Below are 68,918 nucleotides of genomic sequence, written 5' to 3'. Positions count from 1 at the left end.
ATATTAAAGGGAATGGAGATTTCCTTGACAAATCATTCTGAATTCCCAGTTAAGATACTGGATTCCGAGCTCAATAATGTCCTTCTTGTCATGGAGGAGCAATTCTTGAACCAAGTTAACAACATGGCAGTCGAAAAGACGATGTTAACGCTGGCTGATACAGAAATGGACTCAGTATTTTCTCAAACCTTGCAAAACAGTACTGCCCCATTATCGAGCAAAGATTTTCCCTCGTTGTTCTTTATATTCTGTCTAAAACTCATGCAAGGCAAATCAACACGATCTGTTTTACCAGAAGTTTCATGCAAACCAGGATCAGAATTATCAAATGAGCACTCACAGAAAGAGAAAAATTGGTCCTTAATCACAAAAATATTGAGTTTTAGTCCTATAAAAGTTAACAGAAGGAGATTATTGCCTGCCCTAAGATGCTCACTTTCTTTAGGATTCGCGGTTCTGTTTGGATTGATATATAGCAAGGAAAATGGGTTCTGGTCGGGTCTTCCTGTGGCGATAAGCCATGCTGCAGCACGAGAAGCGACATTGAAAGTTGCGAACATTAAAGCACAAGGGACAGTTTTAGGGACGGTATATGGAGTAATGGGGTGCTTTCTTTTCGAAAAATATGTGCACATAAGATTTATTTCACTACTTCCGTGGTTCATTTTCTGCAGTTTTTTACGAACCAGCAAAATGTATGGCCAAGCCGGTGGGATTTCTGCAGTTATTGGAGCTGTGTTAATCTTGGGAAGAGATAATTTCGGCCCCCCTAGTGAATTTGCGATAGCCCGAATCGTTGAAACTTTAATCGGTTTATCTTGTTCTATAATTGTGGATATGCTCTTGCAGCCTACAAGAGCTGCTGTTTTGGCCAAGATTCAAGTTTCGAACTGTCTCCAAGTGTTGCACGAATCTGTGGGATCGGTAAGCATTCCATCGTTGGACGAGTTTGTCTTAGGAGAGAGGCAAAAGAAGCTGAAAATCCATGTAAACGAGCTCGGAAAATTCATCGAGGAAGCTGAGATGGAACCCAATTTTTGGTTCTTGCCTTTCCATAGTGCTTGCTATAGTAAGCTCAAAGGGTCTTTGTCAAGAATGGTGGATTTCTTGCTTTTCGAGAGTCAAGTACTCATGTTCCTAAAACAAGAATTGTCAAGAAATGGGGACAGCAAAATTTTAAGACATGATTCTATTGTCAAAATAGAAGCCGATATCAACCTTCTAAAAAGTATGATTTCCTCTGCTATAGAACTCTTTAAGGAAGTTAGTTTGGTAAGATCACTCGAGAAAATCGAACGCGAGTTCGAGAAGAGGAGAGATTCCCTCGATCTCGAGTTGGGAAAATCTTCAATTGCATGCGTGGTCGAATGGTCAAAATTCGATAATGATGAGCTTGAAAAGAATACAAATTCTTTTGTTCAACATTTAGATGAACTTGTTGATCAAATGAAGGTGGATGAACTCAAGAACCGAGTGATTTTGAGTTTGTGTTGTTTGATGTTTTGCATGAGAGGTTTGTTGAGAGAGACTATGGAGATTGAGAAGGAAATTAAAGAACTGGTGCAATGGGAGAATCCCTCGAGCCAAGTGGATATGGTTGATATTTTATGTAAGATTTACGCATTGGGAAAAAGTGTACAATGTTAAGTCATATATTATTGCTCCGATTCTTACAAATTTTTGTAAGCCTATATATGAGTGGTTTATTGCTTAATTATGTGTTTTATTTTTAAACACGGTATTCAATATATTATTAGTTTTTACGCGTGCTATAAACTGATGTTATTGGTCTAATTATTGATCTCTATTTTTTACTAATTACTAAATAAATGTAGATATAATAAAACAACAATAATTAATTATATCATATCTACTGTGTAAGTATTAATAAAGTATTAGTGCAATTAAACAATTAAGCTCACAATTAAAAGAATGAGTCACTATATAATTATTAAAATAAAAACTGCCTCAATAAACAATACCTTAAATCGGGAAAATAACATTATTAAAGTTTATAGTATTCAAAGCGAACTTCAACATTTTTGCTTTCTGTTTTTTATGAAAATAATTGATTAATAACTATGACTTCATATACTAGTTTTTTTTAAAAAAAATTAAAATAACCATGAAAAAATATTGATATTTTAAATGCATTATTATTTTCAAATCAAAGCGACAAAACCAAAACATTTCAATTTTTCAAAAAAAAAGAAGAAGAAGAAGATGATGATGATGAATGCTAATTCTTCTCTAGATGTATGTAATGAAATCATGGTACGCAATAATTTCGTAATTAAGTTTTAAAATTTGGTATTTTTTTTTGAAAATTAGAGTTTATATTGAATTAAGATGCATATATTTTTTATGCATGCGTTGTTTGATGCTCCCACCTAGGAATCGACGAACACAATAGAATCTTGAATCTTGAATCTTGATGGAAACTGATATGGACTCTCCACATTCCTCAGAAGTATGACTTATAAGGACCATTTTTCAAAACATGATTTTTAGCTGTTTGTTATGCAATCTTGGGTCATTTGGAAGGATATTTGCATCTGGAAACATAATCTTATGATAACCAACCAGCGGTTTAAGGTAAATTGGATTCTTTCTTAACTTAATTGAGGAATTTCAGAAAGTAAGGAGAATGTGATTACCTGAACTAGTGGCTAGCTAAACACCATGATAGAGTGAAGAAATGGACTAAACCTCCATTGGGACACTTAAGGCTTGATGTTGATGCAAGTTTCCATAAGCAGAAAGATGTTTTTAGCGTGTGAGCAGTGATTAGAGATCATTATGGAGTTATCTGTATGCCTTCATCCTGGGGTATCCACCATCCGGGTTCAGTGGCTGATGTAGAACTCAATGTTATTATTATTATTTTTTTTGCTTGAAGCTCGTTGTGCATGATAATTATCGCAATGTTTGGGTGTTTGGATTTGGTTCAAGCTGTTTTTTTGTTGATAGACCCTACGAACATTATTAATCATGATGGCTCTCTTATCTCGAACATTTGGAAGCTTTTCTATTTTGATTGTTTTATGAGAATTCGTAATGTTAGTAGAGGTTCGAACACAGTTGTTCATTGTTTAACGCATTTTGTTTTGTCCTATCCTTTACTGTTTACTTGGAGTGAAGATATTTACTCGTCTTAGTTGATGAATATAGTTGCTCGTTATTTGTCACTTTTCTAGTAAATAGATTCATTTATGTTTTTTTTTTAAATTGATTAGATTAAATATATATATTATGGCAATTTAATGGGAAAAATTAGTAGAGATTCAAATCATATGCAATGGCAATGAGTTTGAATTTGTGTTTACCAGCATTGATTTGATTTGATAACGAATTCAATTCAGTTTGCCCTAAATTTAGAGGACTTGGAAATGGCAGCCCTGATTTACCAAATCTTCTCCTCCTCCGCGCTGCTTTCGCTAGGGCTTTACCACCTCATCTCCGCCACCAAGCACCACCTCAAATCGCCGCGCGATTACGCCGCCAAGCTCTACCACCCCTTCCCCAACGCCAACCAGCAGAATCGGTTCCTCAGGTATTTACAGCTTCACCTGGTTATCTCATTCCTATTCATCGCCCTAATCCACCAGCTCCTTGTGTCCGCCGACCCCGATCCCCTTCTCAAAGGCCGGACGGCGGTGCACCGCCTCATATCCCTGCAGTCCTCCGCCGTGATATTCTGCTTCATCCTCCTCTCCGCCGCGCTTCTCGTCTCCGAAGCCACATCTCTTCTCCCTCTCCCCTCCGATCTCTTCTTTGCGATCGCCTCTGCACTCTTCTTCCTCCAGTATTCCCTCTCCGCATCCGACGCCGCCGTACAGACTTCAGATCTCCAAGCCAAGTGCGATTCCGTCGCGGCTCATGTTTCCGCATTCTCGTCTGCTCTCTGTCTTGTTCTTTGCTGTCAGCCCAGACTCTATGCGGCGGATGCTGCTCTCGGAGCCTCTTTCTGTCTGCAAGGGCTGTGGGCTCTGCAAACAGGGCTATCACTCTACGTGGATGCCTTCATTCCGGAAGGCTGCCACAAGCTGCTTGATGTCGTCAGCGGGGTTGAGGGATCAACTAAGTGCGAATTGGATGACTCGAAGCTAAGGGCAGTAGCAGTCTTGGATCTAATGTTTGTGCTTCATGCCCTTTTCGTGCTTCTCATTTTTATCGTGACTTATGCTGCTATTGCCAAGACTTTGGGTATCCGCAGCAGATTTGGATCATATGAAGCCTTGCCCACTGGGGCTGCTGCAGATTCGAATCATATTCAATTAAAGACTATGACTGGAACTCAAGCCTGATCAGCGAGGTATTTCTGTTCTTTAATCCCATGTTGAAATCCTTGTACTTCAAGTGATTTTTTGTCGACGAAAGCGAGCATGAGCATGTACGATGTGGCCAAATTGAACTGATTCTCGTAAGGAAACGCGTGGATGCTTGATAGGAAATATTTACCTCGGCTATTTTGTTGTACTGTGTTTTCAATTGTTTACTCATGCCTGGCCAAACTAGAAAATTTTTGATGTTACGCCATGAAAGGTAAAACAAAGAATTCCTTACAATATCCAAATGATTATAAAAACTAAGATGCCAAATTTGCATTATAAATCAATACAAGAATCACCTTTTTCTTAGCTGGGTGTTAGTTACCCTTTCCTTTTTTTGGCCTGTTCATCTCAACAGCTTGCCAATCACTAGAACCTGAAGAACGTTGGGAATCTACTGGTTTGGGTTTGGAGGGATTGGATGAAATTAGATTGATAATCGAAGAGACATCCACTAACTCGCACCAGTTGAAGTATATGGTATAAAGAAAAATTTTCCTAAAAATTGGTGTGATCCTGCAAGCATCGGACGTTCATAAGGTAATGTCCGGGAGCAGATTAGGGGGCAAGCAAGAACTTGAAAATTTATATGTACTATTTGTTCGAAAATTCTAGTTTCGTCCTCGTAATTTCATCGAGCCACTTTCCATTCTCGGAAATTCATGGGTTACATTCACATTCTCTAGAACACTTCAAGCATATATTTGACCAAAGTCTCCTTGCTATAGTGCTAGTGCCATTTTACCTCCGAGGTTTTGATATTAGAAAAGTCAATTCATTGTACATACTTGTGAATCCTTTCGAACTTTTCACCATTTAGTCCTTAAATGGGCATTTACCCGATCGATTTTGAATATCATAAAATTTTGTCTCGTTTGAGTGAGTATCACCGAACATTGGTTGCACATAAATTTTGTTATTCGCATTTATATTTCATTCAACTGCTGTATATGTATTTTAAATAGAATTCATTTTGCATAAACATTTTCTATCTTGCCCACAAACCTAATATGGTATAAACGTTAAGTATATGACAATTGGGATACGTTTATAAAATAAATTTTTTTTTTTCAGCATCAACTTGTACTTGGTTGCCAAATAAATAATTTCGATAAAATAATAAGATAATATTTTTTTGGAAGACTCTTATTTAAATCTATGATCTTTTTAATATCATAAATTAATAATTTTCTAAAATTATAAATATAAAGATAATTTAGTAAAATATGATTATAAAGTTGTTTTTTTCACCTTGAGATTTAACTATAGTTGGATTATTTATAACATTTTCTTTTTACATTCAGAAACTTAGATATTACTTCTCAAACAAAAAAAAATGAAAAATTATTATTGCTATGAAAGTTTCCTTCTGCGTAATAATTAGTCTTAAAATATGAATTTTATTTTATTAGTCAATATAATATAAGATTATTTAATTATTAAAAAATGAATAACTTTTAATTATTTTTTTATAGATATGTATGTGTAAAATAGTTTTATTTTTCTATTAGTTCAGAGATATTATACTTACCTTGGTGATACATAATAATTTTTTATGTAATTAAATACATTTTTTACTGAATCGAAAAAATAAATTTTAAAATAACAAATTGTTAATTTATTGATTAATTAAATCATATCTAAATTAGTAAAATTTCATAATCCCAACATTAATAATAATAATAATAATAATAATATATGTATGTATGTATTTATATACATATTTAAATTAGTAAAATTTCATAATCCCAACATTATTAATAATAGAGATAATAATAATAATAATAATAATATATAAATGAATTAATATAAAAATAATAATTTAAATAACTCGTCGTAAAATTGAAATTGTTTTAACTCGAAGCCCATAATTTTTATTCCAAGTGTTTTCGAGACAGAACCCTTTTGACGTGCAAAGAACTGGAGCTGGTTCTGATAGCGACCTTGGCAGCAGGCCCTTGTTCATATAAAATACAAGGGACAAAAGTTCATTCATTACCTCTCCCTATCTAATTCAAATCGACTGGTAGTCTTCTTCAGACCCCAATTATGATTTCACAGCGTCTTCTAAAAAGAAATGAGGGGAGAAAACTCGGCCACATTTAGTAATTGATGAAGTACGCAAATTTCCGATAGCTCTCTGTAGAGTGTAATCACTTATGAAAGTAAAATATCGTCGAAAAGCATGGTGCTGCATCCAACATATCAAGTCGGAAATATGTTGCTAGTTGTCCACTTTAAAAAAATACAAGCATGCGATTGGTAACATAGAAGGCAGCCCATGAAAACTCTGATTTTAGATATTTTTAGTGAAATCAATAGTAGCATTTGCCGAGACCGGGCTTGTAGCCCCGTGGTCTCACCCGCCAGATTAGCTGGCTTCCCTCCCCGGTTTCGATCCCCCTCCCCGCGTGTATTGTAATAAAAAAAAAATAGTAGCATTGGCCTCTAAAAGTAAGCTCTGCAGAAAGGACAAGGATAAGCCAAGTAAGTTACGCTGCAACAAGATCTGGTGTTTCCGCCTCCATATATAACAAAGCAGTGTGTACTTTATCTACCCAGTTGTCGAGCCTGTATCAGATGCACCTGCAGCAACAATTAGGCAGCAATTTCCAACTAACAAGGCCAAATACATACTTTGAAGTCTAAAAAGTGTCTCGAACAGCTAATGCCACTTTAAAGATGAACCAAGTATGACATGTTTAAGATGCTGTCATAAACCCAAAAGTCGTAATACTGAATTCAAAATCTAACTCGAGAAAAGATGGATGAAGAAGATATCAAATTTCAGTGTACTTACTGAAAGGCTCTTCATGAAAAGATACTCCATATCTTCTACGGTAAGCCTTGTCCGGTCAGCAATGACATTTAATTGAATAGTACTATCATCTGATGAACGGCTGCAGGTGACACATTTTTCACGAGTTCAACAAAGAGTAGAATAACACAGTAACTCATTAACATCATTATGAAATTCTCCTAATGCAACTGAAAATTGTTAATCTTTTCCGGAAACTTTTTCTCATTCTGGACCAAGGCAGGTTGGGTACGCAGAGCAGCTCCATGAACATTACATAGTTCTTGATAACGAATTAAATCACCAGAGTTGAATGCTTCGATTATAAAGTATAGCCACTCAATTTTAGTCCCCAGAAGATTTATTATCTGCGGAAATGCCAGATATAACAAATAGTCCAACAAGCATTTAAAAGATAACATGATAATAAGCATATTTTTAGAGCTATTCAAACCCATCCATTGATTTGAACCACAATGTTTGTTTTCGGTATGCGTGTCAGTGTCACACACACAAAAGTGAGAGGTGGACCATAAAGTTCATATAAAGGTACCATGTAGGTATGGGATCGGTGAGAATTGAGAAACCACTAGAGGGGCTTCCCTTGAATATCATTTCCAAAAGATGAAATTACTTTTACATGATACTTACAATTGGATGCGCAAGAAGTTCACCAAAATTGTAGATGACTAGATGTTTTCTCCCAACAATGCTGACAGAGACGAATCAAATGCCAAATCCTTGGAAACAACCAAGGGCATGGTTAGTTAGTTAAAAAGACAGCACTAGTAAATCTCCTTCACTTAGAAATCATACCACAAGTCCACAACAGAACAAACGAAAATGTTTACAGAATGAAGCATTTTTATTCAACAGAATATTCATCAGCATGAAACAGTGAAAAAGAACCTTGCACTGAATTCTGCATTATCACAGCCAGAAAAGAAGACATATTAAACTTGAAAATAAACACAAACGACTGTATCCATAAGCATATCAGCAAGCATGGATTTCACCCAGACCACAAAGGTATACAAAAGTTCTAAATGGTGTTGATGTTGCATGTGGCGTACGCTTTCCCGTACTACTCGGTATTGAGTTTCAATTACTAAATTTCATAATATTATTTTCTAGCTCAGTCATTGCAACTGACAAAAGCCTCATCAATTGGATTATGCAGTAGACCAATTCAAATTGATCAAACGACATCGATCTTCGGCTCTCTGTATTCTCTCTTCAATCAACCCCGGCAAAACCGGGTCTTCGACCGTACCGTGGGTAGTATATGATTTTCATGTGGGGACCACATAATCAAATATTGACCATTGATTTGACAGATGAGGTATGTCCCGGACGAATTCTAGTTATCTTAGCTAGATTGGGCCGGACCACCATTGGGGTGGGTCAAGAAAATTGTCGACCACTCAATTCTGATTTTAATATCATTGGTTACGTTACTGGGCCAAGATTGATCCGGGCCAATAACTAGTCGGGTGTCGTTGGAACTTCAATCAGAGCGTTAATTCTTCTATAAATCAGATCATTAATTTTTTTTTTTTTTATAACCGAGTTCGAGTTGATCATTTTTGTGTGAGACGGTTTCATTAAAAAAAACAAACAAACAAATTTTTAGAGTTATGCAAACCCTATAAAAAATAATATTTTTCATGGGTAGGGCCAGGTCGGGTCGAAGGTGTGTTTCACAAAATTGGTCCATGAGACTTGTCTTATGAGAATTTTTATGCTTTTGTATTTAGCCGTCCGGAAAGATTCTTAGCCTAAAAACAAATATTTNTATATTTGTGAGTGCGCGGGGCCAACCAAGAAATCAAGTGTCAAAAGTGTGGTAAATTTTCATCTTTCGAAATCTCGAGTACAAGTTATGAAACGGGTACTAATTGAATTTGGATTTTGGATCCAAAAAACATGCGTACCACTATTTATTGATTGCAATTTATCACCTAAGCCTAACGTTACAAAATTCCTACCATTTCAGTTGCCCAATAAAATCATGACAACCGCATCTTGGACCTAACCCACCAAGAAAATTGACATAAAATAAGGCCACTGTCAAACATGAGAACCAAAGCAAACGCTAGATATAGTAATTAATTTGGCGAAATTATTTCCATCTGCCCTCAAATCGAAGCAAAGCAAACTCCCTTTTTCCCTATAAATAAATAATCTTCTCATTATCCACCATCCAAAAGAAACCACCCACAATGTTCCATTTCAAAGCTTTCCTCTTGCTATTGCTACTCGTTTTCGGCTCCTCCATGGCGGCCAAGATCCCTTGTTCCAAACATGGGAAAGATGCTAAATGGAGATGGCAAAGGCAGCCATGGATGAACCATGGAAGCTTTCGTGGTCGCACTCGGGGACGACTCATTAATCCGACAATCAAGAGTCCATTTCAAGTCCTCAAGTTCCCTGTTTAATCTGTTAGTTTTAAACTATAGATATATTGTTGTCATCATATTGTTCCCTCTTTCTTGTTGAATCTCCTCCTTTAACGTTACTACTTACATAACAAGCCGCAACTGTTCGACACGATCTCAATCTTGTATGCATGTTAAATACTTTTGTCTTATTAGACGAATGGGGAGACCTATGTGTGATATTCCAGATGATACAAAATGGCTTGTCAGTGTGTATAACTAGATGCTAATGAAGAATGGTTTGTGTTCTAATTTCATTAGAAATCATTTTAGGAGTAAATTGAGATGGGATCATGGATGGTTCTGCCAATGGACAACGAAATGGTTCTTCGTTGTCCAGAGATCGCTGCAATCATCCCACATTGATTCACCATTAAGAACTTTGAGAGACTTACATTAAGGTCGGGCTTAACATTTGAACGATGATGTCGTCTTCGGGTTCGTTACGGACTAAAAAAAGAAAGAAAAATAATATAACTGGTGACAGGCATGGGCTGTCAGCTTCAAGATAGGCATCAAATACCATAACGCGTCCTACAAGCGATTCCGAAAGAGTTAAAAATTTGAAAGGTTCTTCCATTCAATAATCGATAAAGTTCAAGTTTTTTTGGATTTATATTATCTTCTTGGGCTAAATTTAGCTTACCAGAGGCTAGCAGGAGAATCCAGAAAAGAATTTAGAAATGAATTGGAGTGGGGAAGGAATCATTACCAATTTGGCCAAATAATGTCTTAAAATTTGGCCATGAATTTGTTCTCCTTTATGTCAAGATGAAGGAATATACGAATTGAATAGCGTGCGGTCCCAAAATTTATTCTTGTATCCATCCAAAATATCCCCATTAAAGTCGTTGCATTGTACAGTCGGCAATTGTAGAATACCCGAAAGAAAAAAGGACAAGAAATGTCAACGAAGAGGAATGCACGTGTAACTAGGCGGACTCCAACTAAGCTTTCATAGATAAATCTTTTCATTCAATTCTTTCGATGCAAGCAAAGAGAGGAGGAAATAAATTATATTATACAAGGTATAAGAAAAAAGAAAAGAAGACAAGATTTTGTGTATTCAATCAATTGTTTGCACAGCAAAATGTACACGCTGAAATCTGTTTATGCACCAAGCTATCTTTGGACAGGCAAAAGCCAACTCTTAAGCATTTGTACACGTGGAAAACTGGACTCGATGAAAAGTGTGATTGGCGTGATTCTCCCTTTGAAGTCGTACTCCTCGTCTCTCAAACCCTAGTCGTCGTCTTCCGAGAGAAAGATACCGTGCGAATATGCGATGTAACATGTGCAAAAGAGAGAGTTCTCAAAAACCCAAAAAAACTTGAAGAAAACATAGTGCTGGTAGGAAAAGAATAGTGTATATCCATTAAAGTTCATTTTCTACGTTACTCTTCCATAAATCCAATATCATAATTATGACTCCTAAAATATGATATAATTATTGTAAAACTCGAGCTCCAATAGTCGCAAATCCTCTGGGTTCTGCTGTCGTAATACGTGCCCACATCTTAAGCCAGATTCTCTTATGTTTTGTTCTGACTTTAAGGTTTCATCCCATCTTCTCTAAATATGAGCAAAAATCATATGCCTATCTCAATTTTGCTCAAAGACCATAAAACTTGTCTCTTCCATCTCTTTGGGGTTGTTCCTACCTGACATTAAATTGTTGGACTTTGTTTTCACAATTAACGTTTTTTTTCCATCTTTTGGTCAAATCTAAAAAAGGATTTGAGAATTTGATTATAAAATTTTAATGCAAATATAAAATCAAATTATTGGAACGATTTTTAAAATAATAGATTTTAATTATATATTTTTAAAAAAATTGTAATAAAACATCTTATTTCACAGATAATATAACTTGAACCGAAATAACGTAGAGAACAAGCTCAAAAACTGAATGATTTTCTTTTTAAAATTTTGTGGGTTGGCTTGACTTGACTCAAAATTTCAACGGCAGGTCTTTCCACATAAGTCAATTTCATTTATTTATGTTTTTCACTTTTAATAAAATAATGCATACATATACAAATTCAACACGAATTAACAATGAAAAAAAAATTAATAAAGGAATTTGTTGTTTTTTGTTTTTCCCCCCTCAGCCAATTATGGCTAGCAGGCTTTGTCGGACGGCTGGAAGAGAGCAAATGAGAGAGCCGAAGATGCCAGTGAGAGCATATGCAATTGCACAAAATGGAAGAGCCTCAGGTTCCTTGGCAGATAAAGCAGCCGTTCCCAACCCGTGAGCGCTGATCAGAACAATTAAACCATATTTATTTTTTTAGCATTCTTTATACCAAACATTTTGGAAAAAAGTTTGATGTAGATGATCCGCCACATAATTTGGCAGGTTAATAAGATGCTAACATGATATGGTATTATTCTAAGGTTGCATACAAGATATTTGTTCATTCTCATATATCGGGTGGGGTTCATGTATGTAAGAATAAACGTGGATGGATAAACGCGTGGGTGATACCAGATTTATTCAATGTTATCCTTTGGGTATTAACTCGAGTGTAGTTAAATTACTCGAAAGGGTCCGTATCTATATTTCTGAATAGATCAATATATTGCATCACCTGAGAAAATGATAGTTCTCTCTTCTTGGTCATGGTCGAAGCTACCGATGATGTCTTAAGTCATAGTTTGGTACATTTAATAAATAATAAATAATGATTAATAAGTTATCATGTTTCATCACATGTTTGATACATTTAATAAATAATAAATAATGATTAATAAGTTATCATGTTTCATCTCATGTTTGATACATTTTAAAAAAGTCTTCTAGGATTTCATGGACATATGACAAATGTTGGTCTACGTGCAGAGACTCACTTTATATATTAGTAAAAATTTGAGGCTCGGATTTTGCTCGAATTAAGTATATTCAAGTTCGATTCAGAGCCAGAATTTTTTTAATTTTTTTGGCTCGAGGTGGATTCGAAATCACGAACTATTGTTCGGATAGTAAGATTCGTGGATGAAAGGCGAAAGCTCGAAACGTCTGAACGTTCGAAATGTATATATGTTTAATACATAAATAAAATAATTTTAGTTCAAGTTCGACTCGAAATAAAGTTCGAACATTTTCGAATTCGGGCTAAAAAAAATTCGAATATGTTCCAATTTTACTTAAGTTCGATAAATTCGAATACAAATCAAATATTTATCGATTTTATTCTTTAATTTCTCTTCCCCACTTCAAGATTTTAAAAAATTAAAATTAAAAATAATAAAATTAGACGCAAGCGCTAGCTCGGAAGGTGGTTATTAAAGGAATGCAAGGTATCATGATTATATATACTAATAATATATATATGCACACGAATTTCACGAACAAAAATGATTTATGTTATATCAAAAGATAAATTAATACTTTAATTATTTTAAATTTCTAAATTGAATATATATATATGTGTGTGTGTGTGTGAATGAAACAAAAAGTTTTTCTAGCCCAAAAAAGTTTAAGTTTTGAAATCTTTTAAGTGGAGAAAATATCGAGCCATGCAAAACTAAAATTTTGTTATGGTAAGTATAATCTTTATCATTATTGTCTAATAGTCAAATTTTAATCATTTTTATTAAAATCATACAAAACATTGTTTATCGTATCTTACCATCTTCCTTATCCTCAGTTTTTCCTTATATACCGAACTCTGCCTAATCCTCAGTTTTTCCTTATATACAGAACTCTGCCTAAGACTATGTTGAACTTATCCCCATTTCGGCCTTATAATTTTGGACGGTAATATTTCATGAATGAATCCTACCATAAGTATAATTTAAAAAAGACAACTTGAACGTAACACGATTCAAACGCAGCCTAGAGATTTTATTGGGTTCAAATTTTAAAATATCATATTGGATATTATTGTGATGGTTATATATGACCACTTTGTATATAAAGGTTGAAAATTGAATCTTGTACCTTGATGCGGTTGCTATTCCTCGAGCGATGGGATCGCGGAATCCTAATCGGTCAAGAGTAGCCTGAACAAAGTTGGCGCCGACAAGTCCGGTTACCACGACTACAGCAGCGGTAAGCGATGGATTGGGACCTTAGAAACGAAAATGGAGCATTTTTCTTGATCAGATCGTTTGAAAACAAAAGGTTGGCTTCGAGTTAATAGTATAGAAATAACGCAAGTTTTCGACCTTCAAAGAAAGTCACAATGCTGAGTGCAAGTGCCACAGTTATGCATCTGGGTAGGATTGAGACGGTTAGGGATGGTTCCAGGCCGACTAGACGTCCTATGATAGCAGTGGAGTACAAAGAAAACAACGTGGATATTATGACTGAGGTGAATATTTCTGATGCATGTCTCTTAACCAGCTGTAAATTTTTTAAAACCAGAAAAAAAATATAAATCAGTGGCTATTTCAAGCATTTGTAGTAAAATAAAACGTGGGTTTCGGACATTTTGCAGCTGCAGTATGTTTTTGTCGGTGATGCCGACCTGTCTAGCAGTCCCTGAGCATGAAAATCCATGGGGAAACTCTTACCTAGTTCGAAATTGTTGGATGGTTTTGGCCTTCAAGGCAAACTTTTGGAACCTAAAAGAATTAGACTCAAATACAAGTGATTAAATTGCAAAAGGATCAGTTACCTTTCTTTGTCGGAACATTGAGAAGGCGAAGGAGAGAATAACAGATCCAAGAAATCCCATTAAAAGGTCACCAGCTCCAGGATTTGATGAAGCCTTAGTAAGGTAATAACCTGTAATTTTAATTTTTACCATAAAACATATTTTAGCTGTCTTTGACCGCAGTTTTTGCATGAAAATTTTGTTAGATCGTTACCAAGAACAGGATTAAGCCCACAATTTGACAGTTTTCCATAAGCCAATGCTGCCAATTCTGCTGAGAGCGTACAGCAAATAATGGGATGGAAAACCGTTTTCACCTGCGTCGGTAGCCTAAAACCCAAAAATATGACCCGAAAACGGAGAAACATAACAGGTAAAGACACAAACAGAACCAACATGCACATATGTTGGATTGAATTGAGCAAATTCTTGTTACAGTTACCCGGAACCGATTATGTAGCCTAGTACAGTAGAAGCGAGGAGAAATGGCAGGCACGTTCTAGCATTGGTTCCAAGTGCAGTGGGGTAGAGAAATGCTGATACGAATGATACGAGGAAAATACCGCCCCAAAGCCATAATTCGAGTGAAGAAAAGGGAGAAGGCTTAGGCATTGGTTCGGCTGGTATCATTTCTGTGTTCACCAATTTTCTCACTGCTATAGCTGTAAAACCCGCCACAGACAGTGAAGCCAGCCAACCTCCAACTGCAATAAAGTAGGGAGAAGAAACTCAGTGTGATGCATTTGTTTGCTGCAGGAATGAGCCCGACGTATTGGGTTAAAAGATGCATAGCTTCAAAAGAAATGTCTTTTATTTTCCAAAATGGAGCAAATGTTGTGTCAGCGTTGCACTTTAGAATCGGACATCTTTGGCTTTGATTGTGACAAAATAACTTAATATTTTCAATTGTAGAAAAGTTCAAATGTTATTATGTTGCAGTAGTTGTATCCACAGCCACATGGTATAGTAGGGGTCAATTGTATCTTCCCGGAATAACTAGTAGAAAAAGAATCTGATTTCAAGCTACAAATGCCAATGAGTTTCTTGATCTGAAATTCTGAATGCTGTCCTTTTAACATGATCAACTATATAAAAAATGGGACAAATAGAAAAAAATACAAGTGGACAACCAAGGATCCGTCCCAAAGCTTGGTAGCTAATATAAGTACAAATTAAAGAAAATAACACAGGATAATGACTTTAACTCGGGATTTCCAAGCTGCGGAATCTGAATTCGGAACTAAGATTAACTGGATTAGGCACATACCTACAATGAGAAGGATTTTAAATCCAGAAGCTGCGGGTATATCTTTGACGGCAAGAGGTAGAACCACCAATGAAGGCACGTAAAACAACGGCAGCCACCGTTGAATAAACACAAGCGCCGGCTGAAAAAAGTCGAGCAGAGTAGTTGCTGCGTCGGGGATGGTGGCATCAAGAACCATCAAAATGGTGAATATACAGAACATCCCAAATAAAGCACTTGGGAACTTAATGGCAGCATCCACAAATGCCTTCTTCAATAGCTTGTCCATGTATACTATGATCCCCAATGAAACCACCAAATGCAATAGCTTTAAAACCTGAAAAAAGAAACAAAGAAGGCCATAATTATTTGAAAATGCAATCTCTGTTTATTAAGTCATCCCATCTATCTAATGAACTCCTGTGGAATCTTGATGGAACAAAGATGTTACTCATGCATTAATTACCATTGTTTGAACTCCTTCAGAAGTCAAACCAGTCTCTGATCCAGAGGATTTGACAGCAACCTTTTTCTTGGTATGCGTTTTAGGCGCTTCAAAAACCAAGATTCTTGAATCGGGTTCAAGAGCATCGAAGGGTCGCAGAGTTTCAGCCGCTTTGCCATAACCGTCGTCTGCTTTTCGAGCTCCAACTGAATAAACCGAAAACAATCGTGAACAGACTTTTCTGGGTTTTTTGACAGAAGCCAAACGGACTTGATTGGGGATAACACCACGATGAACAAGAAAAGGCGAAGGAAATTGAGAAATGGAAGCCATGTGAGTAATAAAGAAGCTGAGCGAGCTGCAGAGGAGGATGTAACATTTTCTCGAGTTAGCGGTGTGTGTGTGAAATTTGTGTGGACACGATGAAACGTCGGAAACTAAAGAGGTGAGTTTCACCAAAAAGATATTAAATTGTATTAGATTGGATTCTGTACAACGTTACAAATTCCCGGGTCGTGTTCATGTTACGGTTTTGTTCGTTGATCTTATGGGCTACCCTAGCAGCCACACGACCCGTATCCATGCACGTCAATCTACATTAAAAATAATCCGACATCCTTAAGAAAAACAAATATTTTATATAATTTTTATGGCATAATTTTTTAATTGATTTCAAAAATATTTTCTCAAATATATGACAAAGAGTGTGTAAAATAAATTATTGATTTTCGCGGAAATGATATTCTATGAAATTTGAAAGTAGGAAAAAATAATTTTTTTGTCCATATAACCCAAATCCCACAAAATTCAAACAAATATCGATCTCATTTGAAAATATTATTTTATCAAACACTCAAATCAGGTTTTCTAATTTCAAACCTCACCAAATTTCATGAAATCGTAGGAACCAAACACACTTTAAATGGATTTTTATTTTGGACTTCAATCCACCAATTTACCAAAATAAAAATGCCAATGTAAAAGAATTTGAATTCATAGCAATTATCATTAGGCCAAAAATTATAGTTGTTAGCTAAAGCGCAACTTTATTTCTTTATATTTGTGGCAGTGCGGAGTTCTCTTACTTGGATGTTAATGGGTCGGACTGTTAGGTTCACGAGTCAGGAGAAGTGAGCGTCTATCTAATGGTGATGTCTCATATCCCTTAAATATAAGTATTACCTTTTTCCAATCATCGATCCTATCCCAAGTATATACAATATTACTCATTAAGATCTGATGCCACTATTTTACAAGAGTTCACCTGGCTAACCAGATCAAGCGGTGTAACATCAGCAGTTTGTCACATCAGAACTTATCAGGAGTTCACCCGTTTCAATACTAATCTCAATTATGCACGCTTAACTCAACCGAGTGCTTGCAGGTTTTTTTTTATATAAATAATTGATGTTAATCATACAATTCAAATATTTAAAATATAACATTATAAGCATTACATTTCCACCAATCGGTATTGGGTAAGAGCAATTGTTGCTCATCAATTTTTTTTAGTTAAAATAATATTTATTTTATTTTTAAAGAATATAAGGTTTTTTAAAATAAAAAAATCATAAGGTTTACTTATGATTTTTTTTTTCCAAAAAAAGAAAAGAAAACATTTGAATTTATTTACAAATGATCAAAATAATAATAAAATTAATTTTCAAAAAATTCAATAAGAAATTTAAGAAGCCGACAAAATATAAAAACCCACATAAAGTTTTACAACCAAATCAGGAATTGAAAAACCCACATAAAATTCAACTAAAAATACCCCACAAAATTTTACAACCAAATTAGGAGATTAGTGTTGCGATTAAATTCTCTAATTTTGGTAAAAAAGGTACCCGAAAGGATAAATGATAGCCCACCAAACTTGCATGTGATAAAGACGACTATTACATTTTAGGCAAAAAAATTTGTGTGAGACTGTCTCACGGGTCGTATTTGTGAGACGAATATCTTATTTGAGTCATCCATGAAAAAATATTACTTTTTATGCTAAGAGTATTACATTATATTGTGAATATGAGTAGGGCTGACCCGTCTCACAAATTAATATCCGTGATACGGTCTCACATGAGACCTACTCTACATTTTAAAGGATCACATTAAATGAAAGTTTGAAAGCTACTCCAAAATATAGCTAATTCCTTATCATCGGGGCAGATTTTGTAATCATTTTTGGAAGATTATGTCCTATTAATTTTGTTAATATATAAAAACTTATATTATAAAATCTCACGGAATAATTTTGTGTGATATACCTTCAACCCGATCTGGTCCAAGAAACAATATTTTTTTATGTCAAAATATTAATTTTTTTAAGCATGGATCAGATCAACCTTTCTCACATATATAGATCTACGAGATTGTATCACAAATACAATCACTTCGTTTCCAAAATATACAATTACAATTTTTATTATATTATATAACGAGATTAAGCGTACATTATGTTTTTACGAGGTTTTAATTCAATATTTTTCATTCTTTATTTAATAATTTGCCACATTCATCAAAGGTATCAAAACATAAATATTAATTACTTGCCTAGTGTTATAATATCTATTATTATTCGATCAATAAATACAAATTAAAAGATTATGGATATTACTAACTTTTTATTATAATTAATAATATTTTCATTTAATTTCCTATTATTCTTCAGATTATGGATTTAATTTTTTTTTCATGAATAATATTATTAGTATCAATTCGTTAGTATCATTTAATGTTATTATAATTATCAATCTAATTGTTATTTTTGTCATGAAAATAATTTTTTTAACTAATTCTCATTATTAATTATATTATAATTTATTTATATTAGTTGTATTAAATGGATTTACAGAAATCTCTTATAATTTTTAATGCACATTTTAAAATCTAATTATAAAATGTGGTGTGTTTCGTTCGTTGTTAATTAAGTTTATTTACTAAATTGCTCAAATCTTCAAAACCATCACTATAATATTTCAGCCGCAAATTAGTCAACATTGATCATTTGTCTTTTTCCCCCATTGGATTACGTACATAAAAATATATTTTACTATTCTAATTTTACCATATCTGAATAATAAATACTACTCATAAATTATTCCGAGACCGTTTCGCGACATAATTTTATAAAACGAATTTGCGACATACATATAAAAAATTTTATTTTTATATTCAAAATATTGTTTTTCATTGAAAATATCATTTTTGTCAGTTATATTAAGAAGAAATATTGTTTAATATATATTGATTTGAATGAAAAATATCTGAACAATCAAAAATATTATTTTTATCATAAAATTATCATTTTTTTTGTTAATTATGTTAAGAATAAATATCGTATTCGAGAGATATTTATGTAGAAAACCTACTCATCGTTCCAATACTCCCAAGTTTCACGTTTTTTGCCCACACAAACGCCATTAAAACAATTAAAAAAAAGTGCCAACACAAAGTAAAGGCAATAAATTTCTCACAAAGTGGGCATTCCATGAACCCAACCTTTTTTAGCACCTCGCCAAGAAAATATCATTTCCACAACCCACCTTTTCATTATCTTCTGCTTATTGTAAATCAGAGTGTAAGCAAAAAAAAAAAAAATGGCGACTCTGGAGGATGTTGGGGTGTCAGCACTGGTTAACATACTGGGTGCCTTTGCATTCTTGCTGGCTTTTGCGCTGCTCAGGACTCAGCCAATCAATGATAGAGTTTACTTTCCCAAATGGTACATTTTAGGGAAGAGGACCAGTCCCAGGACTAGGTTTGGTGTGGTGGGAAAATTTGTGAATCTTGATATCACGACTTACTTCACTTTTCTTAACTGGATGCCTGAGGCTTTGAGGATGAGTGAGTCTGAGATTATCAGCCATGCTGGACTTGATTCTGCTGTTTTCTTGAGGATCTACACTCTTGGGTACTCCAAGATCATAATTTTTCTTATATTTCTATATTGTATATGTTTTCGTCATTGGATTGTTTTGAGTGATGTAATGCTATATTTTCGTGGTTAAATGGTGGAATTTGAGATTTTAGTTCAATCTTTAGCTTGCTTTTGTGGGCTGGGGTATTTGGACTATTGATCCGATTATGCTGTTTCTTTTTTTTTTTTTGGAAAGTATTTAGTATATATTTCTTCTGCTTTCTTGCATATGATCTTTTGTCTTCATCGAAAATGTGGAATCTAGTATTGCATGTTTTATTTTCTACATCCACGACCTGCAAATTTTTCTAATTTTCTTTGTCATGAATGGATATTCTTTTTATCTTGATTTTGCTATTTTCTTGAGAACCTAAAGTTGTCCGCTGCAAATTGAACACTTTGGTCCGGAATTTGATGGTTTTGAGTGCATTTTTACCTTGAAGAATTGAAGTATCTTCCGTCTTGTACTTTTTGATTTACTTTAGGATTTCGTGATCTGTGTCTGCTTTGAGTTTGTGGTACCTTAACTTTGGCATCTTCTCCCCTAGATTTCATATGATAGACGATTTTTTGTTGAATAAAAAAAGATTTAAAAGATTCGTTCTTTACCTCCAAATTTATCCAGATATAGTTTAGGATGCATAATTGCCCCTTGGAAAACCTTCTTGAATTTTTTCAGAAATCTTTCATTTTAGATTGACATTGTGTATTTACAACCCTTAAAAATTAAAAAACGGTTAACTGTAGCTCTTGTGAGTCCTGACTTTGGGATGCTAGCTTTAACTTGAAAGAGAAAATGTAGTGGTCATCATATATTAATTGGTATCTTCTGGTGTGTATTTATTCTCCTTCAAACCAATATCCTCTGCCACAGCCGAATCCAATTTCTATGGACATGTGGTCTCTTCAGCCTTCTTTAATCTTGAATTTGAATTTCAGTGCTTTTTTAGATTATTTACACATTTTTGGTTGTCTTGATAACTAACAGACTGAAAATATTTGGGCCTATAGCTGCTGCGGCACTCTTACTTCTGATTCCTGTGAATGTATCTGGTGGAACTCTGTTTTTTCTTCGCCGCGACTTGGTTGTCAGCGACATTGACAAGCTTTCAATATCGAACGTTCGTCCCAAATCTTATAAGTAAGTCACTTGCGTGTTTCATTGAAATACGCAATATAAAGTGTCACCATTACGATAAGGTGTACTATAGGCATTTTCAATCACTTGTTAATAAGGTATCCCTTTTAATTGTTCACACAATAAAGTCTTTATTAGTCACTGCTCGAAGAAAAGTGGTTTAGTTGATATTATAATATCACCATTTTCCATCTGATATATAAAATTCCACAGAATAAGCGATATATTTTAATTTAACACTTTTTTACAGCATTTATTGTTATACTGAATGTAATTTCAATCAGAAGTTTTTCTTGGTATACTCGATAGTTTTTATACTTCAAGTCATGATTATGAAGATCAATCTTTAAATTAACAATTGTAGAATCATCTCTGTTTTACCGAAATTCAGGCTTTAATGTGTATATTTCATGACAGAAAGTCGTATGATTTCACTGTAGTGATCTATCTCCACCGTTAAATTTATAAAATTTGGATGCTTCTGTTATAATTTCCTGTACTCGTGCTAGAGCATCGAGTTAGTGCTACATGGATGCATTCATCACTTCTCTCAATTTCTGAAGTTTATGCTTTTACTTGAACAAATATGAGAACTTTAAAGATCATTTTTACACAATCGAAAGTGTACTGTTTCATTGTTTCACACATTTGGCAACAGAGATCGATACCTGCGCATCTTCTCGTCTCCTCTTTCTCCATCAGTTGTGGAATGATATACACCATAAACTATTGTTCATTTACAAAGTGTTTGCAGAACTTACATCCCATGTTTTTCTAACTTGGAGCTGAATTTATACTTCATCTATTCGTATTGCAAATTATATCATAGGATCAAGTGGGGAACATGGAAAAAACATAAATTTGGTTTCACTCTCATAAAGATGCCTTGTAATTCAATTTCAGGTTTTTTATCCACATATCAATGGAATACGTGTTTACATTTTGGGTCTGTTACATGCTCTATAATGAATATAGTCGAGTTGCTTCAATGCGACTAAAATTTTTGGCTTCACAAGGCAGGAAGCCTGAACAATTCACTGTAAGTTCAGCTGTCATCGAGTCTACAAGCTTATACAGCCTTTGGTTGTTCTAATATGAGTCTTGATTGGACAAAGCCCGTGGTATGTCATGTAAAAGTTATTATAGATGCTGACGTTGACATTTTTCCATTATGGCACAAAATTTCTGCATTAATTATCAAACGTCTTTGTATCTATATTTCTATTCGGTATGTTAATTAATGAAATATTTTCATGTCTGAACACAAAAGAAAAACCAACTTGCAATATCCTCAGGTTCTCGTCAGGAATGTTCCTGGTGCTTCTGGACATTCGATATCTGATAATGTCGAGACTTTCTTTCAGAAAAACCATCCGGATCACTATCTATGTCACCAGGCAACAAACTTCTTCTTTTGAATATTTATTTTGAAAAGATCTTCCTCAAAACTCTGTTTCTGATATAAATTCGTTTGCTTTCAATATATATCATTATTTTTCATCTTTTGTTGAGTTTTGCCTACACCTATTTACCCAGGGTGTGTACAAAGCTAACAAGTTTGCCAAAATGGCTCGAATTAGACACCGACTTCAAAATTGGCTGGACTACAATCAACTTAAGTTTGAGAGACATCCAGACAAGAGGCCGACCAGAAAGGTGTTCTCCTTTCTCTTTATGATCTTTGAAGTGAAGTACTATGAAAATTATTTTAAGTATTCAAGTGTGACTTTATTAGTTACTTCACCGCTTGACACGTTTGTACTGTTTCCTATGTTTTTGTTTTCCAGAGAGGCTTCTTTGGACTTTGGGGTGAAAGGGTTGATTCTATTGACTTCTACAAAGAGCAAATCAAATATCTTGATAAAAAAGTGAGTTGTGCTAGTTAGAAACCAAAGAATAAATTCTACAATCAGATTTGGTATTATTAAGATTGTAGCGACCTTACCCGAGCCATTACTAAACCGACTAAAAACATGCATGATTAAAACTTAATAACAACAATTAAACAGCGAAAACCAAATAACTTAACAATTTAAAACTCAAATGAAAACAGAACAATAATTTCAGTTTTAATCATGGATCACCACCGGAAGCCCATCTGCTCTAGCCATTGCCCTGGCCGTCCAAACCGTCCAACCAAATACCTTCTCCGTCGAATGGGGTGTCCAAGATGAAAACAAGGACGTGAGCGACAATCGCCTAATACGAGAATGTACGAGTATACAAACTGATATGATGTATGTGAAATACAATATGCTCGGATATCAAGGATCAAATCAAGAATCTCATGCTCAGTCTAGAGCCGTCTGAGTGTGTTGTCTCTAATCTGCCATAGACATTTTTGGCTACCACACTCATCATTAAGATGTGAGCCTAAAATGTCCAGGGTCATCAGACCCTATGGGTCCCGTCGAACACTGTAGCTCTCGATACCCAACTGTCCACAGTACAGAACATGGCTGATCGGCCCAAACAAACGAGGTATATCTCAAAAGATATCAGATCCAACATGATATGTCATGCATAGTATATCAAAGCAGTAAAACATGTATAATGCAATAGATAAGTGCGTATACTACGCTTGGATATCTCAATCAGTAAATCACGTACCTCACTAAAATAATCTGACAGAAAGTCTGAACCTAGCCACTTACAAGTTGTAGATATTCTAACTATGACCCTATTCCGTCCCGCATTTGAAGACTTGGTGTCCAAGTTGGGCACGATCAATATATATCATCCAACTTGAGGGCGAGTGTTGAAAATCCGATAAGAGTCCATTATTTGTTTGGATATAATATTCCCTTGGATATGTTAATATTGAAACTTGGACTTAACCCCAAAAGCTAGCTCAAGGGAGAGGATTGTCTAAGTTCAAATATGCAACTCACAGGAACTCTATCCAACCAATGTGAGACATCTTAACAAGATAAATGCTTATCATTTTATTTTGTAATTTAAATAGTGGATAGATTAGTGTATTATCTTCTTTACTGTATTGTATATATATAGGCTGTACTTATCGAGAGCAAAAGTGAATAAGGAAGCTTTTTTTTCCGCCCATCTAATCTCTTATAAACTACACAAACTTTTGTTTATATTCTGATTATTTACTTATCGTTTATCCTCAGTTAACTTTGGAGCGGCAGAAAGTTCTGAAAGACTCTAATTCAGTCACACCATCAGCTTTTGTGTCATTTAACTCAAGATGGGGGGCAGCTGTTTGTGCACAGACACAACAAAGCAAAAATCCTATTCTGTGGTTAACAAATTGGGCCCCTGAACCCCGGGATGTGTACTGGAAGAATCTAGCTATATCCTTTTTTTCACTTAGCATTCGAAAGCTTGTGATATCAATATCTGTATTTGCATTAATATTCTTTTACATGATTCCAATTGCTTTTGTTCAATCATTGGCGAATTTGGAAGGGCTGGAGAGAGTTGCTCCTTTTCTCAGGCCAGTAGTTGAATGGTAAGTGACTGTCAAAGCGAAAAATAAATAGAAAAAAAGAAGAAGCAAAACACGCCTTTCTTCTTCCTATTCTCATGAGATGAAAGTTTTTCAGGACCCATAAGCGAATCTTGATTTCTACGTAGTCAACTATTTTTTGATATTATTCATTGTCATACTCTGTAATACATGGCTGAATCTGTTTTGCAGGTCGTTTCTCAAGTCATTTATGCAGGGTTTCGTTCCTGGTCTAGTCCTTAAAATCTTTCTGTATTATCTTCCTGCAATTTTAATGGTTATGTCAAAAATAGAGGGCCACGTAGCATTATCGGTATTGCAACGGAGAACTGCTGCAAAATACTACTACTTCATGTTAGTTAATGTGTTCTTGGGCAGCACACGCTTTCCTTCACCAATCCGCTACCCAGTAATGTCCCTTGCATCCCTTTTTTTAGGTTATATATATTTTGTGAAAATCAGAACCATATTTTCCACTTCACTTTTGTTTTGATATATATTTTACTAGGAAGGAATCTTTACGTGGTTGCAGGATCCCACGAAACATTGGCGTCTCGATACCAATGAAAGCTGCTTTCTTTATCACATACATAATGGTCGATGGCTGGGCCGGAATTGCCTTTGAAATTCTCCGATTAAAAGATCTAGTCATTTTTCACCTAAAGAACATGTTTATTGTAAAAACAGAAAGAGATTTGGAAAAGGCGATGGACCCTGGAGGCCTCGATTTACCTGAGGCTTTACCAAGTCTTCAGTTGTACTTCCTTCTTGGCATTGTGTACATGGTTGTCACCCCTGTACTTCTTCCTTTTATACTCATCTTCTTTGCCTTTGCATACTTCGTTTATCGTCATCAGGTCAGCTCTGCTAGAAATCACTCTATGTTTTACTCATTCTAAATGGAATAATGATCTTTGTACTCAATTTTATACGTTCTTCTGGTATTATATTCCAGGTGATTAATGTGTATGAACAACAATACGAGAGCGCTGCTGCATTTTGGCCACACGTTCATGCACGTATTATAGCAAGCTTGCTTATATCACAACTGCTACTATTAGGCTTATTAAGCACAAAAAAGGCAGCAAACTCCACTCCTCTACTTGTAGTGTTACCTATATTGACTCTAACTTTCCACAAGTATTGCAAGAATCGATTTGAACCTGCGTTCAGGAGGTACCCTCTTGAGGTAAGATTGTAGATGTCATATTCCTGATGCAAAGCCATTAATCAAACATTTTTGTTTGGGATCAATAATTATCCTTATTGTCCCACTTGATTGTCAGTGCGACATAATAATCAAAACATGGTGTTTTAGTGTTTGGGCAACTTTATAGTTAAAAGATTTGAGTTGAATTGTTATTACTCTTTTGGTACAACAAATACTCGGTGTTATAATTATATGTCACATTGTCAATATGAGTTGCGAGGTGGGTCAATTATTGAGGGAATTGTTCTAGAACAGTGAGGCTGCCTATGTGGCATAATGATCAAACATGATACTCGGTATTTGAGTTATATTATTACCGTCAATAATAATTTTTGGTATGGTGACAAAGACTCGATTCCATAATTTTGAATCACTGTATGATAAGTTTTGTTTGATCGATGTTACTTGCATTTGCATCTGCAGGAAGCCATGAACAAAGACACACAAGATCATGCTTCTGATTCTGATGTCAACTTGAAATCTCTTTTAGCCGATGCATACTTGCACCCGATTTTCCGCTCATTTGAAGAAGTTGACTTGGTTGAAGTAAAAGTTGAGAAAAACCCAGAGGATATAGCTAGCTCTTCTCCCAGCTCGCTTCGTTCTTCTCCGTCACCTCAACATGCTCATCATCTAGAAGATGAAACATCAGACAATGCTCAATGTTATGAAGTCGAACCACCTCACACCAACTATCATTATGAAGTTGAATCACCAAATAACATGTATAGGTATAATGTTGAATCAGCATATAACATGTATGGTTACGACTTTGAATCATATTATCACGGATATCAGTATTGAAAAAGTCTCATAGAAATTTGTTCTGTATTTAGCTTTTTTCCCCTTTTCTCGATTCACCTACAGTGAAAACTGGTTGCTGACTTTTTATTTATTTTTCGACCTATTCGTGGAGAATTTTAACTTTGGAAATGAAAGGCGATAAATAGAGATATTCGATCTCCCAATAAATATTTATTTTCACTTAATATCTGATTTTTTTAAAATTTTAAAAGTTAAAGCACACAAAGTTCTCCAGAGTCGGCCGTTGAGTCAAACGTACTTATGCAGCTTTAGATAGCTTTACTTCAGGCGTGCATTTTTATATTTCAATATTGTGTGTTATTTTATGTTGTACTTTACAAGATTCCATGCTCGATAACTATTTAAATTTTTTTGTTGTAAAACGCCAGAGCATATAATCATGGAAAATATGCTTAAGAATTACTACTCTCAACTTTTTCCACCACTCACTAGTTTTCTGCATACATATAATAATTTGTTTTCGAATTTTCAAATTTCAAGATGATTGAATGTTGGTCATGCTCCCTAAAGTTATGGTACGTTATACCAATTTCAAATTCAAAAAGCTAGTAGAAAAAGGTGCTTAGTAAAGCTAGTACTTTATTAAAAAAAAGTAAGGGTCATTCCGTTTGGAATCTAGTTAAGTCACCCCTACTATGTTCTTGTATTGTGTTGTGTAAGAGACAAACCCCTCAACTTCAAATGGGCATTTTCAAGGTTGATATTAAATTATCTGTGCATTTCATAGGCTTTATCACTAGACCATGATAATTCCTGCACAGAATCTTTTGGTAGGCAACGGTGAAGCTTTCAAAGGCCTGTAATTTTCCCCACACACACCCGTATGTGTGTGTGTTTTGGCATTTTTTTTTGTCTTCAGTGGTTCTTGATTGACTCCACTGTTCTTGAATATTTTATGTGCTTGTATCATATCGGACAAATGTGGTTTTTTATGGTGATAATATTTCTGTCAACAGACAATACCGGGACTTAATCACACAAGAAGAATGATTCTAATATTCTTTTTTCATATAGGTATAAAATTCAAGTGATTAAATCGATGTCTTTCGCGGTCTCGAAAGTTTCACAACCAGCTGTTCACCCTGCACAACTGTTAAACCGTTTTTAAGGACACCCTTTGATGCAGTTATGTCTCCATTGTGGATCCCTTAGAGACTTGAGCTTCAGAGTGAGAGAATGGCGGAAAGCAGCCCTCAGATTCAAGAAAGGTCGAAAGACTTCGAGGAGGATATGGCTACACCGGATGTTCAGAACGTGGGAATGAAAATTCAGAGAGGTGCAGATATGTATAAAGCGTATGGAGGAATAGAAGAGAAGCCAACTAGGGGAGAAATTCTTATTTGGTATTTGTATGGATTGTGCTCATATTTTGTTCATACCGTACTGATTCCTATTGTGTTCCCGCTGATCATCAGCCAAACGGTGCCTGGCGCACCTGAGCCGGATCAAGGTTGGTTGAAGAGCCATAAGGGTTTGAAGTGCAAGCAGACCGAAATGCAACTGTAAGTTATATAAAGTAGTTAACTTTCCGAGTTTGTTTCAAGAATTTGAGGAGAGAACAGGCAAATAAACTTTTCGAAAAATGGTGCTAATCATCTGTGTTACTTTTGGATCTTGGGAGTCTATAATGATTGATTTATTTCGAGGACTCCAAGAAAAAACATTCAAACTACACTTGTTCTGTGATTCTTGATGTTTCTGGCCAGTTTGAGGTGTTTTATGTTTTTGCTTAGTGTTTGGTTTACCGAGAGAGACTCTTGTGCGAACAGAAACACTAAGTTTCATGTTTTAAATTACAGATACGAAGGGTTGGTATACCGGGCGGTTGAAGTCGGTAGCCTGAATTTCTCCCCACTCCAATGGACTTCAATTTCTTGGATTACAGGACTCATTCTCTCAGCACCAATTCTTGGCCTTGTTTCAGTAAATCTTGACTATGGCCACAACCAACAGCTAATAGCAGGGGCAGCCACAGGCAAGCCTCTCTTAAAGAAAAAAATTAATTTGAAATAACTTTTACCACACTGAATTTCCTGAATCTTCTTATAGCATCCCTCATACAAAACTATTTGTTTGATGCCATGTTTAATATTGATAATTTCTGGATCTGTCTCTATGCACAGGCATCGGAGCCCTTTTCTGCCTCCCAGCTGGATTCTTCAAAAAGTCCTGGATCTTCCCACCATACATTGCTGCCATCGTGGCAGCAAGCACCATCGTAGGAGCCACCCATGCTCGCCACCTCGGCCTAATGATCCGCGGATTCACCGGCTCCACCATCCGTAAACGCCAGTTTGCCGACAGAAGATCATTTGGAAGCTGGCTATCTCTATACTCCACCGCAGCAGGATGCTTAGGAGCAGCCATAATGGCTTCTTTCACATATCACATGCTTAGCCAATCTGATCACTTTACTGCTTTGTGGGTTGTCTCGATTTTCAGTGGCCTCACATGGGGTGTAGGAATGATCCACATTTTCAGCACAAATAGAGCTACTTCAAGTTACACTGATTCACTATCGGATTCAAATCCCCTGATCCACGTTGTATCGATTTTCAAGTATCCTCAAGCAGCAGGGAGTCTTGCAGGAGTTTTTCTCTCATCTTTCACCACAACGTGCGTTTTTGCCGGAGGGTTGCTTTATGCAATAGGGTATCTATGCATAAAAGCTGAGAGTATTTTGTATCTTTGGTTAGCATATTTCATGTGCCCTTTGTTATCTCTCCCGTTGGCACATCCACTACAGCAAATTATGAGGGCAGATGCTGAGAAAATGCAGCTTCTTGGGTTCATATTATCGACATTCACTTCAGGGTTTGGATTCTATTATAAGACGAGCATTTGGAGCACAGGCAGCATTCTTGTTTTTGCTGCTATCCAAGGAAGTTCAGCAGGTTTGTTCTCATGCATCTTGTTTTATCTATAACTTAGCTATACACAACCAACACGCTTACTGGAAAATTAATTAAAAAAAACACGGCAGCATGCCTTCCTGGCTACTCTCCTCGGGCAGGAATCTGTGATTCAAGAAGTTAAATAAAGAACACAGACTCTGCACCTCTTGCTAGGTCCACCCCGGATAGAGGCAATTAAAGTGCCAAAAAACATGACTAGTTCATTAATTCGATGGCATTGTTCAAATGCAACTTTTAATGTATTTGGTAGAAAAAATTCAATCTTGTAAACCACTCCAAAATTGATCGTGGAACTGAGATTAGATCATACCATCACACATCCCTTGAGAAGCCAACATAGTGCCCTATTATGAAAAGCTTTCTATCACTTATTAGTCTGCGGCAGATGTGAGCATAGGCCATATTATCTCCACGATTACAATGGTAGTCTTCTCTCCACTCATTCACATCAATTCTCAATAAGCCACCAACTTAATGCATGAGCCCCAGATAAAAGGTCGAATTCAAAAGTTGTAAGCGATTCTTATTGCTGTAAGTCACTCCATAACTGCTTGTTTTTGAAGTTGAGGTGGGATTGTAATAATTTACGGAAAAACTAAACATATACTTCAAGAATCATGTGTCTTCCAATGGCACCAAACTCACTGCAAGTCTAACAGGTCTGCTGCACGCATTCGGAAGAGTTCTGTGGCTGGACTGCTCACCGGTAGGCAAAGAAGGCGCGTTTTCGGTGTGGTTCTCGTGGGCTCGAGCTCTCGGAGCTTGCGCAGGATTCGCGTTAGCAACAGTCCTGCCTGGAAACATTGGAAAAACATTTGGAGTGTCATTTTGTGCTGGAATTATTGGAATGATCATTGTAATATTTGGAAACATAAGCAGTTTCAGAGGAGCCAAAGCTGCAGGACATGTGATCCGAAGTGAGAATTCTTCACCACTTCATCAACATGAAGATTGCAGTGATTATACGAAAGGATCAGCTACAATGGAGGATCCAACTCATCGGAAGGTCGAAGTTTGAGCTTTGCTGCTGCTGCTGCTTTTTTTCCCTCTGTTCTTCTTTTGGATGGTTATTTTCGTTAAGTTTTCTTCTTATTTTTTTGGTTTATTTAATAAGTTGCTTATAAATGTAATTGTTTTTAACAATTTTAAGTGGTTGATGTCAACTTCGTTACTAATTAAAAGAATTATGGTAATTTTTATATAGTTGATTTTTCATAATGATTCTTCAGAAGAAAAAAGTGAAGCTCTATTTTTTTCCCCCTTCTATTCAAAATAAAATTGAATATTATAATTTATATATAATCTTTTTTCCCAAAAACCCGTTTTCCTACTTCGTGACATCCTAACATAATCATTGGTTTTAGTTCACTTTTCATTATTTCCCAAAAATATTATACGAATATATTATATTCTACCAAAAAATGTATCATGATAAAATTTTAAAATATTTTATTTAAAAATTTAGGATATGATTTGACATCAAACAAAATCTGACATGAATTTTATTTTCTAAAATTTTCGTTAAATTATTTCTAAACTAAGAAAATCAAATAAAAACCATTAATCTGGTCAGGTTTTCCAATAAAAAAACTCTTTTAAAATTCTCGTTGGAGAACAAAGAAACAAAATTGTAAAGCATAAAAAAGGGGCATCCGGTGCTCCTCCTAGAAAAGGAGGTACGGTTTCTTGTTGTCTTCGATGTTATTTTAGTATTAATTGTTTTGGGAAGAATATTAATCAATTTCTTATTTAAATTGAATCGTGCCTAATATCGTGTAGACATTTAAGGCTATATTTAGTGTGTAGGATATGATAACTAATTGAATTGATGACAAAACTCAAGGTAATGTTATATAATATGTGGTGATAAATTATGCTTTGTTTGGTAAGATTTTAATGAGTATGATAAATTTTACATTTTTTGTTGTTGAGACAAAAATACACTAAACTAGCATTGATGACAATTTGGTATATAAAATGATATTTGTAGCAATGTTTTCAAAATCATGTATTTTGTTAATAAATAAATATTTTATAAAATTTTAAATTATAGATTATGTATTTATCTGATAATTTATTTTTTTAATAAAAATTAATATGATTTTGCATTTTATCTCATTTTTAATATTGATTTCTAATTATTTTTTTCTTTATTTTTTAAATTTTATTTAGTTTTATCACTATACAATTCAATGTCATATCAACATTACATTGATGAGACACGTATGTGTCAAATAAAAAAAAGACCTATTTTGTTTTTAAAAAAAAAAGTTGGATGACTAAAACTTAAATTTGATAAGATATATAGTCAAAATCGCAAATAAGAAAACATATTGGATCAAAAAAACAATTTTTCCTAAAAATTAATTTTACCCAATGAATTAAATATTTTTTCTATACTTATCCAAGTTACTTTTTTTTTTTGAATTGACAAATTTTGTTATGTCGCACAATAAAAATATAATAGACTAATTTCTATTATATATATATATATATATTTTTTTTATTTTTTAGATTATTTTTTTTTTTTTAGTTTTCGACTTAGTAATATATAATTACATGATGTCTTTGTTACAAATTACAATATTAATAATATATTGTAATATTATATAACAAAGAATTTTTTATTTCTTAAAACCTGAGCCGAGAGCAGATCTAACATTGCAAATCTCTCATGACCATTTTTTTTTGGGTAAAATGGTAATTTAATTTATATTTTAGGAATTAGATTGTTAATCATCCCAAAACAATGGGATGTCTTTTCAACTAAATAGGTTTTTTTTTTTATCATGGACTTCTTGATTAATTGAGCCTATGCAAAATGAAACAAACATGAGATTAATAATATATCTTTTACTTATCACCCACATCAAACATATCCTAAGTTTACTATTTAGTTATCCCACGTTTTTGTACTCCTCTAATCATGTTTATAGTGCTCGATTTATCCAATATTTAGTTGCATGAATTATTTAGGGGTGATCAATTTTTTTTTATTAACCGTACAAACAGAATTGCATCTCACCGTTTTTCTTAATATTTTATAAAATCCCCAATTAAAAATAGTAATCATAAACCGCACCATACATGCAGTTCGGTTATTTTTTGGCCAAGAATAGTACCAAACCGCAACGCCTAAACTACTTGCTATAATATTTATCTAGGATTATAATAATTTGTAAACAACATATTCAATTAAAAAATTCGTCATTCATTATATTTCAACTATTTTCAAAATTATTATTCCTACAAAAAAAAACTTATGTTCTTCTTAGATATTCTTTATATTAGTATTTTATTTTCGTATTTATTTCGTTTACAACAAAATTTTGTTGGAAAGAAAAAAAAAAAAAGATAAAATAATATAAATTTCATTTTTGTTATGAGTGTTTTGTATTGTGTTGTTAAATTATTAACTTAGTTTTGAATCTTGATTATTGTTTTATCAATTTTTATCTTTGTATGATTTGAAGTATAATATATATTTGAAGGCACTATATTATTGTTGTTTTCAAATAACTTAGATTATATGTTCTAATATTTTTCATTAAAAAACTCGTAAACCGACCGCAACCGTCTGAAATCGCTCAAAACCATAAGACTAATTTTATATGTAAAACCGTGATTATTTTTTTAAAATATTAACCGACCGCATATGACAATCCAATTTGAAATTTTTTTTAAAAAAACCACAAAACTGTACCGTGATAACCTCTGCTATTATTGTTTATTCGTTAGAGGCAACGAGAGATTTAGCCGTATACGTTCATTTTATACATTGTGTTGAATTATTATTTATGCGGACCTTAGTACGCTTACATTTTTTAAATACCAAATTTGATGGAATCGATGTAAATCATTGATTTTTTTATACCTTAATTTTCTAAATCGCGCCTAATTTTGAAAAATGCATTTAATTTCGGATCATTATCATTGACTTTCTTGTTTCAAAACCCGATGTTTTTAAATCTGTCTACAATTGCTATTTGAATCAATGATATTGACCAACTATAATTATGATTGATCGGATCCCAGCATTCGTCATCAATGACCATTTAATGCTTTTTTAAATATAAAATTTGAAGTAAGTGATACCAACTATTCATATTTTTCTACGTTAATAATTGTATTGAATCGTAACTAATTTTGTGGAGCCAACAGTCTATTACCTAGTAAAGTATGTCTATTGTGAGACGGTCTCACGAATCTTTATATCTGAGACGAGTCTAACCTTATCGATATTTACAATAAAAAGTAATACTCTTAACATAAAAAATTAATATGTTTGTCATGGATGTCCCAAATAAGATATCCGTCTCACAAATATGACTTTTGAAACCGTCTCACAAAAATTTTTGTCTATCAAGTAAGATGTGGAGATCACATCAATCTATTTTATACAAATATGGAATATATTTCCATGATCTACTGGCTTTTAAAGAAGTGCATCTTAGGTCGCATCAAATTCGCGTGATTTAGTATACAAATCCTTTAAACTGCAATATGTTAGGATACATCATGAGCCATGGAGTAAGTGACCGTTAGTTTGAATACCACTTAGTTCAAGATATATTTGAAAAAAGTCGGCAAACACCAAGAAATAGATACTTTACTCTCCAAACGAAGACACTCGTTCTCCTCGATATTTCAATATTTTCTTACCATTTATGCATCCAAACACATAAAACCCTGAAATTTGAGCAACATATCATCATAATTAAACCAAAACACATACCACATAAACCCTTTTAGTTGCTATATTTTCACCAAGTTTTTGCCTTGGATTAAAGGTTAAATAAGTGAATTTGAACAAGAAATGTTTTTTTGCTCCAATTGTTACACTTCAACATGGATGGTTTCTCGGAATGGGATTCTCAAGTTTGAGCGTGAGTCTTACGAAGAGATGAAGAAAATAAATTGCATAACATAAACTAGTGGCGAACACATCATGATCAAATGATCGAGTTGATTCACAATTTTTTTATAGTTTTAATTATTATTTGGTTAAGTATAATATAATAATATTAAATATGTGATTTATATATATATAATTTGTGAATTTTTAAAATATATTAAATATCATAGTTATAAATATAATAATATTAAATATGTGATTTATATATATAATTTGTGAATTTTTGAATTTTTAAAATATATTAAATATAATAGTTATAAATATAATATATGAAAAACATTTAAATAAATGTGTTATTTTCTTAAAAAAAACAATTGGTGTCACGGTTTGGACCGTTAAGGAGATCAATTTTTTATATGTAGTATAGATATAAATGGTATTATAGGAATTATGAATAACTACAAGGGTATTCTAGTACTTCCGATACGCATATGCGTTGTGCAATAACTGGAGAAGCTCTTTCAAATAATAATAGTAACTGGAGAAGCCGTTCAGGTTCTCCGGTCTCCCGACTCCTGAGATCCAATCTCAATCCTCGCGCTCCCCGCCACCCCACAACCTCAGCTTCACGGTCCGCTGGCGGCGGCGCTGATAATGGAAAGAAAAGAAGCATTCCATTACAATTGCCAATCAAGGAAATCTCCAAGACTTTCTTCCGTGTCTTCTTCAACTAAATTCATATCCAAGCCGGGATCCACACCAGATGCAAATGCAGCAGCTATATGGGCTCTGTCATTGCATGTTATCGATCCCCAGCCTTTGGGATTCCTCGTTCCTTATCTGGAAGGGGATAATTCTCTTCGCAGATCATCAAGGTTTACTACCAATAAGTACAAATCGCCAATTGAAGAGAGAAGCAGAAGCAGGAGGCCAAATTCTTTAGATTTATCTCAATTGAGAAAGTCTCCTAGATTTTCTTCTTCTTCATCTTCACTCCCGGCTTTGACCTCGGGGAATGTCAAGGTTGTTGATTTATCTCAATTGAGAAGGTCTTCTAGATTTTCTTCTTCTTCATCTTCAGTCCCCTCGGCTTTTACCTCGGGCAATGTGAAGATTGTGAAAAGGTGCCGTTCTATGGGTAAGGAAGCTGACGCGGGTCCTGTTTTGAAGAAGGGGAGAGTGGGTTTTGATGATCGGGGTACATGGAGATTGAGTGCGTGTAAAAAGGGGACTTCAGAGTGTGAATTGCTTGAATTGCCTGAGCCTGGTTCAGGGTCTTTGAGTGAAGTTAATTTGCGTACCAAGTGCTTAAGATCAAGAACTTTGGTAATGCATGTGGGGAATGAGAATAATATTGTGGAGAAAAGTGGTTTCAAGAAAAAAAATGGCGATGGTTTCAGCATGAATGAGAAGAACTTGAGATCTCGAAAAATAAAATACCCTTTAATTGAATCTCCCCGGAGTTCGAAAAACAAATCTTTGGACAGAAGCCATAGGAAGTCTCCTAGGTTAAATCCTGCTGTTAGTATTGAGCCACCTTTAGTGCAGAAAAGTGCTTCTGCAGAGAAGCGCTTAAAATCAAGGAATGTTCTAGTCAATGTGGGAAAAGAGACAAAGGACGAGGAAAAAAGTTCGAAGAGAAGTGGGGATTTACAGTCTCAAATTAAAGAGTATAATTTGATTGATTGTCCCGTAGCTTCAGAATGCAGCAGTGTGAAGCGTGGTTTAGGGACGTCTCCGAGGTTTAATGAGGACGTTTCTGGTAGAAGCTTGAAACTTGAGATGCTTTCCACGCCTGACATTCCTTCCTTAAAGAAAACAGCTTCGTTCGTTGAGAACTCTTCCTTAAAATTAACAACAGTTGTGATACAAGATGGGATGGAGACTCTTGCTTCAATTGAAAGCAATTCTCCTGAAACAAAGTCTGAGTTGATTGAATTACCTGATGTTTTTAAGTACATGGATTTGAATAAACGTGATTCAGAAGTGACTAATGAGAAGTGCTTTAGTTGTAGAAAAATTCAACTGAAAGTGGGTGCCAATGGAAGCTCGAGTGAAATGCAAATTGAAATGCGTAGTTCCAAGAAAGAACTAAGCGCAGATAAGAATGGAGTATTGGAGAAAAATGTGGGAAATCAAAAGATCATTGTATGTACGTTTGTGGGCAAGCCGATTCCAGAAGAAGAAGCTCAGAAAAGGTGGAGGTGGCGCTACGAACTAAAGGTGAGTGATTATTGATTTTGCTAGAGGAATCATCCGCTTTGGAATTACTATATGAACTAAAGTATTGATACTTATATTTGTGGTTGTTTGAAGCATCTCATAATCTATTTATTCGTTTGCTAAGTTTTTTGGCAGTCATTATATTCATAGTTCTGACGTTATACTGGAGATTTTATACAAAGTGAGAATACACTATGTGAAATCCAACAGAATATACAGTAATGTCAATCTTCTGACATTTGGATGCATCGGGTAGTGCTTTTGAAAGATTTCAATATCACTGTTTCCTGTTTTTCTCTTGGTTTAATCAGATGGCTAACATTCCCATTCTTCATTTGATGATGTCAGAGGGGTGTAATTTCAGATGGAATAATAGGTCACATGAGAAGAAAGTAAGATAACATAGGCTCTAGCCATGTCATAAATAACATCAAATTAGAAACTCGTGAGCTCTCAAAGTATAATGAACAAAACTAAACAATAAGGTAAGAAAGTGAACGTTCTATTTAAGAAGCTTAAACATATAAATAGGTAAATAAATGGCTCACCTCAGGCTTATTCGCTATTAATGAATGCATGATTTCACCCCTGTTATTATTATAATTTTAGGTTGACAGAGTTTTCGATTTTCTAATTCTTATTCATTTGCTGCCTGTGTTGGGCTCTTATGAATATGAAGCAATTTATGTTACCATCTCTAACTTTGATAGATTTTGGACTTTGCAGAGCCAGCAAAGAGGTCGAGAAGGTTGGAAATTAAAGTGAGTGAACCTTAAGAACTTCTGGTGGTAACATGTTGTGACCCTAATCCTCCATGTTTCACATTTTGCAATTTGGCTTTGCATTTACTGATTTCATCTTCATTGTCTATAGTTCCGGTGAAGAAGATGAAATTATATTGAACGTGGATTGCCATTACGCGCAGGCCAAAGTCGGCAGCACTATCCTAAACATTGGAGATTGTGTATATGTAAAGGTAATTATTTAAATACTTGTCTAATAATAATATCATCCAAGCTTCATTAGTCTGTCTATACATTTTTAATCCTTTTTTTAACTTGCTGGAATTGTCTGAATATCTAGACTACGGTTGTATTCTACTAGAAGCTTCTTGGTTGTAATCATTGGTGATTTTGGTCATTGTTACAAGTCCCAGCTTTAAATATGAGTCTCCTATGACAATACTAAATGCATGACTGCTTTAACATTGCAAGATTGACGTCCTAGAAACTTCTTCAGGGAGAGGGAGAAAAAAAACACGTCGGCAGGATCTTGGAATTTTTCAAAACGACAGAGGGAGAAGAATACTTTAGGGTACAATGGTTTTACAGGGCAGAAGATACGGTTGGTGGTTGGGATAATGTTATCTTTGATTCTTTTTTGTGCAACGCAGGTTTCATTTTTTTTTTATATATTTCTCTTCTTCAGGTCCTGAAAAATGCTTCGTCATCGCATGACAAGAGGCGTTTATTCTATTCCACCATAATGAATGACAACATATTAGATTGTATTATTTCAAAGGTCAATGTCGTAAAAATACCACCTACGGTATGTTTCACTTTTAGGAGTCGAAAATTGCCTTTTTTCGTATCCACTTTCTGTCTTCTCACACTTCCTGTATGTTTTGTTTCTTATCCTTTATAATTTTGGTTGATTATGCATCTTCTACTCTTTGATGACATGCTGTCTTTCTATTCCTCAGCATTGCCTAAAATCAAATCCCATTCGATCGGCTGCCTTTTATTATGATATGGAGTACTGTGTGGACTATTCATCGTTCCGTACTCTGGTTACTGGTTAGTAATTTTGTTAAGATTGTGTTTATTTCTACATTCCCAGAATAGAAGCTATCTAGGCCAAAATTTATTATATGTACCTCTTCAATTATTTAATTATCATATATCAATCTGCAATTCAGAAACAGAGAACCATGATTCATGCTCATTGAGAAGCACGTGCCATGATGACAAACCAATTACACCGACACCCTTTGAGGTTTTGCCCAGTTTTCAATCTTCTAGACCACAATTAGCATTGCTTGATCTATACTCTGGATGTGGTGGAATGTCAACCGGTCTATGTGTTGGTGCAAAGCTTTCTGGAGTTAATCTTGTGACGGTGAATATTGGATAGACTTCCATCGTACTATGTACCATATAACATTATTCTGTTTTTTTAGTTCACTGTATAAATTTTGGTAGTTTTTTCCTTGATTTTTCAGAAATGGGCAGTTGACAGCAATGAATCAGCATGTGATAGTTTGAAACTTAACCATCCAGAAACACAGGTGTGTTAATTACACTGTACTATTCCACCTTATGGAGCTTATTCTGTTGAACTAGCTAAAGGCACATCAAATCTGAATTAACATTACCTTTTTACAGGTTAGGAATGAATCCACTGACAATTTTCTTGAGCTATTGAGGAGATGGGAGCAGTTATGTAAACAGTACGTTTGTGATATAGAAAGGAAACTGAAATGCGAACTAGATGAACTTGTTGAAGCTGAGGGTAATGGTGGGCAATGTGATGAAGAAGTATCTTCGGACGAATATGAAGTCTCCAATTTGGTTGATATTTGTTATGGTGATCCTAGTGAAAACGGGAAATGCGGGCTACACTTAAAGGTACTCATGAATAATATTTAGTACATCTGAACTATATGAGACAAATTAAGGAGGACAAAATCCATAATTGTGAACTGTGTCTTTTGTCTTTCTCCACTTTTTTCGGGCTTCTTTCCACTATCTTGTGGTTTGTCGAATAGATTGTAGTCATACTTCTTCATCCCATTTTGAAGGTACGTTGGAAGGGGTATGGTTCAGATGAAGATACGTGGGAACCAATTGAAGGCTTGAGGTAAGCCTATAAGATTATCCCTTTGTTTGGATTCATTTTCTCCCCAAAATAAAACCAAATACTGTTATCTAGTTTTTATTCTCTTCTCGTCGAATATATTTTCACCTCATTTTACATATCCTACGTAATCATTATTTTTAATTCAACTTTCATTAGTTTCTGAAAATGCCATATTATTTATATGTTTTACATAATACACTATATTTTATCATTTTGAATATCTCACAAGTCATATACAATCAAATTAACTAAATACATGTGGTAGAACTTCATCAACCCAACAAACATAGAATTTACAGTGAAAAAAATACCTCTGTCAGATATTAAAAACCAAACACATCGATATTATCCCATACAATTTCTCAAAACACATCTTTGTATTTGCTTGTTCATATCTTTGTAATGCCCCTTGTCCTTATTCTCTTGTTTCAGTAATTGCCGAGAACAGATACAAGAATTCGTTAGGAACGGATTCAAATCCAAAATATTACCTCTGCCTGTAAGTGTCTTGTTTTCTTGCTGCAATTTTTGTTGTTAAATACCAATGTGTCTGTTTCTTTATAATATAACTTTAGTCGTCTGACAAGCCACCACGGATTCCAGGGTGATGTTGATGTCATCTGTGGGGGCCCTCCCTGTCAAGGCATTAGTGGCTATAATCGTTACCGAAACTTTGATTCCCCTCTGGATGATGAAAGAAACCGGCAAATAGTGGTCTTCATGGATATTGTGAAATTCTTGAAACCAAAATATGTCCTGATGGAGAACGTGGTTGACATAATAAGGTTCAACAATGGATCTCTAGGAAGGTATGCCTTAAGTCGTTTGGTTGATATGAAATATCAAGCAAGGCTAGGCACTATAGCCTCAGGCTGTTACGGTCTTCCTCAATTTCGGTTACGTGTTTTCATATGGGGTGCAAATCCTAACGAAAAGCTGCCACAATTCCCACTTCCAACACACGATGTTGTAGTTAGATACTGGCCTCCGATTGAATTTGAGAGGAACGTTGTTGCTTATGACGAAGGACAACACCCCTGCTTAGAAGATGCTATTGTTCTCCGTGATTCGATTTCTGATCTCCCAGCTGTTACAGATGATGAAAACCGTGAGAAAATGGCATATCTGACCCCCCCGGAAACCGAGTTTCAAAGATACATAAGGTTGACTAAACAAGAAATGACGGGCCTTGTTTCAGCCACAGATTCAGAAGAAAAATCATTTGTTTTATATGACCATCGACCTTCACAGCTATGTAAGCATGATTATCTTCGTGTCTGTCAAGTCCCACACAGGAAAGGAGCAAATTTCCGGGATCTTCCTGGACTTATTGTCGGCCAAGACAATGTGGTTCGTCGTGATCCAACTATAGAGCCCGTGATGCTACCCACAGGTAGGCCTTTAATCCCTGATTGTGCACTCTCTTTCGAACAAGGTAAGTCTAAAAAACCATATTCTAGACTGTGGTGGGATGAAACCGTGTCGACCATAGTGACATTTCCTTACGTTCGATGCATGGCCGTTTTACATCCTGAACAGGATCGAGTTCTAACTTTACGTGAATGCGCTAGATTACAAGGATTCCCAGATTTTTACAGATTTTGTGGTACTATTAAAGAAAGATACTGTCAAATAGGAAACGCGGTGTCCGTTCCTGTGGCACGAGCCTTGGGATATGCACTCGGCATGGCGTATCGTAAGGTAAGCGGAGATGAACCGCTCATGACCTTACCACCAAAATTCTTCTCCTTGCAGCCTTCAGTAGATGATGAATTAGTGATATTGGGGAGCTAAACAATTCGTTGTACCTTTTCTGTTGTAACATTATACTAATTCGTGATCCAATATTTGTTGTGCAGACATGTTTGCATCACTGAACTGTAATAATTGATTGAGTTTGTACTAAATTTATTTGTAACCGATTTCAGATAACTTATGGAATGATTTTTAATCTCTCGATTTTCTCATCTCATATTACTCCACTGTTTAATTGGTCTGACTAAAGAGCTGTAAGCTTTCTCGTTTAATTCAACTTTTGTATCTGATTGGAACTCAAATGCCGAATTGCTGATAGTATCTGAGGACCTCTTTTTTACGTATCTCACATAAAAGTACGTGAGCCGATACATACGTGGTGTGGACCCCATCCAATGCATGGTGGGCCCACTCCATGTTGACTGACACGTAACAAGAGACGAAGAGACTCTTCAAACTAGAGCCAATCAAAGTAAAATATAATCCTCACCCAAATCAAAACAGCAGCAAACATTCTTTCGGGGAAAAAAACGTAGCAAACCCATAACAAAGTTCAATCTTGCAGAATGTCTTTGCTGAATTTTCCCACCTCTTCAGGGATTCCAATTTCTCTGTCCTCCCCTTCGAAGCGACAGGTAAATAGTGAATAACATTGTTAAAGCTTCCAGCTTCAAATCCCTATCATCTTTTTCAAGATTTTGATCTGAATTGAAGGTCCACTTGTTTGTGCCTTAATATTGGGTTTTCTTGTCTCGTTTTATCCTTTCTTTAAGCAGCCAATTGTTTTTAAGTCTTTCGAGAAATCAAGTAGCCGACTACAATCCTCGTTAATGTATCAAACAATTTTCCAACTAGTTTTCTTGTAATTTTTTTCTTACTTTTCAATGCATTAAGAGTTTTTAAATATGAACATAATTCTCGAGGGGTTATTGTTGTGTTTGAACAAAATGAAGGGTTGTAGTTGTGGAGGCTTCCCGATCGGGACAGAAAAAAGAAAATTCGATCAAAGAACTAGTTTTCTTAATATTTCAAGAAATCCGCAACTCGTGGTTAATGCTGCAGCTGGGAAGGGCGGTTCTTCAGCAAAGCTTGATGTGCCTTTTCCAAGTGATTATTCTGAACTTCTTGAGCAAGTAAGCTTTTTCTGTACATGGCTGCAAACTTTGACTAACTATTTAGTGTTGCCGATGCATTTGATCTGGTGTAGCCACATTAAGTTGAGAGAATTGTCTGCTAACATGGCTTGGCGGTTGTTGTGGCACCTAATAATCCATTTCCATTGCTATGTCATGTAATGGTCTTCCTCGCAGTTTTAGATGATGAAAATTGATATTATGTTTTAAAATTTACATTTTATCATAATAGTAAGTCATTACCACATCTTTCACTTGCTTACGGTCCAATATCTTGAGCATTTATGCAGAATTATTAGACATTCAATTGTTATTCACCAAATTCACCCGCACTCTGTGTTATTCCCAACACTAGAAGTAAGAGAGTTGGCCTTTTTTTTCTTATTTTGTTATGCTTGTCGCGTCCGCAACAGGGCGCTGCAGAGAACCATGGTTATAAATTCACAAACTTTGACTTTAGGTCCTTGTTTGGTGATACAGAACATTTTGAGAACCTAAATTTTCCTTTTCGTAGGTCCAGCCTATCTTATGTTTTTGCTTCCTTGAACTTAGTACCTCGTCGTTGTGACTATTAACAGGCTAAAGAAGCCACTGAATTTGCTCTTAAGGACAACAGGCAGCTGATGGTCAGTCACTTCTTCTTCTATTACGTTCTTGTTTTACATTTGGTGATGACATAATAAGTAAACAAACATTACATACTCCAAATTCCAGAGTTTGTGAGCAACAATTTCTGCCACAGGAAATTGAATTTCCCACTGCTGGGTTGGATTCTGTGCCAGGTAATAATAATCTTCATAAAATTGTTTTTCTTCTTTTTTCTTATCCAAAGTTGTTTTCATGATTCCTGGAAAATATTTAACTTGAAACCTTTGATTGACTTAAATAGTTTGTGTTTCTATCAGGTGATGGCGAGGGGGGGATAGAAATGACAGGGAGTATGCAACTTCTTCGTGAGTTCTGTGACCTTTTGGTTAGTCCAGAGAAAGCTACACGAACTAGAATTGTAGGTGATGAATTTGTTTGAATGGCTTGAAAGATTTCTGACGAGTATTTTTAAGAAACTCGATATTTACTGAGATTTCATGACTATGCTTTCTGAAATTTTCTGGTGTTACAAAAACATAGATTCTTGTAATAGGGCCCCCTGGTCATAAAAAATATGTTACATCTGTCCAAATTATACTGTCTGGGCTCAGTAAATGATCGTGTCCTTTGATGTAGTGTTGGTAGAATTTGTGATTATTTTGTTAACTGTGTGGGTTATGTTGGTTCCAAAGCAGTTGATGTAAGTTGTAACCCCATTTTGCTCTATTTTAATTAAAACCAGCGATTCAAAAAAGAAAAAAACTCACCCCTTACTCCGTGACTTGATCCAAGTTAATTTTGCTTTCCGCTATTTTACTTTGAGTTTACTCTCTGTATCTCCTCAAACTTGCTTATGAGTGCCTCTAACAGTGGAACGAACCTCAATCACCACCACCTAGCTCGTTTCTCATTCGATCCATTCTTGTGACACATTATTTAGATTTTTTTTTCTTTGCTCACGCTAGTTGTTTGATCAGAACGTTTTTTAGATTTTAATCATATGGTTCATCTTCATTCACTTGGATCTTTCGGATTCTCATTACAAGTGATGCTCCATAATCAGTCCAGCATGGATTTCCGTAACTTATGATGTGCCTGACACAGTTTCCTAAACCCTGCAGTTCTTCCCGGAAGCTAACGAAGTAACATTTGCCAGAAAATCAGCATTTTCTGGAGCTTCTCTTAAGCTAGACTACTTAACAAAGCCATCGTTATTTCAAGATTTTGGTTTTGAATCAAAAGTTAAAATGTCCAACTGTGTGAAGCCTGAAGATGAACTTTTTCTGGTCGGCTATCCATATTTCAACGTTAATGGTGCCCGTTAAAACTCAATTCTCGTCTGATATTTGGATCTTATTTGAAGTGATTACTACTTGGGCTTTACCTCTGTTTTTGGCTGTCCAGAAATGCTTGTGGTGGAAGAACTGTATAAAGAAGCTGTGGTGAACACTGCTCGGAAACTAATAATTTTCAATGGAGAACTTGACAGAATAAGATCTGGCTGTATCCTTCTCCCTATAATTATCTATTAGTTCAGTGAATTTTCTTAGCAAATGCCATGCCTCGTGGACATGAATATAGCCTCGGTAATTTACAGATCGTGTCTCGGAGTTATGTAATTTTAAGAGTTGCTATGAGCGCATGAGTTCGTGTTCCTGAAACTAAAAAGTTGCTCAAATTTTCTTTTGCATTTGATACATAACGATATCTTATAAAATTAGCTAAAAAATTTCCATGACAACTCTGAAGATTACCCACCATTTTTCTATCCAAAACTGGCTGCACTTTCTCAAACCTTCTTGCCTGAGATGGAGACTGTCTATTACATTCACAACTTTAAAGGAAGAAATGGAGGTGTCCTATTCAGGTATAATGACACCTTCTTCCTTGTAGCTTTTTTGTTTTTAAAAAACAAGGCTACTCTTCTTTGAGGATACTGGAATTTTTACCAATTCATCGTTCTTATCTTTACACAGAATATAATTTATATGTAGGTGTTATCCAGGACCATGGACGGTTTTTAGGAAAGTGAGAAACAATTATGTCTGCGTGCATCAGCAACAAGTGATGCCATCACTCAAGCAAGTTGCCTTGGAAATTCTTCCATCAGCTTAAATTATGCCAAGTAAAAATATGGCGATTTCTTTTGTAATTTGACTTTCCGGAGGAGAACTGGACTAGTGGCAAGCGTCCTAGAGGCTAGAATTTTATAAAAACCAAATTCATGACCATTTTAGTTTTAAATCTTACACATGGCGAAATCATTACCGACACATAAATTTCTTTTTCATATTATATTTTAGAGACTTTTCATGTCACGAGCACATACTACGTGTCACACACGATATAATGACACATAATTGAAACCAAAAAAGAATTTATGTTGTGGAGAACTTTCGCGTGGATATTCTGTCTGGGTTTGTGCTATAAAAGATGTATCTACAGTTGAGACCAGTCATTCGTCAAAGCTTCGAAACCTAAGCAAAAACTTTACTTACACACGAAGTCGTCTTCTTTGTCTGGCTTCCCACTGCTTTCTTTGCTCCTACATTTATCAATCGCTGGTTCTGGAATATATATCTCTTTCAATGGGAGCTACTGATATTTTGGTGCTGCCTTTTTTTGGGCAGGGCCATCTCAACCCCTCGGTGGAGCTTTGCAAGCGCCTCGCTTCTTGTAGCGAATCTAAAGTCATCTTGATCATTCCTTCCCTTCTTTCTTCTTCCGTTCCTAAGACCCTCCACAAAAATAATCGCTCCATTGAAGTGCTCCAGATCGATGTGTCGCACTCACAACCACCACCTCTGCATCCGCCAGGAAGTGACGGGGCTAGATTCGCCAACGGTCGAGACGACCCAGATCCCGAGCACGGCAATCGGATGATGGGACAGGGGATCGAGGGTTTTCTTGCCGAGAGATATAAAAGGGTTACGGGTCAGACCAGACCCAGTTGCGTGGTGATGGACCTGATGATGAGCTGGAGCAAGGAGATTTTCCTGAGAGAGAATATACCCATTGTCTCGTTCTTTTCTTGCGGCGCTGCTTCCACTGCAATGGAGTACGCTGCGTGGAAAGCCCAAGCGCACGACATGAGACCGGGTCAGACCCGGGTGCTCACCGGGTTGCCCGATAGCGTGGTGCTTGAATATTCGGACACCAAAAGGCGAAGTCTCGGAGGCCCGCCACCTGGAGAGCTCAAACACGGCGAGCATGGTCCGGACTTTGGCATTCGTGACCCGGGTCAGGCTCCTCGTTGGTTGGAAGATGGAGTTGATTCCGCAGCTTTGCTTCTCAACACATGTCATGAACTGGAAGGTACGTTTCTCAACTACATATCGAATCAAGTGAACAAGCCGGTGTTCGGGGTCGGTCCATTGCTACCGGACACATACTGGAAATCAATCGGCACAGTGTTTCACGACCGGGATAGTAGATCGAACCGGAAATCAAACTATACCGAGGATGAAGTTACCCAATGGTTGGACTCAAAGCCAAGTAAATCAGTCATTTACATAGCATTTGGCAGTGAAGTTGGACCTGATATTGAGGAATACGGGCAATTAGCTGATGCATTGGGAGATTCGAAATGGTCATTTATATGGGTGATCCAACCGGGTTCGGGTAAACCGAAACTACCTCCATCGGTATTTGGTGAGAAACATGATTCAAATGAGAAGGATGAAGGCTTCTATCCTGAAGGATTGGATGAAAAGGTTGGAAACAGAGGGATAGTAATAAAGGGTTGGGCGCCTCAGTTACTGATATTGAGTCATCCGTCCACTGGTGGATTTTTATCACATTGTGGGTGGAATTCAACTGTGGAGGCGATTGGGCGAGGGGTTCCGATCTTGGCCTGGCCAATTCGGGGCGACCAGTATTATAATGCAAAATTGGTGGTGGCTTATTTGAAAACAGGAATCATGGTTGCAACTGGTGACAATTTAACAAAGATGGTGAAAAAGAGTGATATAATTCAAGGGATTGATAGCGTGATGGATGATAAGGAAATTCATAAACGAGCTGTCAAAATAGGAGGTACGTTTGAGAGTGGCTTCCCATCGAGTTCCACGGATTCTATAAAGGAACTGATCGAGTTTGTAAGCAACATTTAGGTGGCATGTTCTATGGTATATCTGCTAAGATTACTATTGAGTTTCACCTCGTACATGAGGAGAATACCTGTGTGTTACTAATTTACATTTCTATGTATGGTCTGTTATGTTATGTCTGCTGTTGATATAATAACAGATATGTTTATAATTTTATGCTCTCTCTCTCTCTCTCTCTCTGTCAATGAAATGTTGCAATTTTAAAAAGAGAAAATCAAGTCCAGCAAACCGCTCAATTTGAGTCGAGTTCGCATGTGGTTGGCGTGGATCATGACTCGACTGAGTCAAGATTCTGCACAATAGCAGATGATAAGTCGAGATGACAGTCTGACGGCACGAATTACCCGCTCTGTCAAGTCTTCTGTTGTATTGGCCTGAAGTGCAACTAGTGGTAAGGCATTTCACGAGCTATATGATTGATCATCCCAATTTTAACCCTATACTCTTTAACTGGAAATGTATAGAATTGTTAACGACTGAATGTTCCAACGATGCAAAATTTGAAACTAAACATGACACGCGAAACCAAAGGAACAATTTTGCTAAGAACGGGCAACCACCGTTATTTGGTAGATAAAGGGGGGAGGTGGATTTATCGAGAATAATATATGTAATGGAAATGAGTTTGTGTTGTGTTGTTTTGTTTTTGTATTTTTTTTTTTCCATTTTGATCATTTGTCATGTAATATATAAGTAAATATCACAATTTGTTGATTTAATAAGATGTAATTATTAAATAATTAATGATTTTGAAATAACGAAATATGTCATAATTTGGTCATATAAAGTCCATGTGATTTGAATTTGGAGATGACGTAGAAAACCAAAAGAAATATAAGTTTTGTGATTTTGAGTTTTGATAAAATTAATCGTTTGAATGATCCAAATAGATATAGACAAAAACTTGTATGAGACGGTCTCACGGGTCGTATTTGTGAGACATATATCTTATTTGGGTCATCCATGAAAAAGTATTACTTTTTATGCTAATAATATTACTTTTTATTGTGAATATGGGTAGGGTTGACACGTCTCACAGATTAAGATCCGTGAGACGGTCTCACATGAGACTCACTCATAGATATATCAGTGTAGAAAATATTTAAAAAAGTTATATTATATTATGATATATTATAATATTAAAAAATAAATTTCGTGTCAAATTCTAACAACTCACACACTCATATAGAAGACGAGCAAGAAACAAATAGAGAATATTGTTTCGGCTTTCTCTTTGACTTTATGATTTATCAGTTTATCCAATTAACGAATCGATTTCAGTTTTGGAATCATGGGCTCGAAATCTTCGATTTGAAGTATAAATTCCATATTTCTGGTGATGTTTGAAATTCATCAGTTTTTAAAATAAATCTGATAAATTGTTAAATCATACTGAAATTCAATGTTGTTGGAGAGTGTATGATTTTAATGAAGAATAGAAAATTGTATTTGGGTTATTTGGAATTATTCTTAATTTATTTTCAATATGATTTTAATAATTGAATTGAAATTGATGAGTTGTTTTTCTGTTGCTATTAATTCTTATTATATATTCAGAGTTTAAGAAGTATATATTTTCTTTTGATATGAAGTTTTTGTAGTTTAGTGGATGTTTTGACATAACATATTATTTGAAGTTAATTATTTATGGTGTAATTGATGTTAATATCATGAACTAATGAAGATTTAAAATTGAGTTTTATATTTCGTTGAATTAATTGTTGTTGAGCTATTTGATGTTATATATTGAGGCTGTTATGATTGACGTGTTTTTGATGATTTATTGGCATGATTGATTGTTTTTTAGTTGTATGTGTTTTTTTGGGGGAAAGATATGATGATGATTATCAGATTGTAATTGTTAAATGTTATGTCTAAGAGAGCTTGGGCCGATGAATCCATTGACACCTCCTATGGTATAGGCAATTGCAAAACAACTTTTATTGTCCGGTTAGTTGAGTTTGACATAATTTAGTAGTTATCTTCCGTCGAGATTTGATAATACTAATACTGGGAAGCGAGCGGAGGAGTGGATTGAGAGAAAAGTGGAGATATTTGTTACTTCTCCTTGTTCTAGCTCTGCTTGGTTACGATTGGCTACATTACAGTTTTTGAGAAATGTATTGTTGTGGTGGCAGACGACTAGAGCCTGATTGAGAGCCCATGGTCGTATTGTCGATTGTGATGTTTTTCAATCTCGTTTCCTTGATAAGTATTTTTCTAAAGCAATCAGACAAAAAAAAATAAAGAATTTTAGAAGTTGAGACAGGGTAATATGTCTGTTGCTGAGTATGAGTCTCAGTATTCTACTTTGTTGAAATATGGGTCACATGTTGCTATGAATGCTCATGCTAAGATGCGACATTTCTTGAGATGGTAAAAGTTAGAGTTGTTTGATCATGTGTAATCAAATAACCTAGTATCATTTGATGATGCAGTAACGAGGGTTGAGATGACTGAGTTACTGATGTAGGAGTATGAGACTCAAGGACAATTATCCGAGTCAAGCAGGGAGTCATTGTGATCGCACATACAATCATTTAAATTTCAGTCTTCATCCTCGTCTGAGAAGCGTCAATTTGATTCACGACATTTTAAAAGTCGTGGGGTAATTATCATAAATAAAAATTAATTAATTTGATATATAATAAACGGACGTATATTTTACAAAAATTAGAATTGGAATAGCACAAAAAAGATACAAACAAAATTGTGGGTTTGGGCTCTTAAGCGGGTCATGAGATATTCTAAAACCGGGATCCGAAGTAAAACCCGAAACAATAAATAGATAGCCGTTACTATTGCTTGCCAAACTAATTTCCGAACATCTTGATCATCTACAAAGGCCTTCTCAATCTCTTCTTCTCTATTTTTTCCTCGCGGAAAACCCAAAATCTCTCTTTTTCGCTTGTTCTTGGTTGTTTTAGGGCTGTAACATAATTTCTTACGTGATTTAATTATTTCTTAGGAGAAACATTGTTACTAGCCTTCGGGTTTGAGGTTGTGTGGGCTGTTTCTGAATCTTGTTTGATGGATGGAGGAAGAAGAATTAAGGGATCAAGAATCACTCTCTCAGATCAAATGCTTCAAAAGTTAAATTCCCGCGAAAATGTAGGGCCTTGTCTTTTCTAATTTTTTACGTGTTTGAATTGTGTTTCTTTTCATAGATTTGGGTGTGCATTTGATATTTTATTTTCTGTCTTGAAATTTTATCGATTTTCTATGGTAATGGTCTATTATAGTGTTCTTTACCCTTGAGTTTATTTCTCATAAATTACTAAATTAGAGTATTTACCTTTATTCCTAGTTCATATGTCTGCTTTGAAATGTACAAAAAAATACATTTTACGTGCCCTTTTGGTTAAGTTGTTTTATGACTTTTAAATGCTTCAACAGCTTTGCTAATTCTTGGCTTGTTATAGAATTTTGCTTTATGTTTGCCTTCTTTTCAAAGGAGGGTTTCACGGTTATAAGATGCTCTTGATATGGGGTGAAGGGAAAATAAAAAATATATTAGCAGAAATGATATATATGCATTTGCTTAAAGTTTATTTGGAACAGAACAAGAAAATTTTACCTCTATTTTCTGGATTTTATAATGTATTATTAGTTGGCTATAATATACATAGGTTTGAATAATAAACCGATATTTCAATGTATAAACTGGCAGTAATAATAATAATAATAATGTTGTGAGAACTCAACCTGAATTCCCTTTTCTGAAATGGCAGTTGGATAGATTCATCCCGAATAGATCAGCTATAGATTTTGATTTTGCTCGTTGCATGCTCACCAGTAAAAAAATTGAAAAGAAAAACACCGATCCATGTTCACCATCCAAAGAAGTTTACAGGAAGCATCTTGCGGAGAGTTTGAATGTGAATAGGACAAGAATCCTTGCTTACAGGAATAAGGCACCGCCATTTTCAAAGAATATTCACAGGTCATCCTCACCTATCCAAGAAAAAAAATTAGTTAAGCGAAGAAGACATATTTCTCAGGTGAAAAATTCCCCGTTTAAGTTTCGCTTTTATGCTTTCTTGGTCTGTTTTATCTGTTATTTTTCAGTGTTGCAGAATTTTTTAGTCCATTTTGTTTGATTGGTAGTCCCCGGAAAGGATTTTGGATGCTCCTGGTATCATAGATGACTTCTATATGAACTTTCTAGATTGGAGTTGCAGCAATCTTGTTGCCATTGCCTTAGGAAATACAGTATATTTGTGGGATCCAACGAATGGCTCTACTTCTGAACTTCTCTCTATTGATGATGATATTGGGCCGGTAACGAGTGTTAGATGGGCACCAGATGGAAGACACATTGCTGTTGGCTTCAATAATTCCCATGTCCAGCTGTGGGACTCGTTGGCTACTCGGCTAGTATGCTCTCTTCTTTATATTTTGCATTGTATTAATAATTTGTGTTCGATTAAACTTAAATGTTTCCTTCCTATCTTCCTGTCAAACTTCATGCTCTTAGGTCTTTTACTTGTTTTGATGCAAACTGATGTCAACTACTCGCTTCTTTTTTGTCTTTTCAAGTGATATTATGGTAAACTATATGCAGTAAGCTAAACGAGATTGTCTTTTGCTCCTTGCTGACTTGTCATTTTAGTTGTTTACTTGTTTCAAACTCATTCTTCTGTCATTTTCTTTCCATTTATATACAGTTGAGAACCCTTCAAGGAGGACACCGGTTAAGGGTAGGTTCACTTGATTGGAACAATCACATCCTAACATCAGGAGGATTGGACTGTATGATAATCAACAACGATGTACGGATACGATCTCACAATATTGGAACTTATATGGGACACAACCGAGAGATTTGCGGTTTGAAATGGTGTTCCTCAGGCCTGCAATTAGCAAGTGGGGGGAATGACAATTTAGTAAACATATGGAGCATTTCAATGGCCAACTCAAACTCTTCGAATCAATGGCTTCATTGCCTTGAGGACCACTCTTCTGCAGTCAAAGCTCTTTCTTGGTGCCCTTTTCAAAGCAACCTTCTTGCCTCAGGCGGGGGTGTAGGAGATCAGTGCATAAAGTTTTGGAACACAAATACTGGGACGTGCTTGAACTCGGTTAATGCAGGCTCACAGGTTTGTTCTTTGTTGTGGAACTCAAATGAACGCGAACTTTTGAGTGCTCATGGCTTTAGTGAACATCAGCTTACACTTTGGAAGTATTCCTCTATGGTTAAGATTGCAGAGCTTTATGGTCACACATCAAGAGTGCTAAGTATGGCTCAGGTACGAGTGGATCTTATACAAAATCTTTGTTGTCTGGGCCAAATCTAGTACGGGTTCTATTGCCCCTTAAAATAAAATATGAATTTTTATCCCGTGTTATTGGTCATAGATCCTGCAATATTCCTGGATCCCTTCCTGTCTATATCCTGCAATATTCCTGGATCCCTTCTTATTGGTCATAGATTGCTGACTTTTTTTCTCTTTGCCGTTTGTTGTCATTGTTTTACAGAGCCCAGATGGCTCAACCGTCGTGTCTGCTGCTGGTGATGAGACATTAAGACTCTGGAATGTTTTCGGGACACCACTGTCGAATAAGCCTACAAATGCGAGTAAACCAGAGCTTTTTTCTAACGTACCCCGCATCAGATGAAAAAAATGGCATTTTGATGCGTACAAAAATTTGCTTCAATTGAATTTATGGTGAGAATGATAAAGTATACATTTTTTTTCCGGAGGAACATTTTAGTTTTTTAGTGAAAAAAATTCGACAAGGGACGAATACATGGAGTTAAGCACCTATTTTAAGTTCACGTGAAAGGAATGATGTAAAGTATATTCGCGGAGTTGTACAAATTTGAAGAAGAATGTCAATTCCTTTTCCTGATTTCATTTCTGCCCAATGAAAAGCCGTACGAATATGTCTAACTCTGTCAATATATGTATTTTAAATGAACATGGTCTCTTGTCAATATGAATTTTTAAAAATCGTCTTTATCTAGACTTGGGATCTGACGAGGACTTGTATCAATAATAAAAGATAGGAGAAGAGGAAATGCACAAAAAACTCATAATAACTGGAAAACGAAAACGAAAACAAAAACAAAAACAAAAACAAGCAAAAAAATAAAGATTTAAGTCTCTCACAAAAGAAATGTTAATTCCGTACCTTTGTAATCGAAGACAGAGCGTCAGATTGAGGAGATTTTTTTAAAAAAATAATAAAATTCTGGTTAAGCCACAATATTCTATTCTCGAAACATTAACTGACCATGAAAAATAGATCTGTAGGGTTTAGAATACTATATGCATGAGCTGACATGAAAGAGTGATATTTATACAAGCCACACAATGATTTTAGTCTCTAATACAGAGTTCATGGGTACATGAGAAAACAAGCAGCAAAATTATCACATTTAGATGATACGATAGCTGCAAAAGATCCAACACTACTACGGTTTTTTTCCAACATTCCCACACAAATGTGACTCAAATCCATCATCATGTCTAGGAAGCCGTAGTACTAAGGTTGTTTTCAGGTATGTAACAGTCAGCAAACACATATTTTATCTCTATACATAAATGTAAGTTCAAATGACAAGCACAAAACGTGTTCAATATGGAATAATGGATTCTATAAGTTCTTGAAGCGGGGCAAGTTCCTTCTTGTCAATCAGCACAAATTCCTGCATAACAAAAGTAAAGTCAAGAACCAAGGAAAAGATTTCGATAAACAAGGTTTCACGGACTTGGAGAACTTACACAGGTGAAGAGTATAAAATGTTTGAAACAGGTATTTAGATGGGCCTCCTCCTTGAGACTAACAATCTTTTGGAAATGAGAGTGATATATATGTGCATAGACACGGAATACGCGTTTGAATATGGTCTTCACGACATCCCTAAAATTTGAAGGAAATGGAGTCCCTACAGTAGTTTCTTATAGTCAGATTCAGCGCTGATAAAAACAAGAAGTGTTGATAAAAACAAGAAAAGCATAGAGAGAGATGGAATGAAATATGACAATCATCCATGAAGCATATGCAAACCAGCGTGGAAAAAAAATCATTTGATGATGTTAAAATGGAGAGATAAACGAGACTTTTTATCAATAAGAAAAGAAGAAAAAACCATTTTACTAGAGGGGTATATATCACCAGCACGTGAAAGGTAGGTTTAATGTTGGTTCTTTTTATGGAGGATTGCAGGTCCAACTCATATTTGAGTAATAACTGTGGTAAGATATACCGAAACGTCATTAGTACCGAGCTTTTGAGGAAATATAGACTCATCGTCTAATTGGGTTTCAATCCAGTCCATCAAGTATTCAACATATTTAGGAGCAGAAACTTCAATGGGTTTCTTGATTTGCACGCCATCAGCCCATCTGTACTCATACCTGCATAAATATAACGAGCAGGTAAGTATCGTTCCCCTTTCATATAATTGATCACATGAAATATAGAACTAAACTCAAAAAAGATGGAGTTGAAACTAGGCGTATGCTTGTTTTCATTTTCTTACCATTTCTGCTCCATTTTTTAAAATAAAACCAAACATTACGCTCTCATAAGCATTTAGTTCTGCTCCCAAATATAATTATTTTTATACTAGATTTTAAACCAAAAATACTATTTTTAAAATTATAAGATATTTTGCATAAAAAAACCAAACATATTCTCAAATGGTGAGATATTTCTAACCAAAAAAATTCCTACAGACTGGTTTCTCCAAAAAGGAAAAGATCAGCAGTGATATTGATATGGCTGATGATGAAAAGGCTAGTACTTAGCAATGAGTAACCAGTAATAATCAAGACATACTTGGGACCGGCAGACATTGTAGGACATTTCTCTGGAGTACAGAACTCTGTGAGGGTGCCGTAAAGCAAATTCACCTGGTTGAAGAAATCTACGGCTGAAATTGAATATAAAGAATAATCAATCTTTTCATGTTCAATCCTTAGACTGATGCTTTGGATGGAAAAATAAAAATGCCATCTTGTTAAGCAATGTGTCAGTTACGCATTCCAGCATGCCATTATAAAGACAAACCAAGAAATATTTGATGAGAAACTAACAATGGCAAAGAAAAACTTAAAACTGATAAACAAATAGTCTTCTCAATGAAGTAAGAGATGAATTAGGCTCAGATTAAGACCTGCTCATGACAATATCGAGCATTGTCTCATATATTAAGCTAAAGTTTTGATCTTTGTTGACTAACCAGTGCACTGATTTTCTTCCCAAAATTCACAAAATCAATACTTCTATCCGATCAATATTTTCATGCGCATTTGCCATATGTTGAAACCAAACTTGGAAGAATGTAAATTCGAATGATGAACCCTTCAATCAACAAACATATGAGACTAAATGCACATGCACACACATATGCGCATATATAAACACACACACACACACACACACAGAGAGAGAGAGAGAGAGAGAGAGAGAGGGTACTGTTGACGGCAAGCCATTCATTCATGTCCTCCCCAGGAGGTAGCCTCACAGCTTCTCTTAAGTTTCCACTGCCTAATGTGGCATCAATATGCTTTTTCAGCTGTNTTGAAAGAAAAAATAAAAGAATGTTTCCTATTTACCACATGTACTTACACAAAAAAATAAACAAGGAATAAATCAAGTTTCCTTCGAGCTAAAAAATAAACAAGGAATATAACAAGAAAATAAACAAGGAATATAACAAGAAAATAAACAAGGAATATATCAGGTTTCTTAGGATAAAAATTCCTAAGACGTGACTGAGTCACAAAACATAATCCGTTTAAAGATGTATGGAATTTTAGAAGTTAAGGAAATTGAAATTCAAAGCTCTGACTTTCAGAAAGGTGTCGAATGTTGCTATTTATGCCAAGGAAAAGGCAGAAGCTGCTGAGAGGTAAAGGGTGTCGGAGAACTCATCCAGCTAGGTTCACAACAGAAAAGGCAGATGAAAAACACTGTTAGGGGTGGGAGCACCACGTAAGTAAAGTTTAAACAGCAAAGAAAGTAAGCGACCCACACCTTACTCCCTGATGGAGTGCTTTTTTTAGGGCGGAATGTCCGTTGATTCCTGTCCGAAAATACCAAGCCAACCCTCATAAATAAATTCACCACAATGGAGGGTAACAGTTAAATCGGAAAGAAAACATTTGCACAAACTCCACAATAGGATTCGAGCTGGAGATCACAGAAACTACATCTACATAAATAATGGTTCCTTTATATTCAAACACAATTCAATTGCCACAGATGGAGTAACATTGTCAATGAACACCTTGCCAGTAAAAATAATCACCGTGATTTGAATATATAACAGAAGTTTAATTGGACTCAGAGGCATAGGTTCCCGGATCCTACCACTTAAACTTGAAAACAACCCATGCTACAGTCAAATCATTTCCTTCACGATCGAGTATTTTGTGCCATAATACAAATTATTCTCAGGACAACAAAAACCCAGGGCAAATCTTTAGTGAATCAAATAAACTACCAAGTAAACCCCTTTACCCTTTTACACGAGATCAGTCTTCATTAGTCATTACGCTCCTTACTTTCTATAAAAAGATCATTCTTTGAAGCTGAAAATCATCTAACCATCCATTAAAACAGCGGAAAACACGCACTACACAATAAAAACCCGGATGTCAAGCATCGAGAAAATCAAAACACAACAGAGTTAACAACATCATCAACAACAAAATAAATTCCAGCAAATAAAGGGCGGATCTGACACAAATAAAGCAATCACAGAACAATACAAACAATACCCAAAATGCAACTAAAACAAATACCCAGATGAAAAATATTAAGGAAATTACCGGCCAAGGCCAAAGAGACTCATGGCTCCGGACACAGAGAAAAAGGAGAGTTAAATTGTCTACAGAGCGGAATATTTGCGTGCGTGTGCGTGTGTGTGTATATATTAACGGAAGTGTCGGAAAAAGATGTCGAGCACTGACTTGGCATCCAATAATAAACAAACCAGCGCCAGGTTGGGAGTAATAATAATCAATTAATAATAATTACAGGCTACAACTAATATCTGTTTTTAAGTTTTTTTTAAAAAAAAACTATATATTCCATTAATCAAATTCGTTTATTTTTTACACATACTCAGAAAATCTAACTTTTTATTTTGTTTCCATATTAATTAATTTTAAAAATGATTGTATTATTTTCCAAAACAAAGTTAATAGGAGTATTTTAGTAAATAAAACTATGAAAAAATGCAAATACTTTGTTTCTTATATACTTATAATATGTACATGAGTAGGTCTCATGTGTCCACATATTTATATTTCGTGAGACAATTTGACATGATCCATATCTAAAATGAAAAATAATATTTTTAATACAAAAATTAATATTTGGTTGGTCTGATTTTAAATCAGCCTCATACGAGATTTGTGTATATATGTGTCATAAAATAACATTGAAATTGAATTTTAAAAATAAAAATATATATAACATCTCATTAATGGAATATAACATTTAGTAGAATAGATAAATAATAATAATAATAAAAATAATAATAATGGTGTCATTCGACTAATAATTAAATGTGAAGAACAACTAATAATATACAAACTGGAATTGAACGAAACAATGTGAAATAATTGTTTTTAAACACTATAAATTTAGAAAGAAAGCCAATGGAAACAAAAGTCGTGAAATTGAAAAGTATAATGCTGCTGAAATATGAGAATATTTGCATAGGGTGTTTTGAATTTTTGTTGAATTAATGGAGTTGATCATCGATTGAGTCATTCCCTCTTCGTCTTTGTTCAAATTCTTCACAGTAACTGATTTTCACTTCGATAATGGTCAATTGTCAACAGATGAGCCAAAATCACAGGTTCAACTTTTCTCGTGAGATGATCTCGTGAGTTGACATGCTTACTTTAAAACTTTTTTCATTATATTTCTCTTTTTCTTTTATCTTTCATCTCCTCCGATCCCTGTCATTAACATTTTTGCGAGTCGCTTCCCCATATTCACCCTGAGGTTTCCAACTGCGAGTCTCATGAGTCATGACCCACTTTTTTCTTCTCATGCTATTCACGAGCCCTCGTATCCATCCATTATCTTTCTTTATATATATATATAGGTAAAATTAATTTGTTTGTATATAATATATTTTTGAGAGAGACACCGATGGGTTGCATCCCAACAACGGCCCAGTTCAATTATATAGTGCACAACGGCCCAATTGGGAAAAAAATGATGCCTCAACGTGCCTCATGATTATGTGTGACCTTTACAAAAGTACAATTTAGATTGCCTTTCACGCAATTGTAGAGATGGTGAGTGTCTGAGAGATTATGCGTCTTTATCAATATTAATCTATTCAGCTAAATGTCATTTAAAAATACAACATTGAACCTTTTTGTTTACATTACATCGGTAGTCATTATCAAAAACCACAAAATAATAACAAGAATTACCCAAAACTCAAACATATTTACTTGAATTGTACACTGATCCCTTCTTCTGATTATATAATTCTTTCATCTTAATCTTTTTCTCAATACTCTGTATGTTTAAATTAAAAACAATACATTATCTTCATTCGAACAAAAAAGATTGATGTACAAGTTATACAAATTCATGGAAATGGTGAATTCAACGTGAGTAGGTCTCTTGTGAGACGATCTCGCGAATTTTTATTTGTAAAACGGGTCAATCTTACCGATATTCACAATAAAAAGTAATACTCTTAGCATAAAAAGTAATATTTTTTCATGATGACCCAAATAAGATATCCGTCTCACAAAATACGATTCGTGAGACCGTCTCACACAAGTTTTTGTCTTAGATGAATATATTAAGTTTGGAAATTCAAAGTAGATTCAAATCTCAACAGATAAATTAGTTCATTAAAAGAGATAATTTATTTGATTTTTATAGAACCGATTGAGAAATGGATGCATGAAAATAACATAACAAAACTCGAAGAAGACAACTAATTTAGATGTGTTTTACTCAACTATCTCTATTCGGGGTTACTTCTCAGAATGATTATCGATCATAGGGAGAATAGCATTGTTCAAAGGTTCTCTTTTGACTTGTTGATTTTCAGCCAAAGTGTTGGAGCTATTAGCCTAGCAAAGAGATCACAATTCAAAAGGTTAATATATTAATATTAAATTAAAAAAATTTCAAATTTTATAATCATTTATAAAACATATCATACTTGATCTTTGTTTTTTTAAAAATATTATTATAATTAAATCTCAAACTTGGAAATAATATTTTCTGTTCTTCTCTATCAAAGAGTGTGTGATCATCATACAGAATCACATGATGAGCAAACGTCATTGGACCATGACACTGCCCCAACCCGACCCAATCCCACGTTGCCTCCCACCACCCTTCCATGCCGCCTCCAACAGCGACACCACAAATATCCTCCACCTTCTTCATCATTATCACCGAAAACCCCCCCATTTTCCATTATTTACTTCACCAAGAAAATGTTCCTATCGTTATACTGTGAACTTTGAGGTGACCAACACTCTCTCATATTTAAATCTCACATTTTTGTAGTGTCTCTCTCTACTCAAAGATTCCATCTTTTTTTTGTCTTCCTTCACCAGCTGCCCCTTCTGCTTTCTGATTCTGAGGTTCTCCTCCCATGTTTGGCCAAACCCTAGATCCGTCCCTGCTCTAGGTGAATACCCACACTGTCTATCTCCTGGACACTGCAAAGGGTGTCTATTTGTTTGTGTTTTTATAGTGTTGTTTATGTTTTCTTGATATTTCTGACTGCAGCTTTTTTTCACTAGAGCTTGCTACAGTACATATGTACGTGTTTTTTGTGTCGGAGTCCAAACACAAAGTTGTTTCTTTTTCCCTTATCCATTTTGTGGAAGCAGCTTTTATGGGAAGTAAGAAATTTCTCATATTGAACCCCTTTTCTCCTATCCCACAAGGAAAAAAAAAGGAAATAGCCAAAGCAATGGGTGCACAAAAGTAGCAACCGTGCACTTCTGCGCATGTTTTTCTAGCTTATTTTGTTAACTGACTGTAATTTTGTCGATTCTTGATGCAGGTTAGGCGAGAAAATTAAAGGAGGATTATTTATTACTGAAGTTACAAGTATCATTTTTAAAAGAGGGTGGAGCTGAAAGAAAAAAATGAGTGGCACAGCTTCTGGATCCGTGGTGGTGGGGGGAGGGGTAGGCGAGGTGGGTTACGGGGGCTATAATAAGCCACCATTCACAGCAGTGCAGTGGCAGGAGCTGGAACACCAAGCCATGATATACAAGTACCTGGTGGCTGGACTTCCGATCCCACCGGACCTCGTTATGCCCATTCGCCGCAGCTTTGATGCCCTTGCCTCCCGTCTCTTCCACTATCCTTCATGTAATCATCACTCTGTTTTAATTGATTTCATTCAACATTTGATTCAAAGAGACATTTTGACTTGATATTGACAGTTGTTCTGACTTAGACATAAATGGAAGTTCAATGCTGTGTGTGTGTGAAATACATAGAACAATGGATTTGATAACTCTGGGTAATTATAGTATCAGCATGAATGTGACTTTTCACTCATGTTGACTTTTTTCATATTTGATCGAAAAACTCAAGGATGACCTGCTTGAAATACCTGTTTATAGGTGGATACATATAAGATTGACCAAGACATTGGTTTATTTGCCAACTGTAGGTTGTAACTTGTAAATGATGATGTAATTTTCTTGACGATACTTTATCTGTTATAGAAGTTGTTGCCCTGTGTTTAATATTGGAGAAGTAGCCATTTTTGGGGGTTAATATCTTTTTCATTTCTTACTTTAATATCAGCTTGTTTGTTAAAACATTGATGCTATGGTATGTCTGCATGCTGTCGGTTGAACTAATTCTACATTGGGTGAAACCGTACCCAACTAACGTATGTCACTGATGCATAAAAAAATAGTATGAGATCAGAATATAGCATGACACATTGGGAATATTTCTTTTGGGACACAACGAATAACAGAATGATATCGTCTTATTTTGTGAACTTAAATTTGGGTATTTGATTCGTAGTGGGCTATTGTTCCTACTATGGAAAGAAATTTGATCCTGAGCCTGGAAGATGCCGAAGGACAGATGGGAAGAAGTGGAGATGCTCCAAAGATGCACATCCAGACTCCAAATATTGCGAGCGGCACATGCACCGAGGTCGCAACCGTTCAAGAAAGCATGTGGAATCTCAATCTACGTCGCAATCTTTGTCAACTGCAATATCTCACATATCTGCTGGGAGCAACAGTAGCAGTGGAAGCTTTCCAAATATGTCATTATATTCTGTTGGTAATTCTGAAGGATCGGCTCTAGGAAGAAATGTGAAGAAGTTGCAGATGGAGCCTCTCTCCTATGGAATCCATAACAAGGATTTGAGGTACTTTTGTTAAGCCTAGTCGTTTAGTTAGATCAAACTAATATTATGGTTTATAGCTTGTTGTGGAGCCAAAAGTTTTGCTCAAGTTTTGAAACTAAAAATCGATATGGGGAGTGAAAACATATTTTTATGCGTGTAGCGAAAAAAGTACATGCACGTCAATAAGAAAATGTAAGAGGGAGGCGACCAGGGTTGTGTCAAACCTATCTCCCTTGAAGGGTTTGCTCAATAATAGAAATGGGAGAGCATACTCCTGGGAGATGGCTGGACCATAGGAAGTGAATTCTATGTTTGAATCTTCACCATGAGCCTGAAGAGAACTGCTGTAGACTTGAAGTAGCAGGTAGTTTTGAAGATTAATCAAACTAACTGGTTAAACAATATGAACATGCCATGTATGATTGTTGTGGAATATCCTCTCTTTGAACATAATTAACACCATTTCTGGTTGACTAAATGGTTCAGTGGTGGAGCCATTGGTTTGTTTGAACATAGGTCTTATGTTCGATTCATAGCCCGTAGGTGGACGTGAATATTTTTTTGAATAAAAATTAATGTCATTTTCCGTCTACTGTTTCCCATCTTCTAAACAGAAGTTAGCCTCGGACCATTTTCTCTGCTCGTATTACTTAACGAAGACTTGCAAACCATATTTCTATTCCAGTGGACTTTCTTGTTCTTTATAATATCAAACCTGGGGTGTTGGGGGAAATTCAACTCTTACACCCATCCTCACTTTTGAAAATTAAACTAAAGAAATTTTTGTTTATGGTTGTGCTGGTAGGCAATAGTTAGTCGAGAAAGTTAAGAATCATGATCTAGCATTCATAACTCTGGTAGTGACTTCCAAAACAACTGTCTTTCTCTTGAGATTTGTTTCACAGTGGGATATAAAGTATAAATATTTCTTCCCGTGGCTAGAAGCTTTGGTTTGTTTTTTGGTGTCTATCTGGAGCGATTAACCTTTTTAATGCATATTCAGCTGTACCAGCATGGCCCCACTGATTTACTTTTGATGAGATCATCAAGCAGTGCATTCTGGTTCTACTTGACTAAGATTGTGCTCCTTCAAGGAGAAAGTTTGCTCAGCCCTACTGATACCCTTTTTGATAACAAGATTTTTTATGTACAGGTACTACCTCCATGGATCAACTTCTCATTCTGATGACCATATTTTCTCCCCAGAAGCTTCTCTGGGTTTAGGCTCTAGTGCAGGCAGCGGAACATGGTGTTACTTACCTTCCCAAGTTTGTTCAAGCTCTTCGTTGAGGCAAAATTCTGATTCCCAGTTTCTGGGCCATTCCTTTTCTCAACAAAACATGTCGCGTGCTTTTGAAACCGTTACCAATGATACCATGGCAAAACAGCGGGAACAGCACCGTGTTTTTGGGAACGAGCTTTGTTCACTGGGACCAAATAAGCAGGAGCATCAAAATCTAGTGCACCCTTTCTTCAGTGAGTGGCCCACGACTAAAGAGTCTTGGTCCAATCTTGATGATGAAGATGGGTCTGAGAAGAATGTCTTCTTCTCTACTCAGCTATCCATCTCTATTTCAAGGGCGAATTCTGAGTTTTCACCAAGGAGCTCTTACTCCCCAAATGGTAAATATTTCTAGACGATCAAGATTTGATATTCTTTCAACATATGTATAGATAAAACGATCATAGAGTTGAACGACTAAATCTACGCTGAATTGATTCTCTCGTTAACATGCAGATGCTTGAAGGGAAGAAGATGATTCCATCAAATGCAGCTTAAATGTCCTCGTTGCTCACTGAATCATTGTGTACTTCAAGAATTGTTTGTATGAGATATGCGATTTATGTACCGTAATTGTTGTTTAAGTGGCTTAGTTTTTAGTCTTGAATAAATGTTTTCTGAGTCTGGCCCTAGAGAAACCTCCTCTGATTTGGTTTTATGCTTTGTGGGATCAGCTGCGAAGCGTTTGGAAGAGTGTAATAAATCTTTATTAATTAAAAGCTTTTTAGATATTTTACCGACATGATTTGATATATTCCTATTGTTTCATGCGCTGAAACTGTGTTTGTTATCAATTTGATATAGATTTGCATGAAACACACATACTTCGAAGTATATATATTTTCCCTGAAAACTTGGTTTAAAATAAATTTACCATTGATTCTAAAGACAGATCTGATCAAGTATCTATATAAAAATAATAGTGAGGATGCTACACATTGATTTTGAAATCAATTTTGAATGATAAACCTTTCACAGCATACAGTACAACTTTTGTTTTCGTCGGATGGATTTATTGCCAATAGTAACGATACAATTTTGAGTTTCTATATGTCCCACGTCCTGTTTCTCCATTATCGATCGATACACGACCGTCTAATCTAGCAAGGAAATTAAAGACTATTTCAAACAACTAATGAGATTAACTGATTAAATGGCAATTTTGTCACTCTTATGAGGTTTGCTTTACAATAAAGGCATTCACTAGTTTATGCATCACCACCATATGTATATAGTAACCAACCAAACAAAAAGGTGGGAAAATTAGCGTTCCATCTCTCATGCTTAGTGTAAATTCCACATATATTTCACTCGATAATCATTGCAAAATTACATCAAAAGTTCAGCCCAATAGGCTCGATGAATATGGTGGACAACGCATCAATCCATATTGTCCTAAAGCAGAAGTAAAGACTTAAAATATAAAGTTCGTGTTATTACTCCTACAGAGTGTGATTATCATAAGCAAGAATCAACTGCTAGATGTTCATCAAAATTTAAAACTCGCTATCATTGTCACCCATCATCACTTGACAGTGACGATCTTAATGATAGACGCTGTCCCAATACGGTGAAGGGCCACGACAGCGTCTCCCACCTTGCAGAGTCCTTTTGTTTTAGCGTGCTGAAGAGCAAACTCCAGGGCTTCCTCAGTTGACTCCTCGTGAGAAGCCCTTGCAGATCCTGCACAAAGAACAGGAACCAGTCCTCTGAATATAAGACTGTGCCTTGCCGGAGATTCATCACTGCACGACCAATCAAATGAATCAGTCTTTATTTCAGGAACCACCACTGACAAAATTGGCATGCCTGGCCTGTATTTAGCCACCAGCTTTGCGGTACTGCCTCCTCTAGTCAGGACCAAAATTAGAGCTGCTTTAGCTGAATTAGCTGTTCGAACTGCTGACGATGCAAGGCTCTCCAATGGGCTCATGGGAACTGGAGCATTTGCCATGATTCGTTTAATAGCATCACTGTAGTCAATTGTGCTTTCAGCTTCTATGCAAATCTTGGCCATTGTACGGACCGCAAGATCTGGATAAGCTCCTGCAGCAGTTTCACCACTGAGCATTACACAGTCAGTTCCATCAAGAACAGCATTGGCAACATCCGTGGCTTCTGCTCGAGTGGGCCTCGGAGACTTGATCATTGACTCCAACATCTGTGTTGCAGTGACAACAGGCTTTCCTTGGATATTACACTTGTATATCATCACCTTTTGAGCCAAAAATATCTTCTCTATTGGAATTTCCATTCCCAGATCACCACGAGCCACCATGAAGGCATCTGAATTGGTTAAGATTTCATCAAAATTCGCCACCCCTTCTTGATTTTCAACCTATAGAAAGACACCCAATATGAAAATAAGAGCACACGTTAGTTGCCTCTCTAGGCAAAGCCAGGCCAGAAACATCATCAATTTAACATGCATGCTTCAAACAAAACAACATGTACATTTCTAATGCAATTCAAAAAGTATATTTGTAGATAACACTCTGGAAACATCAGAAATAAAACCAAGCATTAACATAGTTATAATCGCATCATCTTCCAGAGTCCAAATCAGTAAGCTAGTAAAACTCAAACAAATTATGTGTTGCTTGCATAACAAATAATTTCCAAGATTCATATATTACAGCACCGAAGAAAACAAGATCATACCTTAGACATGAGAAGGATGCTTTTGGCATGCTCACCCAGCAATTTTCTGACCTCCACCAAGTCAGAACCTTTTCTAACAAACGAAAGAGCAATCATATCAATTTGATTTGGAACTCCCCATTTCAAGATATCTTCCTTGTCTTTCTCCGTCAAAGTTGGGAGATCCACGATAACACCAGGAAGGTTGACATTTTTCCTTTCACCTAGAACCGCAGTGTTCTCACAGCGGCAATGTACTAAACCTTTTTCTTTGTCACAAGCCAAAACAGCGAAGGTGATAGTGCCATCAGCACACAGTATAACACTTCCAGGCTTTACATCCTCTGCCAATTTTTTGTAGCTCATGCAGATCATTTTCTCATCACCTTTGATGTCGTAGTCTGTGGTTATTGTGATCTCTTGTCCCTGCTTTAGTTGGACAGGCTTGGCATCTTTTAAGAATCCTGTTCGAATTTCTGGACCCTGCAATAAAATAAACATTACTTTAAGCTGCCAAATATGAGCAGTGATGATATATAACGGGATGGTTTGAAAATAACCTTGGGGAGAGTTACTTTTCAAAAAACTCAGTTCGACCAAGGTTATTTTTCAAAAACTTAATTCGACCACGCTGTAGAGACCGCCTCAGACAAAGATGGGGAGGTCGAGGGCCACCTACAGCCTAGATGATGCTTAGGCGCCGCCTCGATCACCATTTAGAATACGACCCAAATATAGAGATAACTTCAGATTGATATAATTATTTGTTCAACAAGGAAAAAAATTAGACTACCACTATCTTAACCCTTCAGCTTAAAACCCAACAGAACACAAAGCAAAGACAACAAAATCAAAGCTAAAAAGTCTAATACAAGACCAAAGGGAAGGAATCTTTTGAAAAAAGAAATCGAATACTGGTAAGAAACCGCAACGCACACAAGCATAAATTGTAACGGAAATAAGCTAAGTTTAAATTTCAAGCGAGGAACAGTAAAGCGTGAAACATAAAAAAACAAACAAACAGATAATCAAACAAAAAGGAATAAAAAAATATGAAAGAATCTAGCAAATAACCGTCACAACCTTCGTGTCGAGCATGACGGCGCAGAGTATGCCTGTGTTGTCCATAGCCTGGCGGAGGTTATTGAGCGTCTCCTGATGATATTCGTGAGATCCATGCGAGAAATTGAATCGAGCAACGTTCATCCCCGCGCGAAGAAGCTTCTCCGCCATGGGAACAGAACGAGACGCCGGTCCCAGCGTGCACACGATCTTGGTCTTCGGCCTGGGCACAATAACATCGCCTCCTTTGATTTCCACACCGTCGTAGTAATCGCTGTTCGTTTCCATCCTCATCTCGATCAATTGAAAACCTCAGATCGAATGTTTAAGCAGATTTTGTCAATAAATAGACGTGATTTCGGGGGGACACGGCGGCCAGTAAAAGATTTGTTGTATTGGTTTATGTCAAAAAAGCCAAGCACGTTGATTGGTAGCAACAAATCGATTCCAAAGTCTTGTACGGATTGTTGCCTGTAAATTATTCCATTTTCGATCCATATATATCACACAATCGAATAACCATTTTTTTCCTCTAAAATATAGTATTGTATAATAATAATAATAATAATAATAATAATAATAATAATAGTAATTGATCGTTGATCAATAAAATATTTAATATGTGAATAGATTTTTTGTGAGACGGACAATAAAATATTTAATATGTGAATAGATTTTTTGTGAGACGGTCTCACGAATCTTTATCTCTGAGACAGGTCAACACTACCGATATTCAAAATAAAAATTAATATTCTTAACATAAAAATTAATATTTTTTCATGGATTACTCAAATAAGAGATATGTCTCACAAAATTCGACCCGTGAGACCGTCTCACACAAGTTTTTGCTTTAATCTGCGGCTTTTTTTTTCCACCGGAAAGATTTTTTACGGTTCAATCTTGATCTGATATCGTTTTTAAAACTCAATTCCATTAAATCTCATGAAATCCTAATAATTTTGTAAAGATTTCACTTAGTTAAATGAAATCTCATCATCAATTACCAATATCATTTTATCAAACATTGAAATGATATTTGCAATTTCAAATTCCATCAAATTCTATCCAATTTAATGTTGCCAAACGCCCTCGGTCCATCTTATTTTATGGTTATTTGTGTAAAGAGTAAATACAAATATAGTTTTCGATTTCTATCTTTAATGTGAAGCCTGAATTGCAAGTTGGTGACTGCACGTGACTTTTCTTTAACAATATATCAATGCCGTCGGTTCTCTCGGTCCAACTTCTTCTAGTCAAGTTTACTAACATATTATATATTTACATAAATCAAGAATAAGTAAAATATAGATTCAATCGAAATAATCGACTGAATCGAGTTAGTTTAAAAATCGATCTGGTTAGTTCGGACTTTCAGTTTTAAATTTAAAAATATCAATTAGTTGGTCTGGTTTCGATTTTTAGTATAAAAATTAGGTTAAACTGGAGAAACTGAACTTTATATTTTTTTAAAAGACATAAAGTTTATTAAAACTTAAATTTATTTAAATTTTTTATATTAATTTTTTAATCGAAACTTGATTTCGGGAAAAAAATACTAAAGTTCGGTTTTCGGTTTGTTAGAAAAAAAATCCGGTTCGGTTTTTTCCAAATGCTCATAAATATATATTATAATTTTGTCCGTGACTTGTAGTAAATTTGTATTTGTAAAAATTTTGTATTCATCAAAATTCAAACCTAATGCATAATTGGCTGAGATGGATGGATGTTCTGATAACCTTGGAAAATTTTTGATACGATTTTAGATTGTTATTTTTCTAAATAAATTAATTAATTCCCATGCTATTATGCTAATTGGGTCGGATCGCTGAAGCCCATTGGATTTAGGCCCATGTTAATTGGCTGGATCTGGCCACTCCCCAATTATATCATACCGGGCCTGAGGTTTGCTAAATACCACAGCTTAAATTTTGAGTACTAAGGCACATAAACCAAAGGGTATTATGAAACATAGATGGTGTGCAGTCGTTCATCGTTTGGTGTGAAAGAAGAGATATCACTCAAATTTTTAACAATTGGAGTGAAACAAAATAGTTTTGTTATCCTTATCATGATTCAATTTATCGTTTCATTTTTCATCGTCTTATCTCTCGAGTCAATCGATTTTTATTTAATCCGTGATTTTAATTTTCATATTAAACAAAAATGAAGTAGAAGAACCTATATTCCAAATGAACAAATTCAAACTTGAAATATCCATTTAATTGTTCAATGAATTTATATTTAGTGTATTTAAAATCTACTTTTTTTTATATTAATTTATCGATATTAATTAATATTGGGTGTATTTTAAAATGTTGATGTATTTTAGTATACCAAAATTTTCCTCCACAATTAAGCAAACGTAGTAAAACTATCCAAAAGTTAAATCACAAGTCCCTCTTCCTCCATTACCCGTCTCTTCTTTTAACATAACAATTCTTAGTAGCACCAATTTTTAAGTTACCGCAGAAAGGGAAAGCATATGTAATAATATTAAAAGCTATAAAACCAACTTAGGGAATAGGGAAAGAATTGTAATTAACTGGGATTTAGAGGTCAAGATTCATTAATTTAAATCAGTGTAAAATTATACATTTTCATTAAAACTAGTGATCTACTATAATCATATATAAAAGGTTGCGCTTGGATTAATGAATTTGATTTGCAGAGATGAATTCGATCAGGGAAAAGATTCGAGTGATGAATTTCAAATGACACTCATATCATGAATATTTGAAAT

At 35.4% G+C, this 68,918-nt stretch overlaps 11 protein-coding genes and 1 pseudogene across 25 annotated transcripts in view; 9 read left to right on the top strand and 3 right to left on the bottom strand.

Annotated features, from left to right (window-relative positions):
• The window catches only part of LOC140979748 (uncharacterized), a 3,008-nt gene extending 1,315 nt beyond the window's left edge, over positions 1–1,693 (top strand). The window contains exon 3 of the mRNA XM_073445302.1: positions 1–1,693. This exon is cut by the window's left edge and continues 87 nt beyond it. Within this exon, the coding sequence (XP_073301403.1) occupies positions 1–1,647 (1,647 nt within the window). The 3' untranslated portion in view covers positions 1,648–1,693.
• Positions 1,694–3,269: 1,576 nt separating this feature from the next.
• LOC140978302 (uncharacterized) lies at positions 3,270–5,220 on the top strand. Its single transcript, XM_073443218.1, has 2 exons — positions 3,270–4,315; positions 4,690–5,220. Exon 1 carries the CDS (start codon positions 3,390–3,392, stop codon positions 4,305–4,307), a length of 918 nt encoding a protein of 305 aa, XP_073299319.1. The 5' UTR covers positions 3,270–3,389; the 3' UTR covers positions 4,308–4,315; positions 4,690–5,220.
• Positions 5,221–11,546: 6,326 nt separating this feature from the next.
• Positions 11,547–16,330, bottom strand: LOC140979986 (plastidal glycolate/glycerate translocator 1, chloroplastic-like). The gene is made up of 8 exons (XM_073445690.1): positions 15,880–16,330; positions 15,435–15,750; positions 14,610–14,871; positions 14,382–14,497; positions 14,189–14,298; positions 13,737–13,914; positions 13,510–13,639; positions 11,547–11,824 (listed from the first exon to the last, which is right to left on the bottom strand). The coding sequence occupies exons 1-8, from the start codon at positions 16,189–16,191 to the stop codon at positions 11,674–11,676; spliced, it is 1,575 nt and encodes a 524-aa protein (XP_073301791.1). The 5' UTR covers positions 16,192–16,330; the 3' UTR covers positions 11,547–11,673.
• A 3,005-nt stretch (positions 16,331–19,335) lies between these two features.
• LOC140979985 (CSC1-like protein At1g32090) lies at positions 19,336–26,427 on the top strand (annotated as a pseudogene).
• A 488-nt stretch (positions 26,428–26,915) lies between these two features.
• LOC140979984 (uncharacterized) lies at positions 26,916–30,518 on the top strand. Of its 4 annotated transcripts, none has more exons than XM_073445689.1 (5): positions 26,916–26,934; positions 27,434–27,921; positions 28,219–28,394; positions 28,543–29,313; positions 29,994–30,518. In XM_073445689.1, the coding sequence occupies exons 2-5, from the start codon at positions 27,596–27,598 to the stop codon at positions 30,350–30,352; spliced, it is 1,632 nt and encodes a 543-aa protein (XP_073301790.1). In that variant the 5' UTR covers positions 26,916–26,934; positions 27,434–27,595; the 3' UTR covers positions 30,353–30,518. The 4 variants fall into 4 exon arrangements, with proteins under 4 accessions (XP_073301790.1, XP_073301788.1, XP_073301787.1 ...); XM_073445687.1 differs by lacking the exon at positions 26,916–26,934 and adding an exon at positions 27,001–27,115; XM_073445686.1 differs by lacking the exon at positions 26,916–26,934 and adding an exon at positions 27,125–27,240.
• Positions 30,519–34,716: 4,198 nt separating this feature from the next.
• LOC140979983 (DNA (cytosine-5)-methyltransferase 1-like) lies at positions 34,717–41,238 on the top strand. Its single transcript, XM_073445684.1, has 12 exons — positions 34,717–36,412; positions 37,139–37,173; positions 37,286–37,388; positions 37,652–37,756; positions 37,841–37,960; positions 38,115–38,208; positions 38,331–38,530; positions 38,634–38,699; positions 38,797–39,039; positions 39,213–39,271; positions 39,704–39,770; positions 39,875–41,238. The coding sequence occupies exons 1-12, from the start codon at positions 34,844–34,846 to the stop codon at positions 41,063–41,065; spliced, it is 3,852 nt and encodes a 1,283-aa protein (XP_073301785.1). The 5' UTR covers positions 34,717–34,843; the 3' UTR covers positions 41,066–41,238.
• Positions 41,239–41,494: 256 nt separating this feature from the next.
• LOC140979982 (protein LPA3) lies at positions 41,495–44,978 on the top strand. Of its 2 annotated transcripts, none has more exons than XR_012175838.1 (9): positions 41,495–41,661; positions 41,980–42,159; positions 42,738–42,785; positions 42,902–42,941; positions 43,065–43,165; positions 43,869–44,061; positions 44,152–44,250; positions 44,417–44,614; positions 44,742–44,801. XR_012175838.1 is itself a non-coding variant. In XM_073445683.1 (9 exons), the coding sequence occupies exons 1-9, from the start codon at positions 41,593–41,595 to the stop codon at positions 44,860–44,862; spliced, it is 969 nt and encodes a 322-aa protein (XP_073301784.1). In that variant the 5' UTR covers positions 41,498–41,592; the 3' UTR covers positions 44,863–44,978. The 2 variants fall into 2 exon arrangements, 1 of the variants encoding a protein (XP_073301784.1); XM_073445683.1 differs by having other exon boundaries at positions 41,498–41,661; positions 44,497–44,614; positions 44,742–44,978.
• Positions 44,979–45,197: 219 nt separating this feature from the next.
• Positions 45,198–47,010, top strand: LOC140979981 (UDP-glucosyl transferase 73B2-like). The gene has a single exon (XM_073445682.1). The coding sequence runs from the start codon at positions 45,336–45,338 to the stop codon at positions 46,857–46,859; it is 1,524 nt and encodes a 507-aa protein (XP_073301783.1). The 5' UTR covers positions 45,198–45,335; the 3' UTR covers positions 46,860–47,010.
• Positions 47,011–49,685: 2,675 nt separating this feature from the next.
• Positions 49,686–52,882, top strand: LOC140978854 (cell division cycle 20.2, cofactor of APC complex-like). The gene is made up of 5 exons (XM_073444091.1): positions 49,686–49,967; positions 50,588–50,857; positions 50,964–51,233; positions 51,524–52,105; positions 52,335–52,882. Exons 1-5 carry the CDS (start codon positions 49,887–49,889, stop codon positions 52,473–52,475), a joined length of 1,344 nt encoding a protein of 447 aa, XP_073300192.1. The 5' UTR covers positions 49,686–49,886; the 3' UTR covers positions 52,476–52,882.
• A 274-nt stretch (positions 52,883–53,156) lies between these two features.
• Positions 53,157–56,679, bottom strand: LOC140978734 (MOB kinase activator-like 1A). The gene is made up of 7 exons (XM_073443947.1): positions 56,642–56,679; positions 55,836–55,893; positions 55,284–55,383; positions 54,645–54,738; positions 54,087–54,220; positions 53,585–53,748; positions 53,157–53,508 (listed from the first exon to the last, which is right to left on the bottom strand). The coding sequence occupies exons 1-7, from the start codon at positions 56,662–56,664 to the stop codon at positions 53,437–53,439; spliced, it is 645 nt and encodes a 214-aa protein (XP_073300048.1). The 5' UTR covers positions 56,665–56,679; the 3' UTR covers positions 53,157–53,436.
• A 2,481-nt stretch (positions 56,680–59,160) lies between these two features.
• LOC140979980 (growth-regulating factor 4-like) lies at positions 59,161–63,216 on the top strand. Of its 11 annotated transcripts, none has more exons than XM_073445680.1 (6): positions 59,161–59,327; positions 59,420–59,493; positions 59,875–60,188; positions 60,861–61,215; positions 62,348–62,817; positions 62,933–63,216. In XM_073445680.1, exons 3-6 carry the CDS (start codon positions 59,960–59,962, stop codon positions 62,938–62,940), a joined length of 1,062 nt encoding a protein of 353 aa, XP_073301781.1. In that variant the 5' UTR covers positions 59,161–59,327; positions 59,420–59,493; positions 59,875–59,959; the 3' UTR covers positions 62,941–63,216. The 11 variants fall into 11 exon arrangements, with proteins under 11 accessions (XP_073301781.1, XP_073301775.1, XP_073301776.1 ...); XM_073445674.1 differs by having other exon boundaries at positions 59,609–60,188; XM_073445675.1 differs by having other exon boundaries at positions 59,595–60,188.
• Positions 63,217–63,796: 580 nt separating this feature from the next.
• LOC140979979 (pyruvate kinase, cytosolic isozyme-like) lies at positions 63,797–66,630 on the bottom strand. The gene is made up of 3 exons (XM_073445669.1): positions 66,200–66,630; positions 65,138–65,599; positions 63,797–64,814 (listed from the first exon to the last, which is right to left on the bottom strand). Exons 1-3 carry the CDS (start codon positions 66,470–66,472, stop codon positions 64,002–64,004), a joined length of 1,548 nt encoding a protein of 515 aa, XP_073301770.1. The 5' UTR covers positions 66,473–66,630; the 3' UTR covers positions 63,797–64,001.
• Positions 66,631–68,918: the final 2,288 nt, after the last annotated feature.

This window comes from Primulina huaijiensis, chromosome 6 (assembly GCF_012295235.1).
Source record: "Primulina huaijiensis isolate GDHJ02 chromosome 6, ASM1229523v2, whole genome shotgun sequence".
In the NCBI taxonomy this organism is placed as follows: Eukaryota; Viridiplantae; Streptophyta; class Magnoliopsida; order Lamiales; family Gesneriaceae; genus Primulina; species Primulina huaijiensis.
The sequence above is the reverse complement of the archived record's forward strand: the minus strand, read 5'-3'. Positions and strand labels throughout refer to the sequence as shown.

Coding starts and splice junctions, on each gene's coding strand:
- LOC140978302 (XM_073443218.1), top strand. CDS start 3,390: ATGGCAGCCCTGATTTACCAAATCTTCTCCTCCTCCGCGCTGCTTTCG.
- LOC140979986 (XM_073445690.1), bottom strand. CDS start 16,191: ATGGCTTCCATTTCTCAATTTCCTTCGCCTTTTCTTGTTCATCGTGGT. Junction 14,872..15,434: donor TAAAATCCTTCTCATTGTAG/GTATGTGCCTAA, acceptor ACTTTATTGCAG/TTGGAGGTTGGCTGGCTTCA. Junction 14,299..14,381: donor TGGGCTTAATCCTGTTCTTG/GTAACGATCTAA, acceptor TTAAAATTACAG/GTTATTACCTTACTAAGGCT.
- LOC140979984 (XM_073445689.1), top strand. CDS start 27,596: ATGGCGGAAAGCAGCCCTCAGATTCAAGAAAGGTCGAAAGACTTCGAG. Junction 27,922..28,218: donor AAGCAGACCGAAATGCAACT/GTAAGTTATATA, acceptor TTTAAATTACAG/ATACGAAGGGTTGGTATACC. Junction 29,314..29,993: donor TATCCAAGGAAGTTCAGCAG/GTTTGTTCTCAT, acceptor CAAGTCTAACAG/GTCTGCTGCACGCATTCGGA.
- LOC140979983 (XM_073445684.1), top strand. CDS start 34,844: ATGGAAAGAAAAGAAGCATTCCATTACAATTGCCAATCAAGGAAATCT. Junction 37,757..37,840: donor TTTACAGGGCAGAAGATACG/GTTGGTGGTTGG, acceptor TCTCTTCTTCAG/GTCCTGAAAAATGCTTCGTC. Junction 38,209..38,330: donor GTTCCGTACTCTGGTTACTG/GTTAGTAATTTT, acceptor TCTGCAATTCAG/AAACAGAGAACCATGATTCA.
- LOC140979982 (XM_073445683.1), top strand. CDS start 41,593: ATGTCTTTGCTGAATTTTCCCACCTCTTCAGGGATTCCAATTTCTCTG. Junction 44,062..44,151: donor TCCATATTTCAACGTTAATG/GTGCCCGTTAAA, acceptor TTGGCTGTCCAG/AAATGCTTGTGGTGGAAGAA. Junction 44,251..44,496: donor TGACAGAATAAGATCTGGCT/GTATCCTTCTCC, acceptor ACAACTCTGAAG/ATTACCCACCATTTTTCTAT.
- LOC140979981 (XM_073445682.1), top strand. CDS start 45,336: ATGGGAGCTACTGATATTTTGGTGCTGCCTTTTTTTGGGCAGGGCCAT.
- LOC140978854 (XM_073444091.1), top strand. CDS start 49,887: ATGGATGGAGGAAGAAGAATTAAGGGATCAAGAATCACTCTCTCAGAT. Junction 51,234..51,523: donor ACTCGTTGGCTACTCGGCTA/GTATGCTCTCTT, acceptor ATTTATATACAG/TTGAGAACCCTTCAAGGAGG. Junction 52,106..52,334: donor GAGTGCTAAGTATGGCTCAG/GTACGAGTGGAT, acceptor ATTGTTTTACAG/AGCCCAGATGGCTCAACCGT.
- LOC140978734 (XM_073443947.1), bottom strand. CDS start 56,664: ATGAGTCTCTTTGGCCTTGGCCG. Junction 55,894..56,641: donor AGTCTCTTTGGCCTTGGCCG/GTAATTTCCTTA, acceptor ATTTTCGGACAG/GAATCAACGGACATTCCGCC. Junction 54,739..55,283: donor TGAATGGCTTGCCGTCAACA/GTACCCTCTCTC, acceptor ATTCAATTTCAG/CCGTAGATTTCTTCAACCAG.
- LOC140979980 (XM_073445681.1), top strand. CDS start 59,960: ATGAGTGGCACAGCTTCTGGATCCGTGGTGGTGGGGGGAGGGGTAGGC. Junction 60,189..60,860: donor TCTCTTCCACTATCCTTCAT/GTAATCATCACT, acceptor TTTGATTCGTAG/TGGGCTATTGTTCCTACTAT. Junction 61,216..62,347: donor ATCCATAACAAGGATTTGAG/GTACTTTTGTTA, acceptor TTTTATGTACAG/GTACTACCTCCATGGATCAA.
- LOC140979979 (XM_073445669.1), bottom strand. CDS start 66,472: ATGAGGATGGAAACGAACAGCGATTACTACGACGGTGTGGAAATCAAA. Junction 65,600..66,199: donor CCGTCATGCTCGACACGAAG/GTTGTGACGGTT, acceptor ATTTTATTGCAG/GGTCCAGAAATTCGAACAGG. Junction 64,815..65,137: donor GCATCCTTCTCATGTCTAAG/GTATGATCTTGT, acceptor GTCTTTCTATAG/GTTGAAAATCAAGAAGGGGT.